The 69530-nt window shown below is 47.5% G+C and overlaps 3 protein-coding genes and 1 long non-coding RNA gene across 11 annotated transcripts in view; 2 read left to right on the forward strand and 2 right to left on the reverse strand.

The window, feature by feature from the left end:
• The first annotated feature begins 6406 nt into the window (after positions 1-6406).
• On the forward strand, positions 6407-20511 carry LOC310666997 (transforming growth factor beta-2 proprotein-like). The gene is made up of 7 exons (XM_083418601.1): positions 6407-7199; positions 8691-8854; positions 9353-9485; positions 10715-10825; positions 10931-11096; positions 15047-15200; positions 18469-20511. Exons 1-7 carry the CDS (start codon positions 6845-6847, stop codon positions 18625-18627), a joined length of 1242 nt encoding a protein of 413 aa, XP_083274727.1. The 5' UTR covers positions 6407-6844; the 3' UTR covers positions 18628-20511.
• A 382-nt stretch (positions 20512-20893) lies between these two features.
• Positions 20894-47396, reverse strand: LOC310666985 (uncharacterized protein). 4 transcript variants are annotated; one of them, XM_083418579.1, is made up of 17 exons: positions 47248-47396; positions 45179-45242; positions 43775-44301; positions 41523-41562; positions 41347-41408; positions 39479-39527; positions 37008-37057; positions 35440-35479; positions 33233-33273; positions 32123-32162; positions 31341-31384; positions 30648-30693; positions 28562-28619; positions 27037-27122; positions 24239-24292; positions 22392-22458; positions 20894-21087 (listed from the first exon to the last, which is right to left on the reverse strand). In XM_083418579.1, exons 2-17 carry the CDS (start codon positions 45230-45232, stop codon positions 20987-20989), a joined length of 1359 nt encoding a protein of 452 aa, XP_083274705.1. In that variant the 5' UTR covers positions 45233-45242; positions 47248-47396; the 3' UTR covers positions 20894-20986. The 4 variants fall into 4 exon arrangements, with proteins under 4 accessions (XP_083274705.1, XP_083274706.1, XP_083274703.1 ...); XM_083418580.1 differs by lacking the exon at positions 47248-47396 and adding an exon at positions 46396-46575; XM_083418577.1 differs by lacking the exon at positions 47248-47396 and adding an exon at positions 45982-46418 and having other exon boundaries at positions 45179-45240.
• A 3005-nt stretch (positions 47397-50401) lies between these two features.
• Positions 50402-69530, reverse strand: part of KCNK4 (potassium two pore domain channel subfamily K member 4) — a 20094-nt gene continuing 965 nt past the window's right edge. For 3 of the 5 annotated variants that reach the window (XM_083418543.1, XM_083418540.1, XM_083418542.1), the window contains exons 2-7: positions 63383-63699; positions 61552-61672; positions 57632-57792; positions 56622-56808; positions 55639-55778; positions 50402-51598 (exon numbers count right to left, since the gene is read on the reverse strand). In XM_083418543.1, coding sequence (XP_083274669.1) covers positions 51053-51598; positions 55639-55778; positions 56622-56808; positions 57632-57792; positions 61552-61672; positions 63383-63640 — 1413 coding nt within the window. In that variant the 5' untranslated portion in view covers positions 63641-63699 and the 3' untranslated portion in view covers positions 50402-51052. Of the gene's footprint in view, positions 51599-55638; positions 55779-56621; positions 56809-57631; positions 57793-61551; positions 61673-63382; positions 63700-66555; positions 66705-67652; positions 68582-69530 lie in introns of those variants that run through there. The other 2 variants (XM_083418539.1, XM_083418541.1) reach the window with 2 other exon arrangements.
• LOC310667062 overlaps positions 57739-69530 on the forward strand; it is a 150066-nt gene continuing 138274 nt past the window's right edge. Inside the window, exons 1-2 of the long non-coding RNA XR_014506161.1 lie at positions 57739-58409; positions 58933-60745. This is a non-coding gene — a long non-coding RNA (uncharacterized lncRNA). The remainder of the gene's footprint in view (positions 58410-58932; positions 60746-69530) is intronic.

Raw genomic sequence — 69530 nt, forward strand, 5'->3', positions numbered from 1 at the left:
GCCGAAGGAGCTACTGGGCGTGACCCACTGGTCAGAAATACTCCGTGAGAAGGGAGTCCAAGAAGGAGGGGAGTTTCTGAAAGGAGAAATATTGAAGGCCCTAATGCAGACAATACCAACCAGAAAGAAAAGTGGGAGGCATCTAAGGAAACCGGTGTGGCTGCATAAGGAGCTTACAGATGAGCTGAGAGTTAAGAAGGGCATGTATAAGAAATGGAAGAAAGGGGAAATCACAAAGGAGGAATATACATGATTAGCCAACAGTTGCAGGGGCAAAGTCAGGCTGGCTAAAGCTCAGAATGAGCTCAGGCTTGTAATAGAGGTTAAAAATAATAATAAAATGTTTCTTTGGCTATGTCCAAAGTAAGAGGAAGAACAAGCAAGTGGTAGATCCTCCACATGGGGAAAACGGAGAAATGCTATTGGGTGACAGAGAAAAGGCAAAACTACTCAACACCTATTTTGCCTCTGTCTTCACCCCAAAGGAAAGCGATGCCCAGCCTGGTGATAACAGAATAAATGATGTAAGGAGGGAGTCCAAGATAGGAAAAGAGGTAGTAAGGGTTCACCTAGCTACTTTAAATGAGTTCAGATCTCCAGGGCCTGATGAGCTGCATCCAAGGGTACTAAAGGAGCTTACGGATGTAATTTCGGAGCCTTTGTCTATTATCTTTGAGAATTCTTGAAGAACAGGTGAGGTCCCTGCAGACTGGAGGTGGGCAAATGTTGTCCCCATCTTCAAAAAGAAGACCCAGGTAACTACCGACCGGTGAGCTTGACATTGATACCAGGGAAGGTCCTAGATAATTCAACAGTTGGTCTGTGAGTATTTAGAAAAGGATGCTGTGATTACTAAAAATAACTTATGCCAGACCTATCTTATTTCTTTTTTTATGGAACTACAAACTTGGTGGATCAGGGGAATGCTGCGGAGATAGTGTATCTTGATTTCAGTAAGGCTTTGATATTCTCTCGAGTAAGCTGGTAAAACGTGGGTTGAACCAGGTAACTGTTAGGTGGATTTGTAGCTGGTTGACTGACTGAACCGAAAGAGTACTCATTAATAGTTCCTTGTCACCCTGGAAAAAAGTGCCAAGTGGGGTACTGCAGGGTTCTGTCCTGGGCACGTTGTTGTTCAATGTCTTTATAAATGAAGGGCTGTCTCATGGAGGAGGGAGCATGCTTGTTTTCTCCTGCTCTGGAGGGTAGGCCTCGAACCAATGGCTTCAAGTTGCAATAAATGAGATTCCGATGAAACATTCGAAAAAACTTTCTGACAGTAAGAGCTGTTCAGCAGTGGAACAGACTCCCACCAGAGGTGGTGGACTCTCCTTCCTTAGAGGTTTCTAAACAGAGTCTGGATGGCCATCTGTCATGGATGCTTTAGCTGAGATTCCTGCATTGTAGGGGGTTGGACTAGATGACCCTTGTTGTCCCTTCCAGTTTTAAGATTTTATGATTCTATGAAGCTTTGTAGTCCCAGCGCTCACCGCTAGATGCCACTCTCCTCTCAAACTGGGGTTTAGAGAACCTAGACATGCTTGGTTCGGTTTAGAGTTTCTTTCTAGCTGTGCTTGACAGATGCCACTCTTGCCTCCTAGTGGTAAAGATATAACTCAGCAGTCCTGGTTGATTTATTAAAAAGAGATAGGAAGGATTTGGCTCTGCCTAGAAGCCTCAGACTCTTGAACTGGAGCTTGTGGCTAAACCAGGTGAGGGTAGCCAATGGGTCTCAATTCCTCAGTGGGTTAAGGACTTCCCCTGCATGAAAAGACAGGAAAAAACTGGTCCTAAACCTCCACTGCCTTGTGGGATAGCTTAGGGAGAAGAAAAGACTAAGGAGTGGAGTCCCTAAGGTAGTTGGATGGCGTATTATTATTATTATTATTATTATTATTATTATTATTTATACCCTGCCCTTCCCGGTTCAAAAAACCAGGCTCAGGGCAGCTAACAACAAATTTAAAACATTTAATTGTAAAAGCAACATAAAATACAGTATAAAAACATGAATAACAATAAAATTCAAAGTTCAGGAATCAATTTGGGGGAAATCCATCTAATAAGCATTAGACAGTCACCAGGGCTAGCTGGCTGAATTAGTCCTACTTGGGCCAGTGAGGAGGCCAGGGGAGAATTAGCTGTGGGGTCTCAGAGCGGGGAGGGGAGGGGGAGGGAAGAGAAGAGAAGGGAAATAAAATATGAGGCTGAATTCAAATTAAAGGCCAGGCAGAATAGCTCTGTCTTACAGGCCCGACGGAAGGAGGTTAAATCCTGAAGGGCCCTAGTCTCCTGGGACAGAGCATTCCACCAGGTCGGAGCCATCACTGAAAAGGCCCTGGCCCTGGTGGAGGATAGTCTGACTTCCTTAGGTAGGGCCCGGGACCTCTAAACTATGGTTATTCATGGACCTTAAGGTCCTCTGTGGGGCAGACCAGGAGAGGCTCCTTTCGGCAATTCCTGCAACCAAGCTGGTGCCAAACATATTGTTCTGCCTTCCTTTGGACCACATCAGTGAGGTCGAGAGGAGAGTCTTGTCGTCTGGGCAGCCCAGGACCTTCAGATACACTGCCTAGTCTTGTGCCCCAGGGAAGTCACTTCAGTGCTGCTAATGCAGTGATTTGACTTCACCCGCGGAGGTGCACTCCATTGTCTCCCAAGGCAGACAGATGCCAACAACAACAATAGTTTGTTTCTATTATCTGGAATTTTGCAATGTTGCTTTTAAGCTGCCTTGAATCCCAACATGGGAGAAAAGTGAGATACAAATACATTAAAATAATAATAAAATTGCTAGAATTTTGTTGCCTGAGCCTGCAAAAAAAAGTGTGTGCAGGGGTATCATTGTGAACCTGGAAAGCCCCAGTGGGCATGTGGTGATCTGGTCTGGGAAAACTGACCAGCCCTACAGCACATAGTTCCTGGACAGGTGCTGCTAGCCCAGAGGGTTGAGGGAGGTCACATGGCTCAGAGGACTTTCAACTTTGCCCCTCAGCTTTCTTCCTAACCAGCGCATTCAGTCCAGGAGAGTCCCAATGGCGCTCTCTGTTGGTGGTGGGGAGAACTGTAGCTCAGCGACAGAGAACAGGCTTTGCAAGCAGAAGCTCCCAGGTTCGATGCCTGGCATCTCTAGCTAAGAAAGCAATCAGGGAACAGGGGATGGGACACATCTGTGCCAGGAGATGCCAGAGAGCTGTTCATAATTGGAAATAATGCAGGGCTCCTCTGGCCGGACTTGTCTGTTGAGCACTCATCCTGATTCACTTGCACAAAGCTCATGCAGAGGTTAGATTTTGATTGCAGCAACACCATATACAGTGGTACCTCGGGTTAAGTACTTAATTCGTTCCAGAGGTTCGTTCTTAACCTGAAACTGTTCTTAACCTGAAGCACCACTTTATCTAATGGGGCCTCCTGCCAGTGGCGTAGCGTGGGTTGTCAGCACCCGGGGCAAGGCAAGTAATTTGCATCCCCTAACCCGTGGATTTTAGTAGGGGCAGAGAGCTGCGAGTGCGAGCGCCCCCCCCCGATGTTGCGCCCGGTGCGGCCAGCCCCCCTGCACCCCCCACACTACGCCACTGTCTCCTGCTGCCACTGCGCTGCTGCTGCACGATTTCTGTTCTCATCCTGAAGCAAAGTTCTTAACCCGAGGTACTATTTCTGGGTTAGCGGAGTCTGTAACCTGAAGCGTATGTAACCTGAGGTACCACTGTACTTAAAGTACATGGGCTCCCCCTGAAAAATTCTTAGGAACTGCAGTTTGTTAAGGGTGCTAGGAATTGTAGCTCTGTAATAGATAAACTGTGGTTCCCAGGATTATTTGCAGGAAGCCAGCTGCTTTAAATGTAAGGTATGGATGTGAACTATATCTTAATTGTTGGCAGGTTATACAACAATGAGCAGCCATCATCCTAGAATCATCCTGATTTTTGTGGGTGGGTGGGTGGGGTGTTTACATGTCTTCCCATAAATCAATTATTTATTCTGCACTTTTCAGTGTATTTCCCCATCATTTTCCTAACCACAAAAAGTCATTAAAAGAAGAAGAAGATTTGTTACACTGGGGCAACAGAGTGCTTTAACCCCTTTTAATAGCACAAATCTAGATTTCCAATGTGCTTGGGTCGGTGCCTGAACTGATTTAGCGAAGGACAGGAGAAACTATGCGGCTCCATGACTGTAAGAATTGCTGCCCAGGTTTGTTTTTTGTTCTTAACTCCCTCTCTACCCCACTTGGGGATACCGGTAACTGCATCTGAGGGCAACCATCCTTTTGCCCTCAGTCACATCGCTGGCACCCCTGGCATCTCATCTGTGTCAGTTACTGGTGAATGAACTCTCCACTTAGACACTCTAAAAGAGAAAAGAAAAGGTGGAGGCGGCAGGAGCGCTCAGCTTCTATGATAATTAAGCTGCTGACAGGAAAATGAAGCAGAGGCCAAGCCTTGCTCAAGGCCTGGCAGTGGGACAGAAGGCCAAGCATAGGTTGGCATGGGGCACTTGTTCTGCCCGCTGCTAATGGCTTGGCTTGCCCCTATTAGTGCAGGACCCAGCTCCCCGATCAATCTTTTCCAGCAGACGCAAAAGCATCATCAGCGATCGATACGGGCCTAACAGCTGAGTGGCTGTTAGGTGTGCCCAGCACTGATCTTGCATGCGGCCCAGCCTATGGAAAATCCAGAGTATTGTTGGTACTCAAGCTGTGCTATCACAAAAAACTCTGCTGGCTCAAAGCACAGGCCCATCGCATTCTGGATCGCCCACAGGTCAGGGAACATCCTCCAGGTCAGTGGGGGCTGGCACTCACTAGGAGTGGTAGGGTGGAAGGCAGGGATGCTGACAGTAGGTGGCGCCAGAGCAAAAGACTGGTGGAGGTAGAGTCGGTGATGGGCATAGCCAGCTAAGTCTGGTGTTGTCCCCACCCCCCTAAGGAGGAGGCTGACAGCCAGTGCCACACGCTTGGAGGTAGGCAGGTGAAAAATGACTGAAGGCAGGCAGAGCTTGGTAGGGCAGTGCCACACCTCCCCATAAGGACCAGCCTCCACTGCTGCCCATTGGCCATGCTGGGTGGGACTGATGGGAGCTGGAGGCTGACAACAACGGGAGTTTTCCCATCTCTGCAGCTGTTGGCTCAGAGGTACAGCTTGTAACTGCTAGAAACTGGACGTTCAATGTATTGATCCCAGTCCTGTGGAACTCCCTCCCGATTGAGATTAGACAGGCCCCCTACTTGCTGAACTTCAAGCACATGGCAAATACTTAACCTGGTACCTCAGGTTAAGTACTTAATTCGTTCCGGAGGTCCGTTCTTAACCTGAAACTGTTCTTAAGCTGAAGCACCACTTTAATGGGGCATCTTGCTGCTGCTGCACTGCTGCTGCATAATTTCTGTTCTCATCCTGAAGCAAAGTTCTCAACCCGAGGTACTATTTCTGGGTTAGCGGAGTCTGTAACCTGAAGCGTCTGTAACCTGAAGCGTCTGTAACCCGAGGTACCACTGTACTTTCTTATTCCAGCAGGCACTTTAAGGTAGTATTGGGGTTTAGCTTAAGGTTTAAGATGAGTTTTGTTCTCTGAATGGCTTTTTCTTATGTTGCTGAGAAATGCTTATATTTCAGTAGTACGATAAATAAACAAATGCCTGCCCCAAAACTTTTGCAGGTGCAAAGTGTATTGGAAGAAGGATTGTGTCTAACCGCCCCGATACCATCGTGAGCACAAATCATCATGAATGCACAATAAAATGGATGTCTGGAGAAAAGAGAGTGTTTTGTAAGTGAGTGAAAGAGTCAAAAATTAATTCATAAGGTATGTTTGCTACCAAAACCCTTGACAGGTTCTTTCTCACTCTCTTACACCGCTCCCTTTCAGTAAGAAACTGCTCTTTCATGCAATTTACTAGCAAACTATTTCGCCTTTCTTGAGAAACAGTGGAGTGCATGTGTGTGGGGTGTGTGCCTAGATCAAGTGGGATCAATACCCAAGCCATTTTAAACTGGTTGGACTTGGATAGGTAGATTTTTAATCTATATATATTTTGTGTGGGGTTCCCTCCCCCCAAAAAAAATAATAATTGCCCAGCAATTTCCCCATTGCCCTAAACAGCTGAAACTCCTGGCTCAAAGGAAAAGAAAAAGGTGATTTGAAACTTTGGCCTACGTTCCAATAATCTGGAACGTGAAAAGGAGCCACCTCAACACCAGGGAGGCTTAAGATGCAGCGGGAGAGGCCTGGAAGAGGTGCGTCTGGGCAGGGTGCACGGTCCAGACCTCTTTGCGAGGCTCCGGGGCCCTTCTCGATCAATGCTGGCTCTGTGGAGCGAAAGCATGTGGCAGGAAGGGGGTGGAGGATGTGTGGGAAGGATTGGGGGGGGGGTGTTGGAGGGTGGGAGACAGCTTGTCTCTGAGTGGCTCTCCCAGTTTCCTGAGGCGATGGAGGGAGAGAGCACTGAGCAACTCCTGGCTGTTTTCAGCTGCTTCTAGCCCAGCAGAAAGGGCTGAGGCGAGAGAGATGGAGACGGAGGCGCACAAATACGGCGACGGCGCAGAGGAGAAGGTGGCCTGGTTAACCCGCTGCATGTGACTACAGCCAGCTTTGCACCAGCCCTTGGGCTCCTGCAAGACTTCCCAAGTCTTTGTGGGCTTGTCTGGAGCTCCCCAGCCCCCTTCAAGAAGAGGACCAGGACTTACTGTTTCATCATCAGGCTGCGACCAACCCCACCGGGACGGGCGGCTGGCTTTCTGCGTTGTCCAGAAGAACTGGCAGACTTGAGGCGGGCTAGGTTGCCAGCCGTTTGTCGCCCCATTCTTATTTTGGCTTTTGTGGAACCTGGCACCCACCAAACATGCTTCTTCTAGTGCTTCTGGTCATGCCATTGGTGACGGGCCCCAGTGGCACAGCCATGGCACTCTCTACCTGCCAGACCTTGGACTTGGAGGTAGCCCGGGCACGGAGGGTCCAGGCCGTGCGAGGCCAAATCCTCAGCAAGCTGCAGCTGGCAACACCTCCCGAGGAAGAGGAAGGGGTGCCCGAACAACCGCCCCCCGAGGTGATGCTGCTGTACAACAGCACACGGGAGCTGACGCGGGAGCGGGCGGCCTGCGGCGGACGGAGCGCCAGCAGCAGCAGCAGCGAGGAAGAGGAGTACTACGCCAAGGAAGTGCGGAGGGTGGACATGCTGCCCGCCGGGCACGCTGACAGTAAGGGGCGTGAAAAAGGGGTGGGAGATGGCATGGCGCTGGGTCAAAGCTCAGAGTGTGGGGAGGATGAATCCATTAGGATGGCAAGAGCAACCATGACTGGGGAGAGGTCTGTCGGGAGGGTGAGTCATGATACGTACGCTCCCGGTACGTTTCTGAGCACAATTCAAAGTGTTGGTGCTGACCTTTAAAGCCCTAAATGGCCTCGGTCCAGTATACCTGAAGGAGCGTCTCCACCCCCATCGTTCTGCCCGGATGCTGAGGTCCAGCTCCGAGGGCCTTCTGGTGGTTCCCTCACTGCGAGAAGCAAAGCTACAGGGAACCGGGCAGAGGGCCTTCTTGGTAGTGGCGCCCGCCCTGTGGAATGCCTTCCCACCAGATGTCAAAGACATAAACAACTACCTGACATTTAGAAGACATCTGAAGGCAGCCCTGTTCAGGGAAGTTTTTAATGTGTGACATCTTAGTTTATTTTTTGTCTTTGTGGAAGCCGCCCAGAGTGGCTGGGGAAACCCAGCCAGATGGGCAGGGTACAAATAAATTATTATTATTATTATTATTATTATTATTATTATTATACCTAAATGGAGCCTCCATGTCCAGAGGAAGTGTACCAGAAGCTACTCCTCTTCTGCCCTCCTTGTGGTATCTGGTTGGCCACAGAGAGGAAATAAGGGCTAGGTGGGCCATTGGTGCAATCACAGGAATTTAGGAAACCGTCTTTATATACTGAGTCAGAACTTTGGTCCATGTAGCCCAGGACTGTCTGCACTGACTGGCAGTGGCTCTCCAGGGTTTCAGGCAGGGGACATTCGCAGCCCTGCCCGGAGATGCTATAGATTGAACCTGGGACCTTCTGAATTCAAAGCAGATGCTCTCCCACTGAGCCACAGACTACCAATGGTTTCATATCACCATTCAGTCACATTAGGCCATTGCACGGTTATCACAAGACAGCCAGGTAGCTCAGATAATGCAGAGGGTTGTTTGCCGACATTTAATCCAGTGGTTCCAAAAATGTTTTTCCTCTGGGCTGCACTTTCAGAGTAAAAACTTGCTTGCGCCACACCAAATGTTTTATCGATAAGAAATATGTTGGAGAACAAAAAGAACTAGCAGACTCAATTTAAGTGGCATGACTCGAATTGATTAGTTTTTTGCACATACATTTAAATAACCCCAAAGTCTGATGGTCAGTGGTACAGATGTTATAAAGGCGTTGTGATCTGTCGTGGAACAACCCCATTGAAGAAGACAGAAGTGGGTACTCAGACATCATTGCTGGTTTGCAAAGGAGGATCCCACGACAGTTCAAGCTTCAGGGCCCCCAAAGTGTAGGTCTGCGACTGTCTGCCAGGGTTTCTTTCGTTGCAGTTGGACTTGGAATCCTTCTATGTGTCTATGAAAATAGGTTAAAAGAGCAGTGGCCATTTTCTTACCTTCTTCCTCTGATGATACTGTCAACTTCTTTGTTCTCCTCCCTCTCCGCAGACTCCATCGCCAGCACCCAAGCCAGCCCCTTCTTTCGCCTTCTGCGTTTCGACGTCTCGGGCGCCGAGCGCAACCTCAGCAGCCTCGTTCAGGCTGAGCTGCGCATCTACAGGGTCCCAAACCCCCGAGCGCGTGTGGTGGAGCAACGCGTGGAGTTGTATCAGGTCAGAGCCCCAAAGTGCCTGAGAGAGGGACAAATCCGTTGCTGACAGCTCCTTTTGGGTTCTCATTTTCTCGGTCTTCAGTACAGTTCTTTGTATTGCAATTTTGTGAATACCTCTCTAGTAGACACAGTTTTCGTATGCAGTTTGGACTAGTGCACACATTTTTAATTGCAATTACTCGTAGTAGAAGGCATTTTTGTATGCTAGGTTTTTTCCACAGATGTATGTATTTGCATCCCCCCTAAAATATACATTCCCCCCCCCACTTTTGGTTGGATGGAGAACACACTGCAAAATTCAAAGATGTGCAAATTTCAAAGGATCAGTGTGTTACAATTCGTGTATTGGTTTGAGAAGCACAAATCTGGTCGTTTCTCCATAAAATGGCAACAAAATGGTAGTTTCCTCTGGTTTTAAATTTTATAAGCCGCCTTGGGGACAGTATGAAGAAAAGCAGGGTGTAACATTTTAATGAAACAAAAATAAAAACCTCCCCAGGTGATACGGGCAAGAGAGCCTTCAGGACCAACCCAGCGTTATGTGGAAAGTCGAACGTTGCACCCGACTGATAGGGCTGAGTGGGTGTCCTTTGATGTCACAGATACCATCAGCCAGTGGCTGGATAAAAGAGGTGAGAGCCCCTCTCTTCCTAAACCTATTTGTATGGAGGGAAGATTCTTCACCTGGAAAGTATTCAGAGTTGTATCTAACCTCAGTCCCACACAGAGCAGACCCCACTGAAATTAATGAACTTAGGGCCATTGTTTTCAATAGGTCTCCTCCCAGCAGGACTTACTTGGATACAACCCTTAATTATTATTTTTTTGAGGGAGGGGGAAGGTTACCATCTGCCTGGCATTTTCCAAGCCTGCCCCCATTTCTTCAACATCTGTTAGTGGTCAACTGCAGCCATTTCTGGCCTTTCTTCACTCCTACCCAAGCCGTCATCACACCAACCTGCTGCAACAGATGAGGGGATGCTTCTACCATGTCTAGGCACGTCCTTTCCTTTTCCAGTTCAGCTCAGCTGAGAAGCGTCCTGTTCCTTTAGCAGCCTTGAACCATCTCCCCACCCCTATATAAGCCCTGTCATTGTTTGTGCTGGTTGGGGCTGATAGAAACTGGAGTTGGAGGGCCAAAGGTTCCCCATCTCTAGCCAGTGGAGGTTGGTCCATTAGGGCACATGGGGCACTACCATGGGCACTGCCAGGATTTTTTGGGGGGGGGGGACAGGACTTTTGTTAGGGAGGGCAGAACCAATGTGATTGGTCCGTTAGTTAAGTATTTCTATTGTTTTACTTGCTCTGGGGAGAGGCAGCTGCCCCCGCTCCCCCTTGGCTACCCCCATGGGCACTGCCCCACCAGCATCGCCCTGCTCCTCAGTCAGTCCTCACCTGCCTGCCTTCTTATTTGCAACCAGCTTCCTCCTCCTTAGTCTCAGTGTTGCCCTTTGTGGAGCTCAGCAGGGAGGAGGAAGATGGGACAATGAGTTGGCCCTGCCGATCATTGACTCTGGCGCCACCTACTGTTGGGTTCCCGGCTTTTTGGCCTACCAGTTCCAATGGGCATCAGCCACCACTATCTCTGGCATATAGGACTGCCATCTCATATGGTGTGTGTGTGTGCTGGCCTTGAACCTGTGCCTTTTAACACCAGCCAGGCACAGAGAAAACGTTTCTTGGAATCAAGATGAAGGGATGGGGAAAAGCATCCCTGGCTCAGTTTCTACAGTGTGGGCCAGACTGTTGTTAAAAGGCACACAGAAGTAGCAGGGTCAACACAATTTGCTTCTGCGCTTTATGACGGCGAGATCCAAATTCTCCATTTTGATTCTCCTCCTCTCTGCATCTTCTTCCCCAGAGAGAAACCTGGGCTTCAAGTTGGGAGTGCATTGCCCCTGCTGCACTTACGTCCCTGCTGGAAACACAATTAACCCCAACCATAGTGAGGAGCTGGAGGCTCGGTTTGCAGGTATGGACATAGGCAGGGACTTCGGGGTGGGGTGGGGAGTTCAGCACCACCCTCTCTCCACCCCTGGATTTGTGAGTCACGCAGCTACTTCCTATACACATGCAGGTCTGGATGATGATCTTATCAAGGAAGCCTGGAAAGGGCGTGCAAGGCCCCCGGATATCAGCGGCAAAGCTCCGCACCTGATCCTCACTCTGTTGCCCCCCCACCGGTTGGAGTCCCCACCCAAGGGACGGCGTCGGAGGTCAGCCAACACTCCCAGCTGTGCCAGGTGAGGAAGCAAAGCTGTTCAGAGATATCAACATTGTGTTGGGCCCTTAAAGATCCTAACAGTGAGTGTGTGTTTTGTGGTTTGGGAGACCAGAAGTACCACTGGTTTCAATGAACCGTGGACGACTCTATCAATTCATTGTCAATACAGCATGGATTTCTCCCAATATACATACAGACTCTTTTTTTGCATAGCATTTCCCCCCTAACACAAGGTATTTTTTGCATATTACGTTCACGAATATATACAGTTTAATACACACTTTCCCCGGTAGATGCATTTTTTTTGTATACAGTATATTGTCTGGCTGGAGAATTGCACCATGAAATTCAGAGATGTTCCAATTTTGAAGGATAACTGTGTTATGGTTCACATACAGTGGTACCTCAGGTTACATACGCTTCAGGTTACACACTCCGCTAACCCAGAAATAGTGCTTCAGGTTAAGAACTTCGCTTCAGAATGAGAACAGAAACCGTGCGGCGGCAGCCAGAAGCCCCATTAGCTAAAGTGGTGCTTCAGGTTAAGAACAGTTTCAGGTTAAGTACGGACCTCCGGAACGAATTAAGTACTTAACCCGAGGTACCACTGTATTGTTTCAGAGAGTGCAAATTAGGAAGTATTAAAATGCAGAACCTCATCTTAAGTCTCTGCATTGCTTCTGCAAACCACCCTAAACTGCTCTCCTCCTCGGATGGGCAACTTGTTCCTCATCACCATCTCAATGATCATTAGCTGTGATTCCTGCGTCGCAGGGGGTTGGACTAGATAACCCCTGGGGATCCCTTCCAACTCCACAAACCTATGATTCTGTCTCATCCTAATACCCTGAGCTTTTTCAGCCTGCTGCTATGTTCAGGTGCCATTCAATCACAAACCAGCACATTCTGGCTGTGCAATTAAAGCCGACCTAGAGCTCTTGCACAACAAACCCACCTCCCCCGCCACCAATTCAACTTTTTACTATGCGGGAAATGATGGGAAAGTGTACATACTGGAAAGGGCGGAACTCACACATGCTTGGTGCAATGTCGCCCAACTTCCTTGCAAACAAATCAGAATGAATGCTCAATAAATAGCATTCTTCCCCACAAACTTTGTGCAAACAGATCAGGGTGGAATGCTCAATAAACTGGCCATCTGGAAGCGACCCTTGTTTCAAGGAGTTCCGCAGACTGCTGGGGAGGGCGGGGGAGGAGGAAGGTACTGGCTGAATGGCCTTAGTGATGGATCGATGGTGCGCAGTCCGTAGACCCTTTTACATTTTGTTGGTTTTTTCTTATGCAGCCTATCTCCACTCCCAGTGATCATGCTGGGTATAACAGCCCATCCAGTGCTTTTCAAGGGATCATCTGGATTTCAGAAACTGAGCGCAGTGATCACCCCCATCTCCTGTCAGTCCCCATTTTCTGGCAGACAGAATGATCCCAGCTGTGAACACAGAGACTGTATGTCTTCCTGAAGTGACTCAGTGGCAGAAGAAAAAAACCCTTTAGTGGTTACTCTTGATCTTCTTGTGGCCCTTCCCTCCTTTAGCAAACACCCATCTAGCCCTAAAAGGCAACCTAGTAGAAAATAAAATTTAAAATATATTTATATACATACATAAAATGAAATCCAACAATACCTCTTTTCACCTGTTTCAACGCCTCTTCATTAAACGCCAGACAGGGGTTTGCCTCCAACTAAGTCGTACCTGGAGTAGGGAATAGGTGCATCTGTCAGTTTCACTTCCTCTCAGCTTCTCATTTTTCCAATTTTAAGTTTGGTTCTCTCACAATTCCACACCAGTTCATGCATTTTTCTTCTTGTAACGTGCACATTTGTAAGAAGCTTTGCCCAATATACACATTTTTGCAAAGCAAAGTCCCTGATATAATGCCTTTTTGTATGTTGTTGCGTTGACTATTATATGCATTTATATGCACACTTTATCTACATTGCAAAAGTTGGAGAAGTGTGATTTTCTTTTTTTTTTAATTAATTTTTATTCAGTTTCCAATATACAATTTATCCCAATTTAACATTCGTCTTATACATAAACATCTTTTGGACTTCCCTCAACCTATTTGACAATTCTCCATATTATCACTACTTCTCACATTTCTTAATTTTGTGTTGCCCTTCACCTCTCTTAGTTTTAACCTATTTTTCAAACAACATTTCAGTCAATCTTTTTCACAAAGCTTCTTGAAAGCCAACAAGCGTTAGTTGTTCCTCACATACATTTTTGATATATTCTGTAAATTTATTCCAGTCCTCGGAAAATCTCTGGTCTTGTTGGTTCCTTATTTTCCCAGTCAATTTGTCCATCTCTGCGTATTCCGTCAACTTCCTCCACCATTCTTCCTTGGTCGGCATTTCTTCCTGTTTCTATTTCTGGGCCATCAAAATTCTTGCTGCTGTCACACTTTGAGAAGTGTGACTTTCAAAGGACGGCTCTGTTTCATAGAACCATAGAATCAACACAGAGTTGGAAGGGTTCATCTAGTCCAACCCCCTGCAATGCAGGAATCTTTTGCAGCCCCGAGTGGCTAGGGCAACCCAGTCAGATGGGCAGGATAAAATAATACAAATTAAGAATAGAAATTCAGAGTCCCATGGCTTGCAAATTGCTTTGAAAAGTGTAAGCTTGCCTTTAAACTCTTCCCCATCCATAACTCAAAGTAGACCCTTTGAAATTGACAATTTAGTAATGATCCTTGATTTTAACGAGTCTGCTCTGTGTTAAGACTGAACTGCATAAAATTCACGGAGTCAACATTTATATGTTTTAAAATTTTCTACCCCACATTTCTAACAAAAGAAAAGCACCTCTGAGCATACGCAGAGTGCCCTCTCTTCTATAACTGAGTAGATACAACCCTATCTTCAGAATTAAGAAGCAGGGCTTCTTTCTAGTACACACACAGAGGCACCCCCGTGAACCTTAGCCCAAAGTCCTACCTTTTTTTCGGTTTGGAAAGTGATGGAAACTGCATTGAAAAGTGTGGAGTGAATGACTAAAGGTATTCAGTAAGCACCCCACAAATAGATCAGGATGAATGCAGGACAAATGGTCATTGTCATGTAACTGTCCTGTAAACAAATCAGAACAAAGCCAATAAAGACCAGATATAATATAACTTCTGTATGAGGGAATCAGGATGAATGTACAGTAAATAAAAAGGATTGTCTGGAGGAGCCCAAAGGGGAACAAGGGATAAGGTTCTCCTACCAAGACAGCCTGAGGGAGGGTTGTCATCGTCCTCAACCCACAGAGCTTGAACACTTCATTGTTCTGCAAGGGCAGTTTATGATAAAGATGCAATCTTTGGGCACTGTATTTGCTGCTTCTTTTGGGTTTCTGGTGCTGCCTACTTCCTCCCACCCCCACGCCCGAGCCACTGCTGCGTCCTGTGTCCATGAGTTCCATTGGTTTACGCTGGGAAACCTTTTCCAGCCAAAGGGCCCAATGCCAGCAGTGGGTGGGGCCAGAGGCAAAAGAAGGGCGGGGCAACAGGTGTCAATTTTGCCTGTGTACAGTAGGTAACTTTCCGCACACAGCCGCCCATGCAAGCACACCCCTTTTCAGGCAAGCAAAAGGGGTGTTATCGGAGTTCACAGACACATTCTAGCTAGGCAAAAATATATGGGTCATGAAGATGGGCCAGGGAGGGCTGTGGCTTGGAGGGAGTTATGAGGGTCAGACAGGGAAGTGCCCCCACTCCCGGTTTACTTGGTATGTGGACCCCATCTTTCTGATTCCTTCTCTCCACTCGCACTCACCCCCCCAATTAATATATTAATGTTTCAATATTTTAATGTTGTATTTTAATCTTGTTTTTAAGTTGTATTCATTCAACTTGTTTTTATTATTGCTTGTTAGCCGCCCTGAGCCCGGCCTTGGCTGGGGAGGGTGGGGTATAAATAAAAATTGTTATTATTATTAATTCCCCATCTTGCTCCAGGAGTACAGACCAGGGCTGTTGCCTGCGCACCCTGTACATTGATTTCCGCAAGGATCTGAAGTGGAAGTGGATCCACCAGCCCAAAGGCTACAAGGCAAATTTCTGCGCAGGGAGCTGCCGCTACGTATGGAGCATGGACACGCAGTACAACATGGTGAGAGGGGCACACAAGCGGGCAGGTGGTGGGTGTCCCTCCCTGAACCCCTAGCCTGCAGCCAACCCTAAATCTATTATCCTATCCCTGGGATCTCCAATTCCACCACCCTATGTGCCAACATAGAACCTCATGGAGCGGGAGAAAGAATATTTGTTCTTAATTCAACGGGTGATAGTCAACTAATTTTTACTCAGAGTAGGCCCCTGGACTAACCTAAGTTAGCCATAGTTATTAATTTTAATGGATCTATCCTGAGTTACAATATTTTATTTATTACGATATTTCATTTATTTCATTTCATTCAGATTTATGTGCCACTCTTAATCATAAGATCTCAGGGAGGTTCACAGGATAAAATACAGGATAAAAACAAGTACAGTCGTACCTTGGAAGTTGAACAGAATCCGTTCCGGAAGTCCGTTCGACTTCCAAAACGTTCAAAAACCAAAGCGCAGCTTCTGATTGGCTGCAGGAAGCTCCTGCAGCCAACCGGAAGCCGTGGAAACCACACCGGACATTTGGGATCCAAAAATCGTTCAAAAACCAGAACACTCACTTCCAAGTTTTGATCATTCGGGAGCCGAATTGTTTGGGAGCCAAGGTGTTTGGGATCCAAGGTACGACTGTAACTAATTAAAGCAAAACAATAACCACTTTTTAAAAGGCTGCAGAATATTAATCAGCCCAAGGCCTGGTTGTTTTTCCCTGGTGCCTAAAAATATGTAAACAAGGAACCAGGCGAACCTCCCTGGGGAGAGCATTCAACGAACAGGGAGCCACTACAGAGAAGGCCCATTCTTATGTTGCCACCCTCTAGACCTCATGTGGAGGCGGTACACAAAGTAGGGCTTCAGATGATGAACACAGAGTCTGGGACAGTCTATATGAGGAGAGGTGGTCCTTTAGGTATTATGGTCCCAAGCCATTTAAGGCTTTATAGGTCAAAACCAGCACTTTGAATTGGGCCCAGAAGCCAATTGGCAGCCAGTGCAGTCGGGCCAGAAGCTCAGTGGAGACCTGCAAGAAAATATGCTCCTATTCCAGGATACTCCATTCCATTCCATCCCTACCCTCCTCACAGTTTACTTTTCCAAACATGGGCCCTTTCAGACTGTCTCTATTTTTGGGTGGGATGTAGTCACATACCGGATGTCATACTCCAGGGAGCTCTTGTTTCTGAAATACCAGCTTCTCACCAAAGTACCTCACTAGCACAGACAGAGTTGCTGGTGTAGTGTAGCCCAAACAAACCAAGGTCAAACACAGGGAATCCAGAAGGTCAAGCCAGGATCTAGAAGCCAGGTCAAGAAACAGTCCAAGGGCAATATCACAGTTTAGTCCACAAGGTACAGCACAGCAAGGAGGAATAAGCAGAGTCAGGAGTGAGGAACCAGAGACCTGTGTTGTTTCCAGCAAGTGGAAGGTTCAAGAAGGAAGCCTTATACTATCTGGTCTCCTAACCCATATTCTAACCACAGCTGCTGACAGTGAAGGAGTGTAGGGATTGTTTACTCATGAGTAGAAACATAGAATCTTAGAATTGTAGAGTTGGAAGGGACCCCAAGGGTCATCTAGTTCAACCCCCTGTGATGCAGGAATCCCTTACTCACAAGTAGACCCCTTACTCACAAGTAGCCTGCTGACTCTGGGTCCATAGTTGTATACTGCACCATTGCTCTTCAGCCTGGATCTGAAGTTTCTGGCGTTGGCACTCTTAAGGACCAGACTCCACCTCCTTCTCTGACCTTTCCAGAGGTTCTTCCTCAGGTATCAGCCCAGAGGAGGACCCCTCTAGGGGATCCTTGGCATAGGACTCAGCTTCTCAAGGTCCATGGCCTGTGGGGTGTCTGGTTTGACCTCTGAGGTCTCCACGCCTGGCACCCGGTCAGGGATAGGCATGATACTGGCAAGAATTCAGGTTGTACAGTTATTGTTGACTGGAAGCAACAAACCTACTTCCCCAAAAGGATTGGACATTTTGCGACAAGGGAAGTGCATTAGAAAGTGTGGGGCAAACACTGTTATCCAACTTCCCTGTGAATAAATCAGAGTCAATGCTCAATAAATAGCTGACATCATCTCCAAGCAAATCAGGATGAATGTTCAATAAACAGGTCATCCAGAAGCGCCATGATACTCAACATTCCATGTCTATTGCGCATGCTTGGGCTATTTCTTTTTTGGGGGTGGCAGTACCCCATGTGTTTTTTTATTCTTTTTTTGTACTTTTGAGCTTCTTAAGGTTCCCCTGAGTATATTACTACTTGTTTCTGGCTTCTTAATTGTTCCTTTAGGGCCCAGTTCTGCTGCCACTCATCATTTAAGTTCTGTTAGACAGAGAGCTATAACACATGGTGGCCCTATATAATGTCATGTGCTACATAAGGGGTGGGGAACCTGTAGATAGTGACATGGGGGAAATCTGCTGTAGGCTGCCACATTTATCAAATTCGCACTTTCTGAAAAAGATGAGAACTGCGCTTCTCCCAATTTTGTGATTCAGATCTCCATCCAATGTTTACAAAAATGCCTCAAAAATGAATATATTAGTGAAAATAACATGCAAAAATGAGTTATATTAGAGGAAATTGTTTGCAAAATTCGCACACTAATCAGTTGCATGCAAAATAGCACACAAAAATGTGTTTATTAGGAGAAATTCGCACCAAGATGCTGATGAGTTTTTCCATCACCCTCTCTGACCATTGGCCCTGCTGACAGGGAATGATGGGAGTTGGAGTCCAACAGCACTTGGAGGGCCATTTCATTTTTCCAAACCTAGGTTCATTTCCCACATTTTCCACATCAGTTTGCAAATTCTTTTTTGCGAAAGAAATCCTCATGAAAATTCACCTGCAATTCAGTTTGAATTTCTCTGAAAACACACAAGTTTGCATGCTCTTACCCCCTAAAATATAATGCATAAAATATAATATAATTCCTGTACTGTATGTTACTTTTAGTAATATATGCTTTTTTAAAAAAATGCACACTCCCTCGCCCATGTACACATTGCTTGGCTGGGGAACTGCACTGAGTTTTGGTTGGCATGTTGTTTTTTCAAGAAGTGTGAATTTGGTAGATTCACCTTTAAATGGAAACTGAATCCCGTTTGCCCCAATCCAATCACTAGACAGGAGTTCAAGGCATCTGGGCAGCAAGGAAGAAAGCATGTCATCCTTAAAGTGGTTCTGGGTTAGGGAAAGAACTAGAGAAGAAGGCATGAAACTTAACGACCTCTCTCTTCAATCCCAATATCACGCAGGTGCTCCCCTTGTACAACAAGCTGAACCCTGAGGCCTCGGCTGCCCCATGTTGTGTCCCCCATGAACTGGAGCCCTTGACTATCCTCTACTACGTTGGCCGCTTGCCCAAAGTACAACAACTCAGCAACATGGTTGTGAAATCCTGCCGCTGCCGCTGAGTGTGTGTGTGTGAGGGGGGCAGGAACCGGTTTCATGGATGGTGGGAACTGGGCTAACTGGAGCAAAGGGACATCCCTTCTCATCTCTATCAGTCTGTCTGTCCCAAGGCTACAGGGAAAAGGATTCTCAACCTGACATTGTTCCATCCCCACCCACCCCGACAGTACAAGGCTCCAGCATTTTTCTTATGCCCCAGCTCCCAGGGAAGAATCACCTTCTCCTTCTGTGGCTCCACTCATCAGCAAAAGACTCTTCTCTCTTTCCCAGTTCACTTCACAAATCAGTTTGGTTCACAGATAAGTGCCTTGCCCTTGCTTTTCTCCCAGATACTTTGAAAGGGATTGGTGGGGTCTCTCTCCCATGGTATCCTTGTCCTATCCATGCAAACTTAATTTTTTTTTAAAGAAAAATATGTGATTGAAGCTGGTCCGGATATCTAGCATCCTAGCCTCCCTGAGGGTGGTTACTTGGTGGTATAAGATTGGCTCTCGGCGCATGCTCAGAGGCACTCTCCCCTTTAGGATTCTTTGACATATTCCAAGTGTGCAGGCTTTGTGTATACTTTAAATGATCGGCTTGGCTCAGGTCAAGCCTGAGATCCATCTAACCTGGGATCTACCAAAGCTAGTCTTCAGTTTTCTTGGGAGGAAATCCCCCAAGTACTTGGATGCTAGCCACACACACACTCAAAACCAAGCGCCTGCTGAAGGCTTGGCTCAGTGGTAATGAGTGCAAACACAGGGCAGAGAGGCATGCAGAGAGGCAGGTTGACAGACAAAGGATCTCTTGATCAGGAAAGAGGAATATAGAGCGGTAGGATAAACAAGGCTGTGTGCTTAAGTGTTGTATGAAGGGGGGGAAGGAGGGAGAGATAGGAAGGAAGGGAGGCAGACAGAGCGGGCTGGTGGGGGTGCTCAGCTCGGCTGCAGGTAAATATTTGAGAGCAGAGCTTCGTGGTTTCGGAGCTGTGTGTAAACACAACACAGATGGAAACGCAGAGCCCTCCTAGCATCTCCCTGCCCTAATGCTGAAAGTACTTCTTCACACCATGACAGCGCATAGTTTAAAACTATGGCATCTGCTCCCAGAAGAAGTAGTGATGGTCACCAATTTGGATAGCTTTAAATTCAGAGAGGGCAATAAGACTATCAGCAGATACCGACCCCGATGGCTAGGCTCTCCTTCCACAGTTGGATGCCTCTGAATCCCCATTGCTGGGAACCTCAAGTGGGGATCGCTGCCATCTTGCTTGTGGGCTTCCCATCAGCACACCTGCACTAGATCTTCCTTGAACTGATCCAGCAGAACTGCACAAGACCACAAGTGGTTGTACCGAACTGAGAAGGTGGCATGCTCAGAGATCCCAACATTTTCCCCAGCCTTGGTTTTTGCAAAAACCCAGCCTAAGGAGGATTATAGAAACAGGGAAGGAATTTTTGGAAATGGAGTTTTTCTTGCCCTAAATAACTTTTCTGCCCCCATTATCTGCCCACACCCTCAGTGGTCAGTTAGCTTTCCATAGCTACTAAGCACACTTAGTCCTTGCTGAGCTGTTTGGGAGAGTGTTCCCAGCCCCCACACTTTCTGGTTTTATGGCCCTTTAGATTGTTTATACTCTGACACATTTTGGGGTCCCCCCAAGCCTGCTGCTCCTGCTCCCTTCCATTATGTGGGGATGGTGCTGTTTTGGCTACCTAAGCGCCATTCCCTGCCGGAACATTGGAAATAGAAGGATTGATGATAAATAGAACACTATCCATACATAGGTCCGAAAGCTTCCAAAGTGTTCGGTTTTGTAAAAATTTTAAAGGGTCCAATTTGTCCAAAGCAGCAATAATTAATCTTGTTGGGCTAATGAATTAAAATTATTGTGGGAAACAGCACTGTAGTCTTGTCCTGAACTGGTGTATACACAGTCGGACAACAACAGCTTAATTCTGCACCCAATTCCATATTCTCTTCCCCTCCTTATTTATTTTTAACTGCCTCTGCTCATGTTTTTTTTTTTTGTTTGTAATCATAGTTAGCTTGCGTGTACCAAATCATTGCTTAATGATTGCGATCGGTTTACAAATGATATCTGCATTCATTAAGTTACTATAAGCAGCTCTGTGAAGGCTTATGTGAGAAAACATGGACGTAAAACACGCAAATTGAATCAAATACTGCACTCTCACAGACTCGCAGCACACACACTGGTCCTGTGCCCTCCTCTGCTGCCCCAGCCCACAGGGGGGTGGGGAAAAACCACAGGACAGGGCGGGATGAAAACACATAAACATTTACTTGTTCTCAAGGTGGTTTCAAGGTACTGGTGGGCAAAGGGTAGGAGGGGCGTCGTTTGCACAGCATCTTCGCTCAAAGAACTCTTCTTCCCTTCAACTGGAGTTGAAGGTGTTCCACATGCTGCTCCATCTGGATGGTGAGAGGGTGCTCTGATCCTAATTTTTTGTGGTAGTCTGAGGAGGGGTGGTAGAGGGGGAAGAGGTTACTTTTACATGCCACACACATTTCCGCAGTTTCTACCATCACAATATGGCAGGGTGCATAAGTGACCTGAGTCTCTGGGACCTTGCCCTGCCTCTCATGAGATGAGCCTGCTTGATCAGGACAAAGGTCCATCCATTCTAGCCTTGCGAGAAGCCTGCAAGTTGGACCTGAGGGCAGCAGAAACTCTGCTCACCTGTAACGATTCCCAGCAGCTGGTATTAAGCAACGTATGAGAAGCCCGCACCTCTGTAGGAACCTCACCCTCCATGATCGTGAGAATATAAAATGAACCTTGCTGCCGAATCAGGTCAGTGGCCCACCATGACTCCTCTTTTCCCCAGGACACGTCCTCTTTTTCAGGGGCAAAATTCGAGACAAATTGCATTCATTTGCTTTGAATGGCCACCCCAGTGTCATAGCATCCTATTTTTTTTTTATCTTCAAAATATGGCAACCCTAAATTCTAGTCCCACATCCTATTCTCACAGTGGCCAATCGGTGGTTCTGCTCCTACTTCCAGGGTTGTTTCCAGAAAGCAGTTATGGGAGGCAGGGCCAGTGCTTTATGCCATGAAAGCTTTCCTGTGGTGTCCTGCAGGGCTCCATCTTGTCCCCATGTAATCTAACATCTATAATTCCCCTCATACAGCTACAATTCTGAGAGCAAATCCCCTTTCCCAAGGAACCCTAGGCATTCCAGCTATCTGAGCAGAACTGAGGTCTCCTAACAACTCTTAGCAGCCTCAACAAACTGAAGTTCCCAGGATTCTTTGGGGGGAGCCACGACTGATTAACGTGGTATGCTGCTGCTTCAAATGTATGGTGCAGATGGGGTGTAAATTACAATGATCATTTCTGAATTTTTGTATCTATACATATACAGTGGTACCTCAGGTTACATACGCTTCAGGCTACATACGCTTCAGGTTACATACGCTTCAGGTCACAGACTCCGCTAACCCAGAAATAGTGCTTCAGGTTAAGAACTTTGCTTCAGGATGAGAACAGAAATCGCACGGCGGCAGCGGGAGGCCCCATTAGCTAAAGTGGTGCTTCAGGTTAAGAACAGTTTCAGGTTAAGTACGGACCTCCGGGATGAATTAAGTACTTAACCCGAGGTACCACTGTATATTAGTATGAACACATTTTACAGAAGTCCTCCCACTTTGGGGCAGGGGGACAACGTATAAGTGGTGGCTTGACTTCAAGAGGGAGATGTGTCCTTGTGATCACAAAAGCAGGCTAGACTTGCAGTATACAAGCCTTCTCCTCACCAAACAGGGTTTCCACTAAGATGTCAAACACTTCTTCCTCCATCACTTCCTGGAGTGGCATGGGCATCTGTGGAATGGGGAAGTGAGCAAGGGATTAGGGAGATACGTTTAAAGTACACACAGAACCCCTCAACCACCACCACCATCACTTCAAGCTGATATTCTGCTTACTTTTTAAATTCAACCATTTCCCCCCACCCCTTGTGATTTTTAAAAAATCTGAACATTTTAATAAGAACAATGGTTTTATAATTATTATAATTAAATGATTATGTATCATCATTGAATATTACATTTATTCATCTCCAGCTTTGTAAAGGGTCTTGAAGCGATTTATAATTGTAAAAAACATTCAAGTCCAATGTCCAAAAGGAACATTAAACAGAGGGCTCATCCAGACTTCCTTTTGTGTTGTGATTCTAGGCACAGGTCTGGGCTTTCTATGTCTGAATACCAGGGGTTGTGGGGGGGGGGGGTTTGATCCTGGTGCTTCCCCCGGGAAAATCCACATTTTGCTGCTGGATCAGAGCAAACGGCAGTCAAATTTGCAGCAGATTGCCATCTGCTCTGATTCAGCAGTAACGTGCGGGTTTTCCCAGACCAAGTGCTGGGACAAAAAAGGCCACTTGGATGCAGATCTGGAAAGCATGGAGCTGAGCTGTGCCTAGAAAGCACTGAGCAAAGGTACCTGTGGGTCAGCCTCCAGGGAAGAGGCAGGGAACCCTTTTCAACCCAAGATCCACATTACCATGTATTCAACGCCTTACAGGGGCCACATGGTACTGGTGGGTGGGGCCAGAGGCAGATGTTTACCTTTGTATACAGTAGGCTAGTGAAATGCACTGGTGTAGCAGGAGGCAAAATGTGGGTGGGGCACTGGATGCAACATTTATTTGTGTACAGCAAACTTTGTTGTTGTTGTTGTTTAGGTAAAGGTAAAGGGACCCCTGACCATTAGGTCCAGTCGTGGCCGACTCTGGGGTTGCGGCGCTCATCTCGTTTTATTGGCCGAAGGAGCTGGCGTACAGCTTCCGGGTCATGTGGCCAGCATGACTAAGCCACTTCTGGCGAACCAGAGCAGCGCACGGAAACGCCATTTACCTTCCCACTGGAGCAGTACCTATTTATCTACTTGCTCTTATCTACTTTGAGGTGCTTTCGAACTGCTAGGTTGGCAGGAGCAGGGACCAAGCAACGGGAGCTCACTTCGTCACGGGGATTCGAACTGCCAACCTTCTGATTGGCAAGTCCTAGGCTCCATGGTTTAACCCACAGCGCTACATCCCCCTTAAACAAAAAGCCAGAGGTTCCCAAAAACACACACCTCTCTGTTTATGACAACAATAAGAAGATGAGGAAAATAACAAAGAGAAGATTGAACAGAACTGTGAATACTATTTGGACAGAACTGTGAACATCAAAGCAGCAGCAAGAGAGATGTTTGGATCCCTTTCTGAGCTCGAAGCATGGGTACCCCCAACAAAAATTTAAAAATTTGGGTGTGTAATTTGGAATTAATGTGATTTGATTGGCTTGTTAATAAAAATTATATTAAAAACCCCCCCCACACCTCTCTGTTTACCATCCAGGCAAGCAAGAAGGCATTGTTTCAGACAGGCGACGGTACTCTAACAGAGCGCAACACAAGACTGGAGAATGCTGAGGGCTTGATAGAAAGGCCTGGGCCTGAGGTTCCCCAGCTCTGCTCTAAGGGAAGCATTCAAAGTGTTTTGAGGCCTATACTTCTCATCAATAAATAACACCACCCAAAAGTGAAGTGGTGAAATCACAGGTCACGGCGTTCCTTGCGATACAACTGAAAGGTCGAATTGTTGAAAGAGGCTTACAGCTATTTTTGTGTCCCGCTCATGTTTCAGTAGCCTTTGCTTGTACATTTTATCCTAGGATGAAAGGAAAAGGACCAGTCAGTTACGGATTGGCAGCTTTCCCCCTTTTCAAAGCCATGCATCAGTACCCAAAGATTCCAATCCCTACATTATGAATGAATGAATGAATGAATGAATAAATAAATATTCATGAAAACCCACCAGCATTTTAGTATGGAATTCTTCCAATAAACACATTTCTATATGCAGTTTGGACTAATGCACACGTTTGTACAAACAATTTCTCTCCATCTAATGCATTCTTGTATGTCTTCCTTTTCATGAATACATTTGTTTGTACACTGACTTTCCCCTAATAGAAGCATTTTTTTGCAAACAGTGGTCCGAGAATTGCACTGCAAAAATTCAGGTAAGCTCAAGCTTTGAAGGATATCCGTGCTTCGGTTCCCATATTGTTCTCAGAAACAGCAAATTGGATAGATTTACATTTAAACACTTGATCTTAGCCAAAAGGCCGAGCTGGTGGGCCCCCCGTTAGCCTCCCTGTTCACATATATAGATAGAACTGCACAGATTCCATACGACTGGGGGACTTCCATCATTATTCCCATTAACAAAAAAGGCCTGAGGGATGATCCCTCCAACTATAGACCTATAAGCCTCTTGAATATAATAAGCAAATTATATGCTAAACACCTCAGCGAGAAACTGTGCGAATGGATAGAAAGAGCGAAGATTCTTGACGATGCACAGGCGGGATTCAGAAAGGGGAGATCCACAATGGATCACTGCTTGACCTTACAGCACCTAGCTGAGAAATACACGCTGCATCATAATCACCACCTATTTGCAGCATTTGTAGATTTTAAAGCAGCCTTTGACTCCATCTCAAGACCCCACTCTGGGACAAACTCAATAAATCATCCATAGACCGACGTCTCCTGCTACTAATATCCAAATTGTACAACAACACACGACTTCGTATAAGATGTAGCCAAGAAGGTCAACTCTCTAACTTCATTAGAACAACAAAGGGAGTTAAACAAGGATGCATCTTGGCCCCCTTTTTGTTCAACATCTATATAAACTCCCTAACAGACCACCTACAAGGAGCGGATATACACGCCCCAAAATTAGCAGACAAAAAACTGCCTATTCTACTCTATGCAGACGATGCAGTTATACTGTCCCAGACTCAGAAGGGCCTTAAAAGAGCTCTTAACAGCTTATCCCAATATTGTAGAGAAGAGAAACTAGTAGTGAACTACCAAAAAACAAAAATCGTGGTTTTCTCTAACAAAAGAAAAATATACAAAAAAATTAGACAATCAGGAGATTGAACAAGTGACATGCTTTAAATACCTAGGAGTAATATTCCAAGCATCAAGGAAGAAGACTGCCCACATAAATTACAGTTCCTCTACAGCACAAAAAAGTACAACAGCAATTCTAAGATACCATCGTACTATGGGAGGAAATTTTATTGCTGCCACAATTAAACTATTCGCTGCAAAACCAACAGCACAAATACTATACGGCGCACCACTCGTCGCCCTTTCCAATCTAGACCCATACGAAAAGATACAATCAGGTTTCCTCAGATCACTCCTCCAAACACCTAAATGCGTCCCAAACGCCGCCCTACGACTGGAAGCGGGCTTATACAGTATCAAAACCAAGGTATGGATAAGAACCTTATGCACTTGGATAAGACTCAACAACTTGCCGGTTGGACTACTTTCCCTGATGCTCCTTGATAAATTCCAATCTAGTTGGTTGAAGGGCACTCTCAGAAAATTGGCCACATATGGTCTCTCCCCAGAGTATTTATTAAGTCTAGAAAGGGGAAGGGCCAAGAACATAATTAAATAAAGACTCAGGGACATTGAAGTCGAAAATGACTTTAGTCAACTTCCGATAACTCATAAACTCCTATTCGATTCCCAAAGCCCCCATGTAGCAAACTATCTCAAAGTTTTACATAATGCTAAACACCGATGGGCATTTACCAGGGCCCGCTTTAACGCTCTCCCTTCAGCTCTTCTAGAGGGAAGATACAACAAAATACCGTTCGAACAAAGATTATGTCCCTGTAACAGCAACGAAATTGAAACCATCGGGCATGTCATCTTATACTGCCCATTATATCGAGACTCAAGAAAAGAGCTGATCGAGCCGATTCTGAGGAAAATACCTCGTAGCACAGACGACACCTATATCAGACACCTCTTAGCTGACAAAGACCCCGAAATCAACAGGCCTGTGGCGAAGTACTGTTACATTGCAACAAGAATAAGATGAGCAACGATGACAGCAACGGAGTTCAAATTGCAAACATCGAAGGAACGATAATAAACAGTAGTGACATTTGAATTGAATCCTTAAAACCTTAAAAGTCGAAACCTGGTCATAAACATAAGTTCCAATTCTTTTGATCTGGCCATATCTCCACTGTTATCTGTAGTACAATAGTACTTATATTGCCATATTTTATTTTATTTTATAAACTGCTTGCTGGTCATTGACCGTATTAAAGATATTTGATTTTTGATTTACATTTAAACAAAATCAAATTTCTCCCCCATCTTTCCTCCCCACCTTGAATCTGGATGACAGATTTTGCCACCTGAGGAAGAAAACCCAACTGTGGCCTTCCCCAATGGTGTTAAATATTGAATCTGCTACCAGTGAGCGGCCTCTGTTAACAAGGGTTGTCTGTTTAAGAGCACAGTCCATCTTTTTCCCCTTCCCTCGAGAGGAACCCATTGCTACATTGTCTTAGCTGCATCTACACACACCTGAGTAAGCTGGCCCACGTGATACCCATGTTGGTGGGCCATCTTCCAGTGGCTTATTTTTTGCCCCATGTTCCAGACAGAGCTTCCTGTGTGAAGTGAGGAAACAAGACGTAAGAAGCTGAACATAGGGTAAGGACGGGGAAGCATGTCCATTTTGGTTTCTCATTATTCCAGTCTTAAGCTGAGCTCTCCACATTCTCCTCATCAGTTCACCAACTACGGTAGTTTTTTTTAAGTCATCCTGAAAATCCACCAGCGTTTTTAGTGTGGATGTCTCCTAATATACGCAATTCCCACGCAAACTCCAAATTTCCATAATAGGACATACTCAGTCATGAAACTCACTGGGTGATCTTGGGGCCAGCCACAGTCTTTCAGCCTAATCTACTTCACAGGGTTGCTGTGAGAATGAAATGGGGAGGAAAATAACCATTTATGCCACTTTGAGCTCCTCAGAAGAAAAGTGGCATATAAATGCACACATGACCTTAGGATATGCATTTCTCTCAATTCCATCAAAATCAGGGGCATGGTTGCTGGTGACAATAAAGGGAGTCTTTTCTGTGGCTGCTCCCAGATTGTGGAATTTCTGCCCAAGAGCAGCTAGACTGATTCTCTCTCTGTTATCTTTCACCAGCAGGCTAAGACCTTCCTGTTCAGACAAGCTTTTGAAAACTAAGATGCAGACAATAGTGATCACTAGGTTGCTGTAAGCCGCCCAGAGTGGGGTATAAATATAATAATTGATGGGGAAGAAGAAGAAGAAGAGGAAGAGGAGGAGGAAGAATATTGCTTCCAGGGCAATCTATCTTTTATTTGCTGGTTCTAAATGTGCTTTGTTGTATTTCAAGTAATGTTTTTAACTCGTTTGTTTTCATTAATTTGTATAAAGTGTTAAGATGCTGAATCCCAACTTGGGAGAAAGGCAGGATATAAATACCTTAAATAAATAAAATTAAATAATTATTTGACTGGGGGTCTGCATGGCAAAATTCAGAATGCAGAAGGATGGGTGAATTTGGGTTCATCTATTGCTTCAAATTCAGGACGAATGTGCCCTAAAGCACTGGTAGATTTTCAGGAGAAGTCTGGGAGGGGGAGGGGCAGGCCCATTCACTTATCTAGGAGCCCTTCTCAGTGGCAGAGCAAGCCAATCGGGAGTCTGGGGTGGCACACGTGCCTTGTGCCAGGGGCAGGGCCAGCTGCCTGCGGGGCGGGGCAAGCTGGGGCAGGATGCTCCGTGGGGCCTCCAAGGAGTCTGCCTGCCTCCTCCCACTCAGCCACTCTACAGCTGAGGGGGAGGTGGTGGGTGGACCATTTGGGGCAGAGCGGAGCCTTCAGGTGCCCAAGCCACCATGTCACTCCCAGGAGAGATGCATGGCTCGGGCACGCTGCAGGCCCTGCAGTGAGTGTCGCCCAGCATTTTGTCACCCTCCTCAGTGCTGACACCCGGGACGGTCCGCCTCTACCACACACCCCTTCCTCCGCCCCTGGTCCTTCTCCCACTCCAGTGATACAACCTCACCTACAGTTGAAGACAAGGAGTCACCCTTCTGTGTGCCATCCTTTGCAGCTGCTTCAGCCTGTTGGGCAGGAGTTTAAGAGTTTAGAAGCAAGAAGAAGGGGTAAAGAAATCTGTTAACTAAAAATCACTATATAGGTAGGGCTGCCATACATCCAGGTTTCCCTGGACATATCCAGGATTCATCCATCAGAAACAGCATTCAAGCAGAATTTTCAAAAATTGATAAAATGTCTGGGAAAACATGGGCATATGGCAATCCATGTTGGAAGTTTTTTTTTTTTTTTTGGTTAATATCCTTAAAAATAGCTGGAAAATGTCAAGTTTTCTGGAGATTTTGCAACAACTCAATAGCTCAACAACTGCAATACCTCGACAACTTCTGTGTCTGAATTTTCAGTTTTTGAAATATGGTGACCCTAATCCAGGTCAAGGCAGACCAACATCAAAAAGACAACAACATTTAGCATTTGCACTAGTTCACTCATAATGTTCAAAAGACTTCACAGGTCTTACCTGCAGCGTGATATTTCCAAGAACCATAGAAGACAGGTCAGTATGATTAGCCCCACATTGCGGGGTGAGGGATGGCTGACCCAATAAGGCCACTGTCCTAGCTCTCACTGCTGGCTGAAGGACTCTGACTCAAGTTTCTGCTTCTGCCAAATTATTTAATACAGAAAATTGAACGATACATAGGCAGGGCAGGGGTTAAAGGTACAGCAGGCATGGGCGTAGCCAGGGGGAGCAACTGCCCCCCATCAAGTAAATAAAAAAAAGACTTAACTAAAAGTAGAAATTGTAGGAAGATTTTGACATTTTCCTGAGCACTTGGGCCAAAAGAAAGTAATTTAAAACAACTGTTACTGAGACATTTCATTCTAAATCTGCTAGGCAGACAGAAGATGATGACAGGTGGGTGTCCTGCCCAGCAACATACTGTAAATCCTGACTACACCCATGACAGCAGGTGAATTGTGAGCTGAGATGGATGTTGAGCCAACAAACGATCTGCCCCCTGTCTCTTTCCTTTGAAGAGCGAGGCAGGTCCCAAGCTTCAATGTGGCAAGCTTTTGAGCACTGGCATCATGTGCTGATGATCATCTGTCCCCAGCAGCTGTCTCTAAAGGGCTTTGAAAATGGTTCAGTATATTGAAGTATATGCTGCAATTGCCTCAACCCGTGCCTGCTGGGTTCATTGCCACCTCCTTCAGTTAGGAAGAGGCAGCAGTGGATGCCACATGGCTTGCATTAAAACTCAGCATGCTCAGAGAGGGACCACTATTGATCCCGGTCCTTCACCTCCTATGCAGCTGGCTTGGTCTATAGCAGGGCAGAGCGGTCTTTCCTATTGGGCTTACTGGTGCGTTGCGCCAGGGTGCTGGCCTCTCAGGGGCGCCCCAGCGAGTGGGGGAGCTGTGCGGCTTTGCCAGAGGCCTCCCCTTTCCCTGCACCCCCGCTAGCTATGCCCTGTCAACCATATGGCTGGCAGGTGTGCAGCTTCCTTCCCAAGCCTCCGCAGGAGGAGAGCGATCTCCGCAGAGGCTTGGGGAAAGGTTGACAACTCTGGGAAAGGGGGGGCCAAAGGGATCTTTGAACCACAGCGCTGGATATGCTTAAGACGGCCCTGTAGCAGGGATCCCCAAACTTTGGTCTCCAGCTGTTTTTGGACTACAACTCCCATCACCCCTAGCTAGCAGGACCAGTGGTCAGGGATGATGGGAATCGTAGTCCAAAAACAGCTGGAGACCAAAGTTTGGGAAACCCAGAGCTAGGCCAACCAGTATTTTGACTTGGTAGAAGATAGTCTCCTATGTTCCTGCCATATAAGGACCCCTTCAAGGCTGGCAAAAGCCCTCAAGGATGCCAGCCAAGATGTACCTTTGGTCTGATCCAGTCTTCTCTTCTGTTTACATGCTACACCAGGCTTGCCAAGAAGGGCCACAGATAACCATCCTACCAGCAAGATTTTCATGGGATTGGTGGCCACAGGAAATGCCTAGCGTCACACTCTCTGGAGGCTGGGTCCAAGCAGCAGGTGGACAGCCCTCCTGAATACCAAAGGCTTACAGTTCTCTACACTCCCTACCTTCCTTTGTCCTTCAGGAGAGGTCTCAAAGGGCACTGTCTTGCTACTGCAGGAAATGATGAAGGTGGGGGAGGAGAAAGATAGATCCAGGGTTAGAGTTGACAGGCTGTAGGAGAAGGTTCATAGATTATGGGGAGAAGGGAGGCAAAGCCACTTTTTGGTCAATGTTGTGGTGCTAGAGCACTTGCTCAGCATGCAGAAGATCCCAGGTTCATTCCCCAGCATCTCCAGGTAGGACTGGGAGAGACCCTCACCTGAAACCCTGGAGAGGCAATTGTAGGCAATATTGCACTAGATGGACCAACAGTGAGGGCCAACGGGGCAGTTGTTTGTTATTTATTCATTAAATTTGTGTACCACCCTTCGTCTGTGGATCTCAGGACTCCTCTCTGTCTGAGTCTGCGCTCATACTGCGACTCTCAGCCTCTAACCCCATCCTGGAAGGCCCTCCTCCTCCTGACACCACCCCCAATCGCTCAAACCATCTGCTTCTGGCACCTCCCAGCTCATCCCTTCCCCGACTGCTCCCCAGTGTTCCCCAGTGTCCTTCCCCACTCTTCCTCATCCAGCCAGTCCTTGACACTTGAGGAGTTCCCCCTCCCTGTGCTTTTTGGCAACACTGGCTGGGGCATCTCTGCCACAAATCTGAAAGTAGGCACAGCATTCCAAGGTCACCCTCACTTGGATTCATACCTTGAAGAATGGAGGTCTGCCTTCCTTGACTCTTCCTTTTCTTCCTGCAGTGACATTTATAGATTAGAGGGTGACTCTCCAGAAAAAAAAAAAGTAATTTAGTCAAGGCAAGACTTTGGGAGCAGGAGGGGTCTCCCCTCCAAAGGGCTGGCTTATCGTATTTTGAAGTGAATGAAGCAATACACGCACAATATAAAGCAGAGGTGGCGAACCTGGTGCCCCCCCCCCCGGAGTTTGCTGGACTACAACTCCCATCTTCCCTGACAATTGGCCAGGCTGGCGGGAGCTGATGGGAGTTGGGTGTTCAATGATATCTGGAGGGCCACAGTTTAGCCAACATGGGGCTCATAAGACCATAAAAGCACAGAATCTAATATTAGCCAACTGCACCACTCATCTCTATCCCAACCCATGGATAATTTGGGCAAAAAAAGAAGTAAAGACTTGATACCATGGAATCAAAGAGTTGGAAGGGACCCTGAGGATCATCAAGTCCAACCCCCTACAATGCAGAAATACGCAGCTGTCCCATACGGGGATCGAACCTGCAACCACACTCTAACCAACTAAGCTATCCAGGCATATTCCCTTACACTCTTTCTCCCTGTCTGCCACCCAACACATCTTAAAGAGATGGAGGGTTCAGGTAAGCGCCTTGGAAAACTACAACTATTGACCTTCAAAGTGCCTCCCCTCACCCCCACCCCCCCCGGCCAGCAATCCAAATATGCTGGGCAACCCACCATTCAGGGATGAAAGATAAACAAGAATAAGCGGCCTACCTCATCCTCAGATAAATCCTGGCTCAGGATCTGAGTTAACCTTTAAAACAGAGAGAAGGTCCTGTTCAGAGAAACATCCTATTTTCCAAGAGAAAACACACTGGGAAAGAGGTGGCCTACAACAGAAATTTGAGAAGATGGCTTGCCTCCTGTCTGTCAAGATACCTCATAATGTTCACTGGTTGCCTTTTCCTGGGTATTCTGGGCCATTCTTTTGAAATTGTGAATACCTTGACTCCAGCATCCATTTTCACAGATAAATGTATAGCTATCTGCTCTTTTGACAAGTCTGCTTGGAGAGTTATCAATACTTGTTATAGCAGTTTCACAAAGGGGAGTCTCATGAATAATGTGCTCCTTTTTGACTGGAGGAGTCTTGAGGCTGCCTAGGGGTCAGACATGGCTGCTTTATTGCTCTCTGTACTAGTTCAGTGCAAGTTTTACTGGTAAAAGTGTCATTTCACTAAGAAATTGGTGGATTCGCCAAGAAATAGGGCTAAGTGAAAATAACCACTGTAAATAGGCACATTTGGATACTAAGTTACCATTTAACTGAATCATGTTGCAAAGGCCATTTGCAGAAGGGCCCCGGGCGCTGGCAATCCACGCTACGCCACTGTCCTTCACTTCTGCCCCACAGCAATTCCACTGCCACTGTGCACCAAACTCACCGGGAGATGGGGCGCTTCCTCAAAATATTGCCGCTTGGCTTCTCCACCCCCGTGGTGGGGCGGGGAACTGATTGGCAACATGGCACTCAGGAATGCCCCAGCACTTGCTGAACTTGGCAGGGGCCTGGGCGCTGTTCAAAGCATTGTGGGTTGGCTTCTCACCATGGTTTTGGAAGATGATCAGTAGCACCATGTAGCGGAATGCTTCCCTCTTGGTGGCAGAAGTGATAGGGCAGGCAGAACACCACCTCTTTTACTTCCACCACCTGAGATGGGTTTCTTCAGTCCACCTCATGGGTGGGCTGACTCTGCTTATTCTGAACACATATGGGAGGGCCACAAGCTCCCTACCCCTGCCCTTTGTTCTTGCCAACAGTTCTGCACATTGCCATGGATTTGAAAGTACCCACAGTCTTCCAGAGAATTTCTGCTTTTGTACCTTGAGTCTTTCAGGGACAGCTGATGCCTCGTTTTCATTTGCTGCAATAACAGGGATACATTAGAAGGCACACTATGCTCCACCCAGAAACTGCTCCCTGCATCATCATCATCATCATCATCATCATCATCATCATCAAATTAAATTTATATCCTGCACTTCCTCCCAAAGAGTCTACAAACAATCACACACGCTCACAGGTAATACTTTCAAGGTTGCCAGGAACAGAAAGTTTCAAATGCCTGGGCAACCAGGAATGTTTTACAATTCCTCCCAAAAGTTACTAAAGAGAGAGGAGGGCATCCACAAATGGGGAACACACACTGAAAAGGCCCTGTCATGGGCCAATGCCCACTGGGCAGCACTCAGCGGTGAGGCAGCACCACCAGGGTATCCCTTCTGGTCATAGGGCCCAAGGTGGACGATATTGGGAAAGGCACTCTCTTTTGCTAGTACTCATATTTTTAATTGGGCCCCATAGTTCACTGGCATCCAGTGCATCATTTTCGGGGCTGGTGACAAAATGGTCCCACGGAACTGCCCCACTTGCCTATCTAACAGCTGCACCCTACACTAGCTGCAGCCTTCATATAGTCTCCAAGGGCAGCCCTGCACAGAGTGCATTACAGTAGTCCGGATAGGAGGCCAGCAGAGCATGATCAGCTGGGGCCAGTACCCAACTCTGTGAACATTCACTAAAGCCTTCAACTGTTTGGGATCTGAATCCTTGAAGGACTATCTCCCTTCCCATGAGCCTGTCCACACCTTGTCTGGTAATTAGGGTGGCCTTGCTCTCTGAGTCTCTGCTCCCGAAAATGTGGAAGGCAGGGAAATGCAGAGATGCATACTTTCTCTTCAGGGGCACCTAGGCTGTGGAACTCTCAGCTCCATGAGATATAGTACATTACTTTCCAAAGCACATTTAGGGATAATCTTTTTTGGACATGCTTTTTATGGGGGGGGGGGGAATGCTTTTTAGCAACTGATTTATCTGCAGTTAACTTTGGATAATATTGGCTGCTGATTTTATTTTATTTTATTTTAATGCTGCTTTCCTTCTGCAGGTTTTTGTTTCCTGGTTTTCCTGGTGTATGATGAGATTGTTTGAGGGTCTGAAAGTCCTACGCAGCATGGAAGGAGCAGGATACGAATTCTAAAACACACACACACACACATGCATCCCCCACCCACCACTTCCTGTCTCCCAAATCTCTCTATATTGTATTTTGCAACCTCCAGCTTGCAACCCCACTGTACCACTAAGTCACCATGTGACCATAAGGAATACCCCTGCTGGTCCAGAGCAAATGGTGGCCAAGTGGTGAAGATGCACCTATTTAGCTCTGGCCTTTGACACCTGTGTTTTCAGGACCCTCCTACACCTGCAACTGTCATTATTGTGTGTGCAGTGTATTTTTACTGAGTTTTTAAAAATCCTAAACATAAAATCAATGGCATAATAACAATAATTTTCATAACCAAGTCTGAAATTGTCTCATAATAAAGATGGAGGAGAAGGCAAAGAAAAACAAAGAACAATCACAAATGTAAAAAACCACAATCTTCAGGGATCATATCCAGTAAGAATAACAAAAGAAACCTGATTTATACTGCAGTTTTATGAAATGCGGGTACAAAAAATATATGAAAGGGTACGTAAAGAAAAAAATAACAAAACAAAAAGCTTCAGATTAACCACATTGACTGTTATTTGTTTTCAGAGTTTTTAATTCTGGATTTTAAATATTGTTTTAACTTGCCTTGGAAACTGATGGTTAATGGCAAGTAATAATGTTGTTGTTGTTGTTAGTCCTTCACCTGGCTTGCCTTCTTGATTTTTAAATGAAAAGGCAGAAGTGTCTGGTGCATATTGTGACTGGCAGGGCACAATGCACCCAGCCCATCAGTAGATAACACCAGAGCCAATGGCAGGCACTGACTGAGCTAACTAATTCTAGCTTTGACCCCCATCTTCCTCCTCCCTGATGGGTTATACAAGGAGCAACACTGAGACTAGGAAGGAAGAAGCTGACTGATGGAGCCACCTCCCATGGTCAGGTTCTAAGGAGGAAGGAAGGCAGGCAGGCAGGCAGGTGGGGACTGGCTGAGAAGTTGGTGGGGCAGGGCCTCATTCGCTCTACAGCATGTCAAGGGACCCCATGGTTCATGGTTGAGAGTGAAGAACAAAGATAAATTGAGATGCCTACCTGGGTGCTGGGCAGCTCGGAGCTGAGCAGTTTAGCTAACCTTTAAGAAAGAAAGTACCGTAAGTCCAGGTCAAAAATCTGTTTATGTTGCCCAAGAGCTTCCATCTCTATTGTGGCCAGTAGAGTTGTAGCAATTTCAAAAGTTCAGGGTCCCTACATGATAGTCACAGTCACGTCCCCTTCTAAAATGATACAACCTTCTAAGATTATACAGCAATGTTATAATCATACAATAATAATACATAGGGGTCCTTCTCCTAGATGGAGAGTGGAGTTCCATAGGGGTTTGCAGTGGCGTAGCGTGGGTTGTCAGCACCCGGGGCAAGGCAAGTAATTTGCGCCCCCTAACCCGTGGATTTGCGCCCCCTAACCTGTGGATTTGCGCCCCCTAGCCCTAACCCCCAGATGTTGCGCCCGGTGCGGCCGGCCCCCCCTGCACCCCCCACGCTACGCCACTGGGGGTTTGGATGCCTCCTTCCAGCAACTCCTGCAGCCAAGCTGGTGCCAAATGTATTGATTTGCTTTGCTTTGGAAAATATCAGCGTGGCCAAGAGAGAGGTCTTGTTGTCTGGGTGGTCCAGGACCTCCATACACACTGCCAAGGCTCGTGCCCCAGAGAGAACAAATAGGGATATAGTGCAATGATTCATGTGTTGTCTTTAAGCTAGTTCTACTATTTTCTGGGCACACATTCACGCAATGGTTGTGCTCCAGTATCTTCTTTTGGAGTGAATTAAGTTGACTTAAGTTGTGTTTCCCTTGAAGTTCCATGGTATGTAACAGAACCTGCACACCATTCTCTGGGAACCAAAGCACCTTGGGATGTCAGTCTTCCTAAATGCTTAGATTTGGAGCCTATATAGAACGATTCTTCCCCAGTGTCCTTCCCACGGCACCTTCTCCAGTGGAGCCAATTCTCAGTTGCTGACTCTCTGTCAGGGAACTGCCATCGGAGCTGGAGGCGGAGAGAAGGCTCCAGAGGGATGCCGGAGAGGGTCCCAGCAGGGAGAGAGGCAGCCCATCCGCTGGGGAAGGAAATCAGCGTAACACCAGTGGAGAAGGGGGGCAGATGGGGGAATCGGAGAGGTGGCTCCAGGACTCCTCGCCGGAGACCAGCGGAGAGAGCACGGGGACTCCGCCGCCCACACCCACCCTGCGCAGAAGACTTCCACGCAGGGAGAATAGGAGAAGACTGGGTGTCAAACAGCTCTTATGCTGGAAGAGGTTCAAGAAACGCCCACTGACGGATTCTGCCAGCGACTGAGGCAGCCACGAAACTTGAGGCTGTCCAGACAGAAAGGGTTCAACCAGGTAACCTAGCCAGGAGTGGCGGCAACTTACGCACGAGCAACCCCTAGAACCATTACACTCTCCTTTCACTCTGATTGGCTCCAATCAGCACAAAAAGTGATAAGACTGCTTTCCCAGTGACTAAGGAAGCTCCCCTTTCATGCTGATTGGGAGATACCACAGGGAGGCTTTGTTCTCCCCTAATGCTTTTGGCACCCCTCCCGCCCCAACAGATTTGAAAGTGGTTGTACCAGCCCATGATTATCCCAGTTTCATACCTTGGATGCATATTCTTTCTCTTATACTTTTCTGGCACGTCTGAAGCTTTCTGCAATAACGTTTATAGATTAGAAGGGACACTCTCGCAACGGTTAGCTCCACCCCACCCCTCACTGACAAAACCCACACAATTTGGCTCGCTGTCTGCTATGGCAAAATTTAAAGTAATGAATTGCATTATTCCACACCATTCCCGACGCATATTGGTTGTGGTGAACTGAAAACTATGACAGTGAATACCAATTGTATTATCTGTTTTGATTTCCATCCTGGATATGAAACAAGTAAGCAAACGTTGGCAATCTCCCCCCGCCCCCGTTTCTCTTTTCATTTGAGTTCTCTGACAGCCCAACCCCTCACTACACCCTGTCTGCTCCCTCAACCCCAGTGAATGCAGCACAGAGCCTTATGAGTGGCCCTCTTCTCAAACCTGCTCATCCCACTACAGCTTGTCCCTTATAAGTCCAGTATTGAGCTCCACTATGACCTTTGCTCCCCACACCCCAGAAAATCAGAGCACATTGGGCCTTGTTTGCACGTGACAATAAACTATGGTTTGCCTCAACATGTCTCTCCCCACTACCTTGGTTTATTTCCCATTTGCTGCTCATGGATTGCTTGGGGGGCAGGGGACAAAACATATGAAGGGGAAATGGTGGGGTCACTACCATCCAGAAGCACAGTTCACTGATGCACAGTCAAACGTCCCAGAATAAAATGTTTGACTGCAGGCCAAGAGGTTAAATGCAAAGGGATGGGGGATTATGTAGAGCAGCATTCCCCTCCATTAGGAAGGGAGGTTCTTTGAACCTATGAAAGAAGCAGGATAACGGGAACCCCAGAGCACTTAGTTACTGAGAGCCAGTGTGGCATAATGGTTAGAGTGTTGGCATAGGACATGGGAGAGCAGGGTTCGAATCCCCACTCAGCCATGAAGCTAACTGGGTAACCTTGGGGGCAACTCACCATCTTTTAGTCTAACCTAGCTCACAAGGTTGTTGTGAGGATGAAATGGGGAGGAGGAGAACAATGTACACCACCTTGAGAGCCTTGGAAGATAAAGGTGGTATATATATATATATATATATATATATATATGCAGGTTTTGGTGTCCTCGGGTGTCTTCCCGTGTAAAAGTTGGGGTGTCTAGGCGACGTTTCGACGAGGTCTCACTCGTCATCTTCAGGCTGGTGCTTTCGGCTTCTTGTTACTGGAACAGAGCAGGATCTCAGTGTTTGAGTTCCTATAAATACTGTTGAGGAGGTGTGGTGTATAGCCTCCAATGTTCTGGGCAGAGAGGAGGTTCCCAGGCTAGTGTGCCTTTTCTTCTTTTGTTCCTTAATTACTTGAGGGATATCTTGAGTGATTTCTTGAGTGATTTCCTGAATCCCACTTAGGTGGGTCATTAGGTGTGGATTAGTTGCTAAAGCCTTCGTGTCTTGAACTCTTGAACTTTGTGAAGAGTTTTTCTGAGAAGATGGCTGTACTGCAGTACAGCCATCTTCTCAGAAAAACTCTTCACAAAGTTCAAGAGTTCAAGACACGAAGGCTTTAGCAACTAATCCACACCTAATGACCCACCTAAGTGGGATTCAGGAAATCACTCAAGAAATCACTCAAGATATCCCTCAAGTAATTAAGGAACAAAAGAAGAAAAGGCACACTAGCCTGGGAACCTCCTCTCTGCCCAGAACATTGGAGGCTATACACCACACCTCCTCAACAGTATTTATAGGAACTCAAACACTGAGATCCTGCTCTGTTCCAGTAACAAGAAGCCGAAAGCACCAGCCTGAAGATGACGAGTGAGACCTCGTCGAAACGTCGCCTAGACACCCCAACTTTTACACGGGAAGACACCCGAGGACACCAAAACCTGCATTCCTGTACCCGTGAAAATCTACGAAAGCATATATATATATATATATATATATATATAAATAAATAAATAAATGTAAATAAATAATACTGAACCTATAAATGAGAGAAGCTTTTGATCTCAACATAGACAGATGCTCACCAGGTGTTTTGTTTTTAAAGAAGCAGGAACCTTAGGGATGGCGGGGGTAGTAAGTAAACCCTCAAATTATGGTCCAGGTTTGGACAACGTTGGAGAGCTTTTGCCTAGATAGAATGTCTCCTTGAACTAATACCTCCCACTTGCCTGGAGGGAGGACAGAGAGGGGTGTGTGAGTGTGTAGGTAGAAACTAGGCTACTGTACGAAGGAGCATTCTTTGCTCCACCCACTTTGGCCTCTAGCCCTGCTCACCTGTGGCATGTGGCCCCACAAAAATTGCTCAGAAGGGAAGACTGAAAAAGAAGTTCCCCACTTGTGTGTTAAGGAGATTGGCAGAGCCTCCAGGTCAGCCCCGGGCAACTCTACTGGCATCACTCCCTGACATTTAAAGGTGCTTTAGCTTAACAATCAACAGTGATGGAACAAATCAAGGTTTGAATGCACAGACCTACCAATTTCTTCTGGAAAGTAGGAAGATCCCGCATGATTCTCTGAGTTAACCTTGAAGAAAAAGAGACGGCTCAGGTTAAAGTCACATCTTGTTGCTTGGGGAAAAGTGGGGACTAGTCAGGTTGGGCCATCACTGTTAGGGGCAGGGTGCCTGGTGGGGCTGCCACCTGGGGGCTTCTGCTGCCTGAGGTAGCCACCTCAGGCTGCCTGGCTCTGGAGGCAGAACATAGCCATTGTGGCTGGTAGCCCTTGATAGCCTTACTCTCCATGAATTTGCCTAATCCCCTTTTAAAGCCATCCAAATTGGTGGCCATCACTGCCTGTCAAGGGAGAGAATTCTATATAACTATGCGCTGTGGGGACTGCTTTATTTTGTCTGTCCTGAAACTTCCAACATTCAACTTCTTTGGGTTGCCCTGTTTTAGCCTTTTGTCATTTAGCCCCACCCATCTTGAGATTGCTTCAACTACCTTGGAATTTTGTGTGTGTGTGTGTGTGTGTGTGTGTGTGTGTGTAAAAAGCATTGATGAACTCCATAAGTGGTAGGTTCCTGATATGATAATCCCTGGTGGCAGGGGAGTTATCCCCAAAATTGTATTAGTGCTGACTTGCTAAAAGCCTGTAGCTGTGGAAACTGATCTGCTTCCCCTGGCACTGCTAATGGTTTGCCTTTTAAGGCTGTTTCAGGAAACATGGATGCTAACTGGAGGGAGGGCGAGACTGTGGGCCAGGATTAGTTTGCTCTGACCCTGCCTGATGGATGCAGGAAGGGAACTGCTTGTTGAGTGATGACCACATGGAATTTTAATTTGGGCATGTTTGTGTCTCCATGGTCAGAAGCAGGGTTAGTGGAGGATAGTCCATTAGGGCAAATGAGGCATTGCCCCACCAACCTCAGTCTACTCACAGCCAGGCCCCACCGGCCTGCCTCCTTACTTACAACCACTCTAGGTGGCAATGCCACCAGCCTCCTCTTCCTTAACTTCAGTTGCACTTGTGAAATTTAGCAGGGAGGACGAGGATGGAGACAAAACTAGAATTAGTTGGCTCCACCTGCCATTGGCCCTGGCGCTGCCACCTGTTGGGCTCCCTGTATTCCACCCTACCAGTCCCCAATGGGCAGGATCCATGACTGAGCACCCAATGGCCACCTTCCCGCAAACACTGCTGCGAATTTTTAATTCCAAATCAGAGGGAGTAGTAGTCCTTCCCCTTGTCCGGAGATCTCTTGGGTTTCCTGGGCAAAGTGAAGGGTGAGGCTCAGGCCCTCCTTTCAGAAGCTTGGCCTTAGATGGCCCCTGGATGGAGGCATGTGGCAAACTCAGGAGCTGCCTCTGGGGCTGTTGAGTGTCTGAAGCCACTGCCACTGTTGCTTTTTAGGGTGTGCAGTACTTGCCTCGCTCCAGGTGCTGGCAACCCACGCTACGCCACTGCCTAGATGGAGCAATTATCTGACTCAGTAGAATACAGTTTCCTACATTTCTATGTTCCTATACTCTGGGAGCTTCCAGACAGCCTGTTTATTGGGCATTTATCCTAGACTGTTTGCATGGAGATTAGACAATGCTGTCTATTTAATGAGCATTCTTTCCCATTTGTTTGTGCAAAGGTTAGACACCATTGCCTCAAAGCAACTGTTATTCCACACATGCCAGTGCACTTCTCTTATTTTAAAAAGTCCCGTCTTTGGGGGAACAAGATTTGTCACACAAGAGCTTCCAATTGCACAACCTGTTGCACATCCCAATTGCTGGGATGTGAATGCACCCCACCTGGAAACTAGAAAAGCTCTTGAAGCATTCTCTGTCCTATGTCAATCAGGTGAGTTAGTTATTGCACAGGGCTTGGGGTGTGTGTGGGGGGGTCTTACTTAGCAAAGTAACCAGGTGGTCCAAGTTCCTCCAGCGGTTTCTCTCCAATCTCTCTTATTTTCTGTAAATTGAAGTTTAAAAAGTTTTAAAAGCACACCCAATGTGCACTCTCAACCCAGCCTCTTATGAGAACCAGAGGGGATGGGGAACTCCACTTCTTGCCCAGCTTTCTTACCTCTTTGTGTTTAGCCCACAGGCTTCCAGCACTAGATGGTCTGAAGGAGCAGCAAAAAAAAAAAAAGGGGGGGGGTGGAGAAAAGAAGCAGAGTTCAGGTAATATAAAGTACTCAGGTTGTGTGTGGAAGGAGGCCAGTGGAAAGTCACCCACTTTGCATGCAAAAGGTCCCAGTTTCAATCCCTAATGAATCCCCAGGTAGGGTTGGGAAAGGCTTGCTGCCTGAAACTCTGGAGAGCCACAGTCAGTCACTCTAGACCAGGCATGGCCAAACTTGGCCCTCCAGCTGTTTTGGGACTACAACTCCCATCATCCCTAGCTAACAGGGCCAGTGGTCATGGATTATGGGAATTGTAGTCCCAAAACATCTGGAGGGCCAAGTTTGGCCATGCCTGCTCAAGACAATACTGCGTTAGATGAACCCAGTGGTCTGACATGGTAACAGGTAGCTTCCTAGAACTTAAGAACTGCATTTTAAGGGCAGTGCTGCAGATCAGCAGCAAGAGCACCTGTTTTGCATGCAAAGGATCCCAGGTTTAACAACAACAACAGCAGCCCATCCATCTGGCAGGGGTTCCCCACCCATTCAGTGTTGCCACCTCCAGGTAATACAGTAGCTGTCAAACGGCTTGGCTCCCAAACAAATCGGTTCCCGAACACTGAAAACCCAGGAGTGTTCCGGTTTGCGAACATTTTTTGGAAGCCAAATGTGTGACTCAGCTTCCGACTGAGTGTAGGAAGCTCCTTGGTTTTCGAATGGTTACAAGAGTCGATGGGACTCCTGGAACAGATTAAACTTGACAACCAAGGTACCACTGTACTGGTAATATAAGAATTAGGAATTCAAGGTGTATATTTTTTATTTTAATAATGTTGCAGTGTTTTGCTTTTTGTTAGAATGCATGAAAGAAAAGGTTTGCTTTCTGTGCGAGGGTTTTGTGGGCCTGCATTTCACAACCCTATGCTCTTTAGGTCATAAGCAAGAAATCTTATCTAGACCTGTGAGCCCTGAGAGTGGCACAAACACAAGGTCCCCCAGGATGTTATTCTAAGTCTACCACGTGTTAATCAAAAATCCTTGAAGTTTCCTGAAAGATAGAAGGAGGAACGTCAATAGAGACGGATCATGAGCTAGGTTGCCAGGGTAACGTGTGACGTCCCAAACCTAAAATGGTCAAATGACCTAGGCATTTCTGGTCATCACAAGGTAATTAGGGGGTGAAGCTGATGGAATGGAGCCATATGTGTTTTGCTTTTCATGACCTGTAGCCCTTCCTGACATAGGTTTGAGAATGTTTAGATGTTTTATGATTCTTTGCTTGCTGTGTTTGAACTACCATATAAGGTTTTGTTCTGATGTGCCTTGGGACAGACCTTTTTAACTGGCTCTGTCCTATTGCAATAGAAATAAACACAGGGTCCCTCGTGGATGATGGACTTGAATTAGTTTCCTTGGTTCCATGGTTCATTTAAAAGGTGGTACCTCACCTAGGAAGGCAAGCGGGTGGCGCTGTGGGTTAAACCACAGAGCCTAGGGCTTGCCGATCAGAAGGCTGGCGGTTCGAATCCCCGGGATGGGGTGAGCTCCCGTTGCTCGGTCCCTGCTCCTGCCAACCTAGCAGTTCGAAAGCACGTCAAAGTGCAAGTAGATAAATAGGTACCGCTCCAGCGGGAAGGTAAACCAGGGAAAGTGGAAGAGCAAAGGCAAAACCACTCGGACCTGTGCCTAGAGAGTCCACTTGGGATAAGCAGAAGTGTGGACGAGCCCTAAGTCATGGTTTGGCTAAGTGTTGTATCTAAGCCTGTGGTTTGTCTTGCGCCAGACAGATCACAAGCTGGGACCAAGGTTTGTTCTATGGCATATCACTTGTGGTTTGTTAGTTTGGGGGAGAAAAATGATGACTCCAGCCGGCCTCAGGAAGTGTGGCAACTGTAGCACTGGGGGTGGGGGGAAGAAGTTGCAATCTTTACTCCGGGAACTTGCCTGTTTGCTAGTGCTAAGCCCTTCGTTGCTTTGCTTCCATTCTCATTTGGGAGTAGGCCATTATTATTTTGAAATTTATTCCAAGCCAAGCATCACTTTGATTTTTCAGTGTAGGAGGCAGAAAATATCTGAGACTCCCAGCACTGCAGGCAGGGGGCAGGTGTGTGTGTGTGTGTGTGTGTGTGTGCATGCACTATGCGGCGATGCTAATCTCTACATGTGGGACAGGTTGAGGCAAGCTGGTGCTTTTGGGGGAGGGTTCTCTTACCCCTCCTCCTTCTTCTTCATCATCTCCTCTTTGCTTGATAAAGAGCCTTCTTTCCATCTGACCCTCTCTGAGGATTCCTCTGCTTCAGCCTGTGGTGATTCGCTGTCCCTGCTTTCCTGGGTCTCAGTGTCCTCAGTTTCCTCCTGGGTGTTCTCTTCTTCCGTTCCCTGCTTGGACATCTCCCTCACCCTGGCTTTCCCTGCTTCATCCCATGATGAGGAAGGCTCACTTTCTGCCTTGGACCTTCTCTTTGCCAAGGCTTTTCCTACTTCACGCTGAGGTGATTCACGCTCCGTATCAGCCTTGGACTTTGTCTGGGCTTTCTCTACTTCATTCTGCAATTTTAGGCCTCCCTTCCTTCCCTTGGACTTCTCTGTCGCCTTGCCTTTCTGTACTTCATCTTGAAATGCTGGACTTTCCGCCTCCTCCTGCTTCTCAGTTAAGAGCTTCGCCAATTCGCCCTGCAGTACATTATCCACTTCTTTCCTGAGTGCCTTCTCCTCTTCTGTTAGCTTCTCTGTACCAGCCTGTAATGTCAGTTAGGGGGAGAAATTCATTTCAGTTCACATTTCAAGGCAAACCTTCCTAATCTGCACTTTTTGAAACAATACACAAACTGAAACACAGCCATCCTTCAGAATTTGCACTTCTCCACTTTTTGAATCTTGAAGAAGAAGAAGAAGAAGGAGGAGGAGGAGGAGGAGGAAGAAGAAGAAGGAGGAGGAAGAAGGAGGAGGAGGAGGAGGAGGAGGAGGAGGAGGAAGAAGGAAGAAGGAGGAAGAGGAGGAGGAGGAGGAGGAGGAAGAAGGAGGAAGAAGAAGAAGGAGGAGGAGGAGGAGGAAGGAAGAAGAAGAAGGAGGAGGAGGAGGAGGAGAACGGGAGGAAGAAGAAGAAGGAGGAAGAAGAAGGAGGAGGAGGAGGAGAACGGGAGGAAGAAGAAGAAGGAGGAAGAAGAAGAAGAAGAAGAAGAAGAAGAAGAAGAAGAAGAAGAAGAAGAAGAAGAAGAATCGGCTCTTGGAGATGCTGGGGGGGTGTTGCTGATTTTTTTGTTTTTGGGGGGGAGGCTATGCCACTGCCACCTTCCCCCTGGGGGGGAAAGAAAGAAAGAAAGAAAGAAAGAGTTGAAGTTTAAGTTGAAAAATGTGTCCTTTCTCTTTGTTTTTGGTAGTTTACAAAAAAAAAACCCCACCTAAACAACTTTGGTTAAAATATTTAAAAAAAGCTCAATAATTTCAGAACTTTGGGGGTGCCGGGAATTTTACTTTTTGAAATATGGCCTATTTTCAATAGAAGATTTTTCTTCAAGAAGCTTAGGAATAACCTGAATACAACGCTCAAATCAAGTTCTTTTTAAGGGGAAGACAAAAAAAGGAATCAATGCCTAACCCCACCAGTTCCAATTACCTGTTCTGTCGTGCCTGTAGTAGGCTTCTTCGCTTTCCTGCTGCTTCTATCCATTAGGAAGCCTCTTGGGGGTGTGGGGAGAGAAAAAGAGAGAGATGAGGACCTTCCGTTTTGACCTATGCCCATTTCCAGTGGGTTCTGCCATAGGCCTTCATTCCCTTTCTACCAAACATTTTACTTCTGTGGTCCCCTCAATTTGACATGGTTTGCCCAGCCACCTTTTTGGGCCAGTGGACATTTTGAGAAAGTGCCGTGGGTACCAGTCCCAAAATGGCTCCTCTCTCTATGTGGCATAACACAAAATGGCTGCCTTTGGGAGTATGGCATAATAACCAATTGGCTATTCCTCCTGAGAGACCCCCACACGCAACATGGACAGGATTGGGTTGCTTTTGGGCAATTCCTCCTGAGTAAATCCACCAAAAGGGAGGAGTGGGCAAAGTCTTTACAAACCCAACGGAGAGGGGTTCTCACATTTCAGATTTACGAGGCCCAGGACCAATCACAAAATGTCGTTGTGGGCCAAAGCCAGCCACAAAATGGCGACAGATGGAGGCAGAGTTTGGCAGAATCTGCAGGCAGTTTCCTCACTTCTTTTTTTTACTGACACTAAACTTATCTTTGGGAATTACTAAATTCTTTGCCGTGGCATTTTCCTTGCGGCAAGGAGTTTCGTAGCTCAGTTTCCCTCAGCCTAAGTACAAAAGGTGTTTGGGTGGTTTTTTTAAAAGCTCTTTAGACGCTTTGGGCCCTTTCAAGCTTAAATATTCTTATTGCTGGGAAAACATCTTCACCTCTCTCACCTCCACCCCTGTGGGGTAGAACAGGACTTGAAAAGACTGCCTCTTCTTCTCCAACAAGAAAAAGAACAGGTCCTTTACAATATGGCGAACGCCACACAAGAGAGCCATTCAGCGCCATGGCAACAGAGAACAACAGATCCTTCCCGGGTTCCAGTCGTCTTCCTTCCCTCCTTTGCAGTTGCTGGTTTCTATTTTAAATTATACAGGGCTCTTGTTCCTCTCATAGCACCCAAACACAGGTTGTGCGTACACACTGTGCCTTTAAAGCACATGCGAAGCACATCATTTCTCTCAAATAATTCTGTCCTTTACTCCACACAATTCACGGCAACCTTTTAACAAACTACAGTGCCAAGGATTCTTTCGGGAGGGAGGGAATGTGCTTTGAATGTTCTTTAATGGAATAGCGCGTACCCAGAGACGCAGAGACATTTCAGGACTTGGAGCAGGCGTTGGTGCCCACCAGGACTTCCTATAGCGCCTGCAAAGGTTTCAGGAAATCGGCCCTAAAAAATCTATAGAACATATCCCTGCTCAATTCCCTGTTGACACAAAGGTCACATTCACACCATACATTTACAGCACTATTACACCACTTTAACTAAGCACAATTCCTGGGATTGTTAAGGTGTTGTAGTAGCAATTTAAATATATGCTGTGCATCAGATCTCACTCAGCCTCTCCTATATTGAACACCCCCCCTTAAACATGCCAATATTTCATTGCACACCCATCCCTAACAGGGCTGAGATTGCATACCCTCCAACATTTCTCCGATGAAAATAGGGGTCCTGTTTTTAAAATATAATATAATAAAAATAGTTAAAACCTCCACCCATATTACTGGGTCGCCCCAGCCACTCTGAGCAGCTTCCAACATATATAAAAGCATAATAAAACATTAAACGTTTAAACAGGGCTGTCTTCAGATGCCTTCTAAAGGTTATATAGTTATTTATTTCCTTGGCTCGGGGTTGCATAACTCCACACCCTCTAACATTTGTCCAATGAAAATAAGGACGTCCTAAGGAAAAGCAGGACATTCCGGGATCAAATCAGAAACCGGGACGGCTTTTGTAAATCTGGGACTATCTCTGGAAAACAGGGACACTTGGCGGGTCTGGGATTGTCCCCAGCCTAAAATCCTGGTACACAGGAGAAAAGGTAAGCTGCCTTAGATCACTGGGTTCATCTAACTGAATATTGCATACACTGCCTGGCACCAGCTCTGTCGAGTTTCAAACAGGGAGTCTGTTCTAGCCCTACCTGGAGATGCTGGGGATTGAACCTGGGATCCTCTGGCCTGCAAAGCAGATGCTCTCCCACTGAACTACAGCACATCCAATGTAGTGAACCACAACCAGAGTATGCAAATAACGCTATATTTAAAATGGAAACAGGATGCGGCAATTGCACTTCCTGTCCTACCCATCACAACTGTCCCCATCAATACAAAAATTTTTATTTCTCAGTTCCCTTTCATAAAGTGTGCTTTGCTCTCTCTCCTGGCGTCTGTAATGCCTGGCTGGCATCCCAGCTGTTGGGTTTTTTGAGTTTTTTTTGCATTACCTGGAAATTTCACTTAATCACCATCCTCCTTCCCTTTCCCACCCTTTTTGCAGATCATTAGAAAATCTATTAAATAGAACACGTGGCCCATTATACGCCCTTAGGGAATTCTGTTATTACTTTTTCTCAGCTACATTTTGAGTCATCTCCCTCAACCCGCCTGAACTTGAAAATTAAGAGAGGACTCTGCTCGCCAGAAATACACAATAACATTGTACAGTGGTACCTCGGGTTAAGTACTTAATTCGTTCCTGAGGTCCGTTCTTAACCTGAAACTGTTCTTAACCTGAAGCGCCGCTTTAGTTAATGGGGCCTCCCGCTTCCGCTGCGCTGCTGGAGTCTGATTTCTGTTCTTATCCTGAAGCAAAGTTCTTAACCTGAAGCACTATTTCTGGGTTAGCAGAGTGTGTAACCTGAAGCGTATGTAACCTGAAGCGTATGTAACCCAAGGTACCACTGTGTGTTGTAAAGCGCATTATACAAATGGGACACTACATGGCGATGGTGGGCTATGGGAAATTCAATATATTTTTCAAACCTTTTTTTAAAAAAGCATTTTCACAATGTTTTTTTATATGTGCCTAGATTCCTTTTTTTTAAAGAATATTTTTTTATTAACCGACCAATCACATCAAATCAAACCAAATTACATAAATTCCAAATTACACAGCTGAATTTTAAATTTTTGTTGGGGGCACCCATATTTTAAGTTCCGAAAATATTCCTGTTTCTCCAGCCCATCGTCTTCTTTCGCAGAGGTCACTTAAATTAGCAGACTTCACTCCCCTTCTTCACTTGAAATATGTGCATTTGCTTCTTTTGTAATTAATTATTCCAAATTGCTGCAACTAGTGCGCGATCAGAGACAGCGTCCAGGAGAGCCGATGTCCACACGGGGGCATTCTGCCTAGGGCCCTCACCCCCTTCTTTCGAATTAGGGGGTGATTTATGGGCACAGCAGGCAAGTGCAGTGTTCTCCATTTCCTTGGGGCAACAAGGGAGGCTGCCTACTCCCATAACAGCCTCTTAATTACCCCGTGTGGGTCGGAGAGATGGTATTGTCAGCCATCTTCCAATGCGCCCCCTAGTGCCCCCCCATATGTGCCTAGATTCCATTAAGGCCTCAGATTCCTATACCTTACCGTAAACAGTCAGGCAGCATTGTGGCCTGGCCATGGCCATGTCACCAGTCCAGAGGCCAGCTGGGGAGGACTGCATGCCTGCCTGTGGACCAGATCTGTCTCCCCTCACTTCGTAGGCCAACTTAGACAGGTGGGTGTAGGCCTGGTGTTACCTGGTGACATCAGCTGATTGACATACAGGTATGGCTTAGTTGGCCGAGAAGGACCCACAGGACAGAGGTTTCCCACCACTGCTGTAATTCAACACAGAGACCTGTCTTTTTGTGATTAATACAAACAAACAACACAGACACACAAATGCTTCTCGTGTAGTTTTGGTTTTAATTTCTGGAAGACCAGACCAATAAATAAATAAATAAATAAAATAAAATGCTTCCAATATACAGAGTCAAGAACAGGCACATTTGTGAAGTGAAAGATGGAAGACGGGGAGAGATGAGGGTAGCCTCTTCCCACATTCTCTTCTCTATAGCTTGGGGAGGCTGCAGAGCCTTGCCCCATGTAACCAAACAGCCCTTGGAGGAAGCCCAACCAAGAGGGAGCTCCCATAGGGTTCACACACTCCCAAATCTTACTATACCTCTCCAACATTACTGGACTGCAGGGAGGGTTGGATAGCATTTTTTAGGCAATCACACCCCACAACAACCTTCCCAGACACCTCATGGTAGGGCTATGCAAATCTGTCAATTCTTGTTTCCCTCAGCTTCTCATTTTTTCCAATCTTAAGTTCAATTATTCACATTTCTACATCCATTTGCAACTGCTTTAAAAAAAGAAAGAAAAAAGTCTTCATGACAACTCATTGGCATTTGAGTGTGAATTTCTCCTAACAGACACGTTCTTACAAAGCAGTTTTCTCCAAACAAAATGCATTTTTTGCACTTTATTTTCAGCACTATAAGCATTTTTACACATACGTTACCCCAAATTACGCATTTTTCTACACATTACTTGGCTGGAGTACTGCAGTGCAAAACACAGAGGAGAGCGAATCTCCAAAGAGGGTTGTGTTTTTTTAAGTTTCAGGAAGTTCCACTTTGGTAGATGTGAACTAAACCAAATTTCTCCTCCGTCCCTACACCAAAGCAGGGGAGGAAAGGTGCATAAGTTTGTGACAAACTTTCAGCAAGTGTACAGGTGCAATACTATCATGGGTTCCCCACCCCACCCCCATCCTGGGAATTGTAGTTTGTCAAGGGCACTGAGGCTTCTCAATCATGGCGACATCTGTTCAGACATCTACTCTGTTAAAAGCCCAATGCTAACATAATTTCCTGGGGGAAAGGGAACAACAGCTATGAAACTCATTCATACTTTGTGTGGCTATTCGCCTAATTTGTCTGGGACGCGGGTGGCGCTGTGGGTAAAAGCCTCAGCGCCTAGGGCTTGCCGATCGAAAGGTCGGCAGTTTGAATCCCCGCGGCGGGGTGCGCTCCCATTGCTCAGTCCCAGCGCCTGCCAACCTAGCAGTTTGAAAGCACTCCCGGGGGCAAGTAGATAAATAGGGACCGCTTACTAGCGGGAAGGTAAACAGCGTTCCGTGTGCGGCTCTGGCTCGCCAGAGCAGCGATGTCACGCTGGCCACGTGACCCGGAAGTGTCTCCGGACAGTGCTGGCCCCCGGCCTCTTAAGTGAGATGGGCGCACAACCCTAGAGTCTGTCAAGACTGGCCCGTACGGGCAGGGGTACCTTTACCTTTTTAACATAATTTCCTGGGGGAAAGGGAACAACAGCTATGAAACTCATTCATACTTTGTGTGGCTATTCGCCTAATTTGACTTACATGGCAGGAGGAGTTTTGTGCGTGTGTGCTTGGGGACAGGGATGATCAGGAGAGCATGCAACAGGACGTAGACCTGGTGCTTGGAGCCAGAGTGGATGGGAGATATTCTGACCTGTCCACCCACTCACAAGGTGCAGTTCTGGAAGATTAAAGGAGGACAACCATAACAGGCACACAGGTTGAGATGAGGCTTCCAGTGATGCTCGGGGAACAGGAGTATAATCCTGCTGCCAGGAGGAAGGCTGAGTAGGGGAGCACCATGCGGAGAGGAGAGCGGTGATGCCAGGTTTCGTCCCACTGGAAGCAAGAGACTGTGTTGGCACAGCAAAGAGGGTGGCGATCCTAGTGTCTATGGAAACGGGGACAGAGCCCAGCTGGCAGCATAGAATGGGATACCGCAGTGCAGAGGGTTTGTGCCAGGGCACACAAAAAGGCGGGCACTTAGCACCTCACGGAAACAAAAGCCGAGACGCTTTGGGTTTCACTCTGCTGGGCACAGGAGGAGAGGAACAAAGAGAACTGCACCAATAGGACGGAAACTTGCTCCAAGACAGGCTTGGGCCTAGCCCTAGCCTTAGACAGGTTCACCTTTGTCCTGGGTCAGGCTCAGCAGGACCATGGGCAATCCTGGCGGCTGGCCCGTGTTGGCACGGTGCCGTGCCCGAGGGCGCATACGGCGGGGCAACCTGGCAGAAGGCGGCCCTCCATCGCTCAGCGCATCTGAACTCTCGTCAATGAAGGCCAGGTTTTCACCCGCGTAGTCTATAGGCAGCAGCTGCGCCACACGCTGTGCAGTACCTGGAGATGGGCGCGGGGATGGAGGTGGTGGTGGCAGCAGCGGGGGTGGTAAAGGTGGCAGCTGTGGTGGCAGTTGCTGCTGCGGTGGCAGTTGCTGCTGCGGTGGCAATTGCTGCTGCGGTGGCAATTGCTGCGGCGGCAGTAGCAGTGGCGGCAATACCTCTTGGCTGTCCCCCTGCTGCAACATGGCTGAAGGCGACAGAGGCTTCCCTTTCAAGGTGCCCACTCTGTGCAGCTTGTCAGGAAACGCCATGTTTGGGACACGGAGCTGGGAGGCCACATTGCCCGTCCAGGAGGCAGCGTGCGCAGTCAAGTCTCCCATCTGTAGGGAATAAGAAGGGGGGAGATCTAGTTATGACAGAAAATTCCAAAATCCATATTGGGGGGATGCCTTTTATTCAGTTAAGCAAAAGGTCAGAAAGTAGAAAGGTGGGGAGAAAAACCCATTAGATGCCACTTAGGAATATGTAAGAACTTCTATGCTAAAAGATCTATCTAGTATAGCATGTTATTTCACTTAATGCAATATCTCCTAATGCAAGACATTTCTCATGTTACTGGATATATATCGTGGATATATTTATTTTTATGCACACATTTTTATATGCATTTTTGTAAACACTGGTTGTAGAGCTGCATTGCTAATTTCGGATAAATGCAAATTCTAAAGGACTATAAGGGATATAAAAGGGACGCGGGTGGCGCTGTGGGTTAAAGCCTCAGCGCCTAGGGCTTGCCGATCGAAAGGTCGGCGGTTCGAATCCCCGCGGCGGGGTGCGCTCCTGTTGTGCGGTCCCAGCGCCTGCCAACCTAGCAGTTCGAAAGCACTCCCAGGTGCAAGTAGATAAATAGGGACCGCTTACTAGCGGGAAGGTAAACGGCGTTTCCGTGTGCAGCTCTGGCTCGCCAGAACAGCGATGTCACGCTGGCCACATGACCCGGAAGTGTCTCCGGACAGCGCTGGCCCCCGGCCTCTTGAGTGAGATGGGCGCACAACCCTAGAGTCTGTCAAGACTGGCCCGTACGGGCAGGGGTACCTTTACCTTTACCTTTACCTTACAAGGGATATAGGAACACAGGGCTCTGTCTTATACTGAGTCAGACCAACAGCTTAGTATTGCATACCTTCCAACATGACTCAGATGAAAATAGGGACATTTCTCATTCCCCCCGCAACTGATCCTTCTCCACCCCCCCATGTGTGTCCCCAGCAGAGCATTTCATATCAGAAGGGCGAGTGCCGCCACTGCCACACCAAGGGGACCCAGCACACACGCTCTCCACCATCCTGAGAAAAACCCTTAATCCTAGTTTTAAAAAAATTTATTCTTTAGCAGATTTATAAACAGGGAAACACACATCAATCAATAAATTTTGGGAAATGGCAAGATTAGATGTGGATGCATAAAGCATTTTTTTTTTAAATCAAGACTCCTTGTGCTCTGCTCGGCTCCCCCTTTCTTCCCACCCAAGGCAGCCCTGCCCCCTGTCTGCCCCTCAGAGCTGGCACATCACAAGGAGCTGGGCCTTGGCGACAGAAGCCTCTCCTTCTCCTTGCCCAAGGGAGGAGGCCAGCAGTGGCAGCCATGGAGAGGCAATGGGATGCCCCGCCATCTCTCGGGACAAGTGCTGGCTCATCCTCTCCCCTGAGCTAGGCAGTGGTACCGCTGGCGGAGGAAATAGGTACATTCCAGGATCAAATTAGAAGCTGGGATGGCTTTTGTAATTCCAGGACTGTCCCTGGAAAATAAGGACACTTAGAGGGTATGGTATTGTCTACATCAGGTGTGGGGAACCTTTGGCTCTCCAGATGTTGCTGAACTACAATTCCCAGAAGCGCCACTACGCCTGGTCAGTGGCTAGTTGCAATTCAGCAACAGCTGGTGGGCCCAAGGTTCCCCACACCTGGTGTACACTGACTGGATTTCAGATTGGGAGTCTCTCCCAGGCCTATCTGGAGCTGTTGGGGATTGAACCCACGACCTTCTGCATTGAAGGCAAGTGCTCGACTCCTGAGCTGCAAGGATCCTTGCGTTTTGGTTCTCAGCGCTTGACTCCTAATGCTTGAATCTCTCCTGCAAAATACTGATGCTCCAGAGGCAACTTTCAGCAGTCGTTTTGTGCAGCTGATTTTCACGTCTACCCCTCTGAGGCTGCATGAGGAATATATTTCTTTTTGTTTGCCCTCAGCTGACTGCTGACATGCCTATCGTGTGTGATGCCCTGCTACACCCATGGTGTTATGTACTGAAGTTCTCACCCTGGGCCAGCAGGGGGATACTGTAGATAGTTTCCCCTCAGGTCCACGTCAGTTATTTTAGGCGGGAAACCCTGGGTTGTTGTTGCTACAATGTTGACAGCCGGCTGCCTATAAAAGCAGGCCGGCTGAGCTGTTTGCTGTTCAGTTCTGTTCCAGCTTACAAAATAAAGAGCTGCTGTGGAGAAATCACTGTGTCGTCTGCCATGTCTACCCACTATTCAACACATTGCATCCCTGTTGAGGCAGTTCCCCCTCGCACCCATGCTCAACAAAGCCAGCCACAACTTGGGTAAGGTAGGAAATTGTGCTGAGCAGCAGTTATGGGGCTACTGCATTCCCTGCCTTGCAAAACCGCTTCACCACCAAATAAAATCGAGACCCACTGCAAACACGGACATATTTCTCCTTAACCACCCCCTGCTTCCCTTCACTGTGCCTGGTCCTGTTTCCAGGCGGGTGGGTGCAAAATGCCACCAATCATTTCCAGCTGTTTTTATTGCCTTTCGTCTGAACGCCAGGGTCAGCGAGAAAGAAATGGCTTTCAATTAGGCAAGCCGCTTAATGAGTTTATGTGCAAAATTGATGCCATCTGCTTTTTTAATTGGCAAAAGGGGAAATGCTTCAAAACTCGGAGGCTGCAGATTCTCGCCTTCACTTTGAGTTATTATAGAGCACCACCAGCACAAGGAACGCTGTGTGTGTTGGGGGGTGGGGATGAGGCGCACTGTAGGAACAAGGCCCCCCAATTTTTGTTTATTAGTTTGTTTGCATGCTAGCTGTTAACAGTGGCTTGATCTGCAGACTTCTGCCTTCACACTTCCTAGACGCCTTGCTCAAGTTGCAATTTGAAGGGCAATAGAGGAGGCCAGGTTTGCTCCAGACGAAACACAGGCTGCAAACCAGGAGCATGGGACTTTTTTCAGCTCAAGGGCCACATTCCCTTCTGGGCAACCTTCTGGGGGCCACATGCCACTGGTGGCCAGCACCAGAAGTCAAAGTGAGTCATGGGTGTAAATTTTGCTTTGCTCTACCTTCCACACACATTAAAGCGAGGCAACTAAGAGGCATGAACAGAGTTTAAGGAAACATTCCAGCCAGGCAAAAACCCTAAAGGAGGATGAGTCCCGAGGGCCAGATAGAAAAGGCTGGAGGGCCACATTAGATCCCCAGACCTGAGGTTCCCAACCCTAAAACAACCCTTGGTTGCTGCTCAGGAGTTGGCCTGGGCTGGAGAGAGACAAATCATGAGGCTAGATTTGGACAACAACCTTGGCTTAGCTCACAATAGCACAGCAGGAGGAGAACCAGAGTAGGGGAGGAGCACAGCAGTCAGGATATCCTCTCGATTGTGGAACCATGCTAGGCCACGGTTTGGGTTAGTGTTCTGTACAAACTGGGCCAATACTGGTCTATGCGAACAAACAGCCTTTGACCTAAGATCTAAGGATATATTGTCTGCGCCAGAGGTTACACCATTGGCTTTTGGGAGTTGTGGACTTAACAAGAGAACCTGGAGGCAAAGAGGGAAGAAGGAAAATGAATGGATATTGATTTGTATATATTAGTAACTTTGTATTAATGTAACCTTTTTACATGTAGCAGTGTGTTTTTGTAATATTTTGTTTGTCTGTCGTTGCTTCCATTTTTTGTGCACTGCTTAAAGATATTTCTAATATATTAAGCAGTATAGAAATTAAATAGTCAGTCAGTCATCATCACACTACTATAACAGGTAAATACAGGGAGAAGATTGGCAGGGTTGCCAGACCTCCAGGTCTGACCTGAAGTCTCCAGGTTTGCCTGGCCCCTCCAGGTTGCAGTTGGAGGGCTTGAATCTTCAGGTGAGATAGAGTAATAATAATAATAATAATAATAATAATAATAATAATAATAATAGGAGGAGGAGGAGGGTGTCCACTCTCATTCTCTTCCAACAAACCTCTATCTGCAGGTCCTGCCCTGTGACATCACCAGGAACCTCTCCTAGGTCTTGAAATCTCAGGGTCTGGGATGCTCCTGACCTGGAAACCCTAATAATGGGGGTTGTGGAGGACATGGAGATGATACAATGGGCCTATCAAGTGCACTTGAAGTGTCCTCACCTCAGCCCTCGTGCGCCGGGACAACACCCTCAACCAGTTGCCAATCATAGTCAGGATGGAGGCAAAGTAGGCCAAGCCCAGCAGAATCCAGACCACCACCAATGGCTGGTACCACAGGTATTCTTCGCTTTTTGTATCACCTGGAAGGAGCAAAGTTTAAGGCAAGACCATTTGGAATGAGCACTCCCAACCAGTGGCGTAGCGTGGGTTGTCAGCACCCGGGGCAAGGCAAGTAATTTGCGCCCCCTAACCCGGGGCAAGGCAAGTAATTTGCGCGCCCCCCCCCCCGCTGCACTGTCCCTCCCCCAGATAGTCCCTTGCTCTCTCTCTGCACCGCACCGCACGCCTGGCACCCTCCCCTCCACAGTGGGGGGGCGACCCGGCGGCTCGGATCGGATTCACACAGCCAGCACTGCAGTGAAAGAGAGTGAGTGAGCCAGGTAGGGGCAGAGAGCTGCGAGTGCGAGCGCCCCCCCCCCCCCAGATGTTGCGCCCGGTGCGGCCGGCCCCCCCTGCACCCCCCACTGCTCCCAACACCACCAAAGCCAGTTACTCTCCACCTTAGTACAGAGGGAGGAAGAGAGAGGTGAGGAGGTGGTCCAAAGAGACTTGACTGAATCACCTTGCTGAAGCTAAGATCATGTATGGTCAATGCCTGGATGAAAGGCTGTCAGGAAAACCTAACGAAGTTCTCAATTGGAATAGACCAATAGGGTGGCATTTTGTACTAGGTCTTAGGCCACATCCACTCCAAACATTTAAAGCACTTTAAACAGTCCTGGCTTTCCTCAAATAATTATGGGAAACGATAGTTTGTTATGGGCACTGAGAGGAGACCCTTACGGGCACTGAGAGGAGACAGAGCTTCAGTTCCCAGAGTTCCCTGGGAAGAGGGGTTGATTGTGCTCCGGGAACCACTCTCAGGGTCAGAAAGGGGAATCCCAATGCACCCCACCCCCTTCATTTCGCCCCACAACACCCACCTGCCACATAGTCGCCAAATCCAATGGTGGTCAGTGTGACAACCACAAAGTAGACGCTCTCTAAAAGGGTCCATCCTTCCACCCTCTGGAAGATGATGGTCGGCAGGGAGACGAAGAGGAGGCAGCCAATGAGGATGAAGAGCAAGGCCGAGAGGACCCTCACAATGGTAGCACTGACCTGCCACTTCTGCAGAGAATAGGAGGGAACAGGATGGAAGAGAGGTCAATGTTGAAAAAGCCAACAATGATCCAAAAGGCAGCCAACTCCTATAAGTGCATTTCTTCCAATCGGCCTGTCTAGACTATAGACTGCCAACATGCTGCCCTGCAAACACACAGGGGGCATTCTTGGTGCCAAGGTCCCCTTCTCCCTGATGGAATAGGGGAAGGCAAGCATTATACTGCAGTCAACAAAACAGGCTGTGGTGTGTGTGTGTCTGTGTGAAATGCCCATAACTGTTTCTCCAGTTTGCAAATGTGTCCTAACAGGACTCAAAAAAAGCTGGGGGGAAGTTCACAGAAGGGCACTGGCGCCAGCAAAACAGACCACCTGAGTCCTGCACAGTAGAATGAGCAGGTAAAGGTAAAGGGACCCCTTACCATTAGGTCCAGTCGTGACAACCTCTGGGGTTGCGGCGCTCATCTCACTTTATTGGCTGAGGGAGCCGGTGTACAGCTTCCAGGTCATGTGGCCAGCATGACTAAGCCGCTTCTGGCAAACCAGAGCAGCGCACGGAAACGCCGTTTACCTTCCTGCCGGAGCGGTACCTATTGATCGACTTGCACTTTGACGTGCTTTCGAACTGCTAGGTTGGCAGGAGCAGGGACCGAGCAACAGGAGCTCACCCCGTGGCAGGGATTCGAACCGCTGACCTTCTGATCGGCAAGCCCTAGGTTCTGTGGTTTAACCCACAGCGCCACCCGCAAGAATGAGCAGGAGGTCCCTGCAAATAAAGGTGGGCAGAGAAATGTACAAGTGGTGTTGGAAAGGCTGGAGAGAAGCTGCTCACCAAGAAAATGTCCTCCACTTTGCCAATGGCTTTCCGGAGAGACGATCCCAAATGGTCCCCGACTCCTGCCAGCAGCATGCCAAAGAGAGGAATCCCCACGAGGGCATAGAAGATACAGAAAAGGCGGCCAGGGTCAGTCTTGGGGGAGATGTTCCCAAACCCTGTTCGGGCAGGAGAAGAGAGAGAGGCAGAGACAGAGTCAGCAGAAAAGAGAAAGTGCTCCTCAATATTGATCCAGACTCTGTTCTAACGCTCTGGCTCAGACTACTCCAAGCAGGCACCCTCCAAATGTTATGGACTACAGTTACTATCAACTCCAGGGAACAAAGCTGCAATAGGCACATGGTCTTATTGTAGAAATGAAGGAATTAGGTTCCTGGCTTTTTTTAAAGCAAGTTTCTAGTCTTTACGAATGCGAAAACAGCCCTGAAAGTATGTGGGCCACTGAAGACACAGATGCTTAAAAAGGCAATTTTTATATTTGGATATTAATTCTGTTTTTGGTTTTTAAAAAGCAAGTTTGTAGTCCTCAAGGTTGTGAAAACAGGCCTGAATATGTGTGTGTGCAATGTCTTAAAAACACCTTTCCTTGCTTTGACATCTGGATGTTTTATTAATTCTGACGGCTGTTCTGAAACTGTTGTCGTGGTTTGGGATATTTCTTTTCTGCCAATACTTTGAGTGCTGCAGATTTGACTGAACTGTGGATTGTTTTATATTATTATTACTGGTTTTTGTTAGCTGCTTATAATTTCTTCTGGAAGATGGGACAGGATATGTTTTTTTTAAAGAAGTAAATACACAACAAACAAAACTGAGAGGTTTTCCCACCACCACCCAATGAATCTAATTGGCAGCAGATTTAGGGCAGACAAAAGAAAACACACCTGTACCAAAACATACCACTAACTTATGGAATTCACTGCCGCAAGATTAAAGGTAAAGGTACCCTTGCCCGTACGGGCGAGTCTTGACAGACTCTAGGGTTGTGCGCCCATCTCACTCAAGAGGCCGGGGGCCAGCGCTGTCCGGAGACACTTCCGGGTCACGTGGCCAGTGTGACAACGCTGCTCTGGCAAGCCAGAGCTGCACACGGAACGCTGTTTACCTTCCCGCTAGTAAGCGGTCCCTATTTATCTACTTGCGCCCGGGGGTGCTTTCGAACTGCTAGGTTGGCAGACGCTAGGACCGAGCAACAGGAGCGCACCCCGCTGCGGGGATTCGAACCGCTGACCTTTCGATCGGCAAGCCCTAGGCACTGAGGCTTTTACCCACAGCGCCACCCGCGGCTGCAAGATTAGACAGATTTAAAAGGGGGTTAGACGAATTCACGGAGGTGATCGTTTAGTCATGAAAAAAGAAACAGAGCTTCTCAGTTCAGAAGCAGTCTACCTCTTGCCAGGCAGCAAGAACAGGAAGAGGACCAATGCACTCCTGTCCTGTTGGGGGGGGGGGGCTTCCCACAGGCATCTAGTTGGCCATGGTGAGAACAGGGTGTTGGACTAGATGGGTCTTGCATCCTTAATACTCTGTGGGGTAAGAAAGATGCACTCTTCATATCCTCAGAAGAAACCTTTGCTTCTTTACTCTTACCCTTGTCATGGTTCCAGGAACGAGGCCTGGCTCAAAACAGAATGTTGCACAAGGATGTACACACACAAAATCCAACCCCCTTGTTCCATTTCTTCTTCCTTAATTTTTGGAGAAGTGCCTGGATCAGCCTCTGTCCCAATCCTGCAGACTCCAGCAAAAATAAGCAAAGCCTCTTAGCTTCTTTGCTCAGCCCCAGGTTGTAAATCCTTTGTGTGGCTCCCTGGCACCGTCTTGAAGCTGCAGCCAGCTGGCTGCATTGATCACCCTGATATACCCACTCCTAGGTCAGTTATGCAGGAGGCAGCTATACACACAGCCAGACCGGGGTCCATCTAACTCAGGCACGTCCAACTCCCAAGAGACTGCAATCTACTCACAGTATAAACAGACTGGCTGTGGGGCTCAAACTCATGACCCTGAGATTAAAAGTTGCATGCTGTACCAACTGCGCTATCTCAGATAACCAACAGCACCTGGAAAGTCCACAGGTTCCACCTTCCCACTTTACACCTTGGTAAGCACATTACCTGCCAACCTAGCAGTTCGAAAGCACACCAAAGTGCAAGTAGATAAATAGGTACCACTCCGGCGGGAAGGTAAATGGCATTTCCGTGCACTGCTCTGGTTCGTCAGAAGCGGCTTAGTCATGCTGGCCACATGACCCGGAAGCTGTACGCCGGCTCCCTCAGCCAATAAAGCGAGATGAGCGCCACAACCCCAAAGTCGGCCACGACTGGACCTAATGGTCAGGGGTCCCTTTACCTTTACCTAAGTACATTTAACATGTGATCCCTGATTGGTTGGGACATGTACCTAGCATGGGGAACCTGTGGCCCTCCAGATGTTGGGCTATGACTTCTGTCTCTGCGAGAGATTTGCAAAAACACTCTGAGTGCAAAATAACACTTGGATCCATGCTGAACCAAGTGCCACAATTGGTTCAGTCTCCTTGAAGGGCCCTGGACCATTCATGAATTATACCTTGTGGGGTCAGCTTCAGTTGTTTCAACCTGAGGATGTGGACCAGGCGATTATGGTCATGAGGCCAACAGCATCCCTGCCCATAATGACTGCCAAATCTAGCAGGAGGGGATTGATTGGATAGATTCAATGGATGAGGCAATGCTGCGCCGCTGGAAGGAGTTATGCCTTCTGCCTTGAACCAGACGGTGGTGAGGCTCCTCCTAAAGAGGTCCTCCCTAGATGCAGATATTTTGGAAAACTGTAATATTACAGTGGTACCTAGGGTTAAGAACTTAATTCGTACTGGAGGTCCGTTCTTAACCTGAAACTGTTCTTAACCTGAGGTACCACTTTAGCTAATGGGGCCTCCCACTGCTGCCGCTCCGCTGGCGTGCGATTTCTGTTCTCATCCTGAGGTAAAGTTCTTAACCCGAGGTACTATTTCTGGGTTAGCAAAGTCTGTAACCTGAAGCATCTGTAACCCAATGTACCGCTGTACTTTCCTGGGCAAGGTGGCTGAGGGTGGTAAAGGTAAAAAAGGTAAAGGACCCCTGGACGGTCAAAGGTCAAAGGTGACTAGTCAAAGGTGACTGGGTTGCGGCGCTCTTCTTGCTTTCAGGCAGAGGGAGCCAGCGTTTGTCCACAAACAGCTTTCCGGGTCATGTGGCCAGCATGATAAAACCACTACCGGCCCAACGGAACACTGTGATGGAAACCAGAGCGCACGGTAACGCCGTTTACCTTCCCGCTACAGCGGCGTGCTTTCGAACTGCTAGGTTGGCAGGAGCTGGGACAGAGCAACGGGAGCTCACTCTGTCGCGCGGATTCGAACCGCCAACCTTCCGATCGGCAAGCCCAAGAAGCTCGGTGGTTTAGACCACAGCGCCACCCACGTTACCTTTGAGGGTGGTAGTGGCAAATCAGCAGCAGGTATGCCTAGATGAAATAGATTATCAAATCCAGGGCTCAATACTGGGCCATAGCCTGACCTACGGTGAGGCACAGCAGCAGCACTACCACCACAGAGATAAATGGCAAAAACCTCTTTTTAAAAAATTAAGACATGGGTGTCTAAATGCAAGCAGGTGGCTCCCAAGACAGGCAGGAGCTTTCGATAGTCTTTCAGACCCGATAATACCAGGGACTGAACCTGGGCCTTTTTGCATTCAATGTTTTCCTTTTTTTAAGGGAAATTCCCTTATTCCGAATAGGATTCCACACAAGGGAAAAGCTGACAGCTATGTGCAAGGCACGTGCTCCAAACACTGCGCCACAGCCCTTGCCAGGCTTCTCTGTAGCAAAGCAAGGAAGACAGCCACCCCCTCCCTCTGTCTCCTCCCTCCTCCCCATCAAACCCCAGATACCGATGGTGGTGATCACGGTGCCAGCGAAGAAGAAAGCGCTGCCCATATCCCAGTGCGAGCTGTTGGCGGTTGTGCTGTTGATGGCAGGCTCCACTCCGACGCCCATGGCATCGCCCACTTGCTGAGAGGAAGGGCACAGGAAAAGGTTAGGACCAAGCCACTGAGGGCCCAGGATTCCAGCGCAGCCGTAACCCCAGAGCACTGAGCCAGGCCCCTTCACCCACATGGAAGCAGCCTTACACAGAGTCAGATCACTGATCCCTCTAGCTCAGTACTGCCTACACTGGCTGGCAGTGGCTCCTCAGGGTTTCGGGCAGAGTACATTCGCAGCCCTACCTGGAGACACCATCAGGGATTGAACCCAGGGGTTTTTGTTTTTATTTGCATGCAAGGCAGGTGCACTGAGCTACTGCCAGGAGCGAGCCAGCAGCAAATCAAAAGGAGTACATAAAGTTAACTCTTTATTAGAAAGAAAAAACAGCATCTGCACAAGAGTGCTAGGCCTAATGAGCACAGCAACTCGTCCTGGCAAATCTTGCCCCTAATGAGGCAGTTGTAGAGACAGAAGGGGTCCTCGCCTTCCCACAGCTGCCTAAGTGCCTTCCTCTCCTGGGTTTTCCCCAAGCAATCTGAGACTGCGCCTGTGTGTCTGCCTCTGCTCCTCCCACTTCGTGCCTCTCTGGATTCCGGGAGACCAGCGGGGAGGGGAGCATGTCGCAGCAGGAGGGGGAGACCCCTGTGACTCTTCAGCAGCCTGACTCATCTCTGCCTCTCGACCTGCCTCATCCCACTCTCCTGCTTCCGATTTTGAGCAGTTCTCTGTCACAGACTCTCCCACCTCACTAAGCCCCGTTGCCCCTTCAGCTTCTGGCATTGCCTCCTCCCAGTCTGCTCCCTGTGGCCACTTATCATCGTCCTACCACTAGGGCTGGGCAATATATCAAAATACAGTGGTACCGCAGGGTAAGAACTTAATTTGTTCTGGAGGTCTGTTGCTAACCTGAAACTGTTCTTAACCTGAAGCACTATTTCTGGGTTAGCGGCGTCTGTAACCTGAAGCGTATGTAACCCGAGGTACCACTCTATCGTTCAAAACCCGTTTGGTATTCCATATTGTGATATCGGTTACATCATTTCAACCTGGCAGTATATCACAAATCATAGTGTGTGTGTGTGTGTGTGTGTGTGAGATACATTCAAACCTCGGTTCCCGAACACCTCTGTTGTCGTACGTTGCGGCTCCTGAACACCAAAAACCCGGAGGTAAATGTTCCAGTTTTCAAACATTTTTCAGAACCCGAACGTCTTACGTGGGTCCCGCTTGAGTGCAAGAAGCAGAAGCTGCACCTTGGTTGTCAAACGTTTCGGAAGACGAGTGGTCTTTTGGAACGGATTATGTTTGAAAACCAAGGTTAGACTGTATAAAAATCAGAATGTGGGGGAAACCGTGAAGCCGGCCAATGCTTCTCTTGATTCCTGCAGCCCCCATTAACTCTACCAGCTCAGCTCTCCCCTGCCTTCTTGCAGGGGGCAGAGAATCAAGTGCTGGCAAAAATCAGGACGCAGGAAAAACCGTGAAGCCGGCTAATGCCTCTACATAGCTCCATCCTTATTTCGGACATTGTGATATATTGCTATATCGCAATATTTAGCTGGTGATATATCGCAATGTCGAAAACAAGGTATCGCCCAGCCCTACCCACCCACAACCCCTGGGCTCTGAGCCTTCTTTCCCTTGGTGGTTTCCCAGCTGCTTCCCCCCACCATTCCTCTGGGCCCAACCAGTCCCTGAGCTCTGTTCTTCCCCAGCCCTTTGGCCTCCAGCTCTCACCTGGATGAGGTCCTCAAGGTCCTCAGCGGCTACACATTGGTGTAGCTTTAAGAACTGCTCCAGGTAGGCTTGGATCTTCCCCTGCTGGTGGATCTCATAGGGCTGCTCCAGTTGGCGAAAGACGAAGGCACCTGTGACCAGGTAAATGAGGACCACGGAGAAGAGGGCCAAAACGGTGGTCCGGCGCATCACAGTGCTGCGCTCCTGCGGCCGTGGGCTCAAGATAGACTCCTTGGATGGGTAGCAGACTACGGGCATAGAGCCATGATGGTCGGGGGGGCAAATGGCGGGGGGTAAAGGCGGCGGCGGATAATTCACTGGGGGGGGGCGTATAAAAGAACAAGAAGAAGACAGGGTGAGTCCACCTTGCTCCACCCCAAAAATCTCCAGTCCCCATCATGCCTTAAAGTCTCAGGATCGCCCCCTTGAGGACTGACAAAAAGGGCGTACTTCTTCACACTGTTAACCTCTGGAACCTCCTGCCACTAGCTAGGACAGCTTGCGGGAGGAAAGGAGGAGACAAGTCCATGGAATATGGGTCTGTTGCTAATCCCTAGAACTCATAGTTGCTAGCTCTGAAAAGGAGACACATTCGCAGAGGACGGGTCTGCTGTTAGCCTCTGGAACTCCCTGCCACTAGTTTGAACCCCTTTTGGAAAAAGGAAGCACTGACAAATTCAGCAGCAGGGGAACTGTTCTGCCGACTAATCACAAAGTGGGGAGGGGTCTTGGGGGTGTAGTCGTCACCCCCTGCTGCTCAAGGCAGGATCTGCAATGCAAGATGCGGTGACAGCATCCCTGACTAGGTGGCCATCCAGCTTCTGCATTGATAGCGCCCCCCAGTGGTGGCTGGTGCCTATCAAGCCAGACTTGATCCCCTGGGAACTGTAGTTTGTTAAGGATGCTGAGAAAGATAGTTCTGTGAGGAGTAAGCTACAGTTCCTGCGATTCTTTTTGTTGGGGGGGGGGTTTACTTTACATATGCTTTAAATTTACGATGTGCATGCAGTTCAAGACCTTTGGTTTAAGGGCACTCCAAAACCACCTGCTTCCAAAACCACCGGAAGCAGGAAACATGGAATTGTAGAGTTGCAGGGGACCCTGAGGATCATCTAGTTCAACCCCCTGCAATGCAGGAATATGCAACTGTCCCATATGGGGAATCGAACCTGCAACCTTGTTGTTATCAGCACTGTGCTCTAACCAGCTGAGAGGCAGATCAGATGAGGACTATTGCCTTCATGCCTTGCTGGGCGCATCTGGGTACAGAACACTCCATTAGACACAGCATTGGTCTGATCCAGGATGCCAGTGCGTAGAAAGGGAGAGGCAGTTCCCTCTCTTCTCCTGTCCCCCAATACAGGCAGGATTTAAAACACATTCTTTCACCCAAAGAATCATGTGAGCCATAGTTTACCCCTCTCAGAACTAAAATTCCCAGCACCCTTAACAAACTACAGTTCCCAAGATTCTTTGGGGGAAGCCCTGTGCTTTAACCCTATGGTGCGTGCACAGCCTAAGTCTAATATCTTCCCAACCCTTTAAATGAGCAGAAACGTGATATTTCTTAACCTTAAAAATATTGACCCAAACGACTTAGCATTGAGCAGTCTCGTCAATAAACGTTACTCTGATTTAAAGAATACAGCAGGGGAACTGCGGCGTTTAAAAACAAGATTGTTCCTGGTCAGAGAACAAAACTTAAAATTTCCCCCCCAAAGTGAGAACAGACTCACCCTTATAATCAGTGCCAGATTTACATATAAACTAAACAAGCTATAGCTAAGGCCCCCACCCTCTTGAGGCCCCCAATTTTTTTTAAAGAAAAACAAAACCTGGGTGTACATTTCCAAAATATAAGATAAAATAAAACAAAACCTACATACAGCAACAGTGTTTTGTGTTGTGTAGGTTCCTATTTGTTACGTGCAAATGGCTTTAGATACCTATTAGGTCCATAAATTATCATATAGCATATATTTAACACAAAAAACAGTGACAATTTGTTGTTGACAAAGGACAGCTGGACATATAAAGGGTCCCATTACCTTCAGCAGCTTAGGGCTTCATCAAACCTAAATCCAGCCCTGCTTATAACGATTCCTTCCCTGGGTCTTCTAGTTTAGGGGCTCGTGCAATCCCATAATCTCTTTGCTCAGCTTGTTTCCAGCACCTAGGCTGGGTGGAAGTGTAGAAAATAAAGCACCCACTCCCCAATAATTCACCCCAGGCTATGCTCCCCCACTCAGACTCCACACTTCCCACTTCTCTGTGTGCAGCTGACTGGGAATGGTATGTTGTAGTCCCTCCTAAAATTTCCCTACGGAAGCAACCAATGTGCTATACAGTACTTCAACTCTTCCTCTTCCCCCTATCCCTGCAATAAACCTTGATTTCAAACCTGGAGCAATAAAGTAACACCCCAAATACAGTATTGAGTGTTGCAGTCCTGTGCCACTTGACTTGGGAGTAAGTAAGCCACATAGAACCCAACAAAACTTAACTTCCAAGTGGACAGATAAAAAGCTTTGAGACTTTGGGAAATGTTATGTTGCAGTTGTTGTTTTTTAATGGCTGAGTGTAAGAACTGCAGAAGCTGACACTTCCTATTAATGCACACTCATTTTCTAGTTATATTGCAGATCTTAAGCTTTCCCCCCTCCCAAACGGCTGTTTGCAAAACTGCAAATCTTACTCCTGATCTATACATGGACACTGTATTAGTTAAGAGTTCTTAAAAAGGAGGAAAGAATGAAATATTGTGTTCACAAAACATCAAAAGTCACAGATCCCCCATCCTGCTTGTCTCATACCACCCCCCCTACCAGGTCCTATACTAAGGTCCTCATGCCCACTCACTCACTGCTGCTACCCAAAGAAGGGTCAAAGATGGACCGGCAAGATCAGAACATGCAGAGCTGGAACAAACCAGGGCAGCTCTCCCAAAACTTAGTGCATTTGCAAACTCAGCCCCAGGGATGAAGGTGTCTGGTATTAACATGCCAGGACGGAGGAGAGAGAAAGAGACTCCACCAATCTGTATCTGGGGCACATTTTCTTTCACAGTGGGGAAAATTTCACAGTGATGCATGTTAGGGGTGGGGGAGCCCTATGACACCCCCCCATGCGCATTCTTCCCACTGCCCTCCCCCCCCCCAGCATTATACACTCACCTTCAAGGCTACCGATTGTAGTCCTGACATGGTCGCTATACAACTGGGTTGGTCCTTTTATTGCAGAGATTGGGGGGGGGGGTTCTGTAGCAGCTGGTAGCCCTTCCCAGCACTGCGCTGAGGGTGATGTCTGCGGTGCAGTGGGCCCCCTGCCAACCCCCAAGATCCCAAGGATGGCTCCAATTAAACTGAAGACAATTCAATTATACGCTACCCTCTCTCCAAGACCCAACTCCCCAGGCACATCCAACCAACCACAGATGGATGCAAAGTGCTTGTGCGGAGTTTGCCAGGGACAAGCACCTCCCCACACCTTTTGGGCAGCTCTCTGTTCCCCAGATCTACCTTTCCCATAGTATAGGTATATTGGAATGGGGGGGGGGGGGAGGGAGTCACTGAAACCAGGGGAAGGCTGCTTGGTAAGGGCAGCGTACCGGCCACTAGTTGTCGATCAAAGAAAGGGGATTTATGTATTTCCAGAGGGGGCAGCAGAAAACAGACTCTCCACTGCCGTTCCTGGAAAAGAGGCATTTGTCCATCCTGCCCGAAGAAGTGCTCTGTGCAATATGGAAGCTTGCTAGGGTAGGCCCACCCTTGGCACAGCGCTGTAGAATAACAGAGCCACAGAACTGCAGAGTTGGAAGGGACCCCCAACCCCCTGTAATGCAGAAATCAGAGCTCGGACCCCAAACCCTGAGATTAAGAACCTTGTGCTCTACCAGCTGCATACCTTTGAGGCATAAGGCCACAGGTGTTGCACTCTATTTTTCCTTCACACAACATTTATACACCCATTGCTGATAACATAGAGCACCTCTGCTATACAGTGGTACCTCGGGTTAAGTACTTAATTTGTTCCGGAGGTCCGTACTTAACCTGAAACTGTTCTTAACCTAAAGCACCACTTTAGCTAATGAGGCCTCCTGCTGCTGCCACTGCTCAATTTCTGTTCTCATCCTGAAGCAAAGTTCTTAACCCGATGTACTATTTCTGGGTTAGCAGAGTCTGTAACCTGAAGCGTATGTAACCTGAAGCATATGTAACCCGAGGTACCACTGTACATCCCTTACTCCCATCTCACCATCGCTCTTACATACCTACTCCAGATATCGCTCATTTGCACCCATACAAAACAGGAAGGGCGGCAACTCAAGGGTAGAGCATCTGCCTTGCATGAAGAAGGTCCCAGGTTCAGTCCCAAAGTCCCCAGGCAGGGCCATAAAAGACCCCAGTCTGAAACATGGGAGAGAGATGCTACCAGTCAGTTTGGAGAATGCTGAACTCAATGGACCAGTGGTGACCAGGTTGTAGCCCACTAGGACTGGTAGGGTGGAAGACTGGGAGCTCAACAGCAGGTGGCGCCAGAGCCTACAAGGAGCAGGCCCACCCCCTGCTTGGTTGTAAGTGAAAGAGGGCGGGCAGGTGGGAGCTGATTGCAGGCTTAGGTTGATGTCTAGTTAAAATATGGAATCCCTTCCCATAAGCGATAATGATGGCCATCCACTTAAAAGAGGATTAGGCAGATTCATGAAGAACAATAAGACTATCAATGGCTACTGATGGGTATGTTCTCCTTCCACTCTCAAGAGGCAGTATGTGTCTCTGAATTCCCAGCTGCTGGGAATCTCAGGAGAGGAGAGCTGATGTTGCGCTCAGGCCCTGCTTGCAGGCTTGGCAATGGGGCATCTGTTTGGCCACTGTGAGACCAGGATGCTGGGCTAGATGGGCCTTTGGCCTGATCCAGCTGCCAGGCTCTTATTACGTCCTTATGAGTAACAGTGAGGGAAGGCACTTGGGTTTCCTGAAGGAATCTAGTTGGGCGTTGTGAGAACAGGATGCTGGACTCTACAGGCCAAGTAAGTCCTACTCAGAGTAGCCCCGTTGAAATCAATGCCCACGACTAACTTAAACCCATTGATTCCAGCAGGTCTGCCCTGAGAAGTCCTTCATGGGATGCCACCACATTTCAGGTGAAGATGTGTGTGGAAAGAAATCGGTGTCTACATGTATTCACAATCTCCATGTGTTCTTTATGGTGTTTCTCCTTTGCTCCCCTCTAGTTAGTTATTTATCCTCCTGAGGACATATGATATGATATGATAGCCATGTTCAAATATATAAAAGGATGTCACATAGAGGAGGGAGAAAGGTTGTTTTCTGCTGCTCCAGAGAAGCGGACATGGAGCAATGGATCCAAACTACAAGAAAGAAGATTCCACCTAAACATTAGGAAGAACTTCCTGACAGTAAGAGCTGTTTGACAGTGGAATTTGCTGCCAAGGAGTGTGGTGGAGTCTCCTTTGGAGGTCTTTAAGCAGAGGCTTGACAACCATATGTCAGGAGTGCTCTGATGGTGTTTCCTGCTTGGCAGGGGGTTGGACTCGATGGCCCTTGTGGTCTCTTCCAACTCTATGATTCTATGAAGGTGGCATGTGTGGATCTCCCACACATACAACCTGCCCTTGAGGTAGGTTAGGTTCAGTGACTGAGGCTCTGTGTACCATACATGTAAAGCAACATGGCTTCCTCCCCCAAAGCATCCTGGGGACTGTAGTTTGCCCCTCACAGAACGATCCTTCCCAGAACCCTGCGATTTATATCCCTGTACACTTCTGGCGTCAGGCATGCAACTATCTTTTAACATTTATTTATTTTAAGCACTCGCACCTATGCACTTGCTGTCTCTCACACACACAATTCCTCTCTCCCTCTTTTCACATCCTCTTTGCCAGTTTCAACACACATGCTCTACGTGTGTGTGTGAGAGAGAGAGCGCATGCATGTGCTTTCATTTCACAGCATACAGACACACATATTTGTAGTGTCCCACCCCAGTGGTTTCTCCTTACATACACAAATCAGCCTTGCATGTAAACACACATGCACTGATATACGTTCATCACCCTCCCTTGCTCATTTCTCTCTCTCTCTCTCACACACACACACAAAATCACACACGCTCACACCTGCCCTGC

Source organism: Podarcis tiliguerta (assembly GCF_965153285.1).
Source record: "Podarcis tiliguerta genome assembly, chromosome: 16".
In the NCBI taxonomy this organism is placed as follows: Eukaryota; Metazoa; Chordata; class Lepidosauria; order Squamata; family Lacertidae; genus Podarcis; species Podarcis tiliguerta.

Coding starts and splice junctions, on each gene's coding strand:
- LOC310666997 (XM_083418601.1), top strand. CDS start 6,845: ATGCTTCTTCTAGTGCTTCTGGTCATGCCATTGGTGACGGGCCCCAGT. Junction 8,855..9,352: donor AACGCGTGGAGTTGTATCAG/GTCAGAGCCCCA, acceptor AAACCTCCCCAG/GTGATACGGGCAAGAGAGCC. Junction 11,097..15,046: donor AACACTCCCAGCTGTGCCAG/GTGAGGAAGCAA, acceptor ATCTTGCTCCAG/GAGTACAGACCAGGGCTGTT.
- LOC310666985 (XM_083418577.1), bottom strand. CDS start 46,099: ATGGCGCTGAATGGCTCTCTTGTGTGGCGTTCGCCATATTGTAAAGGA. Junction 44,302..45,178: donor CTACAGGCACGACAGAACAG/GTAATTGGAACT, acceptor CTGACATTACAG/GCTGGTACAGAGAAGCTAAC. Junction 37,058..39,478: donor CTACTTTCCAGAAGAAATTG/GTAGGTCTGTGC, acceptor ACGTTATTGCAG/AAAGCTTCAGACGTGCCAGA.